We start from the raw sequence: 72,089 nt of genomic DNA, 5'->3' as shown, positions 1-72,089 counted from the left end.
TAAAGTAGGCTATTGAGGTATTGTGATACTACCTCTCAGGCAGACACTTCACCCTGGTCATAGACCAAGCCCCTCTTCAATGTATGGCAAAAGCAAAAGATAGTAATGTCCGAATAACCCGGAGGTTTCTGTCATTGCAGGATTTCTTGTTCCGGTGCAAGAAACTAGTCCCACCTGGGTGCTGAATGGACAGTGCCATTTCTTCACCATTGGACTACATTGGACCACAGAAGAACACATGGCCATAGGGCGTGGGAATGGAGCCCTCTCAGAGAAAACTGGAAAGGATGAAAGAGCGCCACAACCTCAGAAGCTCGAGCAGCTTTTGGCTATATGGCGAAGCTGATCCATTTGTGTTTTCTTTGTCTTTCAGACAACAATGATTGCAATGACAACTCTCACCCACCTGCACATCACTGCCCGGACCACAGCAACCATGACCACATTCCTCTCTAACACTTCCCTCACAGCCTGCTGCCCCAGGAAACAGCGTCCCTTCTGCACTCCCATCCTCCCTCTTTCCCAGCACCTAACAAAATAAAAGCTATCTTAACCAGCAGCCCAGCCTCTGTCTGTGTGTGCCGGCTGCTGCTGCGAGTTGTTACATTGACCTTTTTCCAGTCTTCAACTGTCCAATTTCTGTGAGTCTGTGCCCATGATAGCCTCAGATTCCTGTTCTAGATATTCTCAGATTCGTCAAGACACGGTTTAAAGAATATTCCCCTTTTTCTGACTAAGACTCAACAATCATGGGGAGCAAATGAGTCAAGCAATGCCAGTGAGATTGTGACTGGCTAGAGTAGAGCAGTTAATATCAAGTCATTTACAACTTAATCTCCTTACTAGAATGAAGTTTTGACTCTGTGGCATTAATATATTCCTGGTCTTGGGGAAAATATTCCTCACAGTTATTGAGAAATTGAAATGCATATAAATCACAATCAATAATTAATATTCTTCTCAGTTAATATTTAAGACTTTAATAATCTTCAGTTAATAAATGTACAATTTCTCTTTAAATTCTAATTTAAATGACAATAATCAAGACCCAGGCCACGTTATACTATTTGCAATGTTGAATACAATGTTTATTTGTTGTTCTTTCTCTTCTTCTTCTTCTTCTTCTTCTTCTTCTTCTTCTTCTTCTTCTTCTTCCTCCTCTTATTATTGTTGTAAAGCATCTTTAGGGTTTCCTAAAAGAGAAATGCACAGCGATTTTAGTCTACACAACATGTGTGTTTGTCAAAACTACATAGTGTGTCTGCTTTGTTGATGTAACCCTAAAACTTAAGAAATTCATACGACTGAACTTTTTTTTATCCCTGTGTAAACTGTGTAAATTGTAATGTAATAATACATTTTTAACAAAATATTGTTGTGTATCAAATAAGCGATTATCATTTTCATTAAAGATCCTCACCGGCTTGTAACCAGCTTCTCTCACCTTCAGCAGAGCGTACATTTCATCCACCTACAAACACAAGCCTGAGGGATGAGGGATTGGTGTGTCTGGGTCTGCTTCCTCATGCCAAAGCTAATTCATCATTTCACTGTCAAAAATGTTTAAGAATCAGATATGAAACACTTGGTATAATGCGTGAATATCCACTTCACAAATAATTCTTAAAAATAATTTTAACAATAATTTTAACAATAATAATAATAATAATAATAATAATAATAATAATAAGTGTGTGTGTGTGTGTGTGTGTGTGTGTGTGTGTGTGTGATGGGTCGTCATTTTGAACGAATCTTATATGACTCGGCAATAACGAGTTGTCTCGGAGAGTGCCTCGTTCGTTTTGTGTTGGCCGCGCATGCGCAACATGCTTTCGTTCATTTGTAACGGGAAAACCGCTTTGGCCCTGCACAAGAAATAGAAATTATTAGTTCACCTCTCACTACAGATATACTGTAGTGGATACAGAAATTAGTTTATAATTCACAACCTTCCTTACAAACAATTTCGTTTCTAGTCTCAAATGTTAGCTTATTATTATTATTATTATTATTATTATTATTATTATTATTATTATTATTATTATAAACAATTACAATTTACTTACAATTTAGAAATATGTGAATTTCTCTCATGATGGTTCTTTTCCATAACATTGAATCTGGTAAAAACGAGTTAGTTAATGCTTTAAACTTCTGTATGATAGGGGGAAATCACGCTGATAAATAAATACACTTGTTTACAGTGAATTTGCTTTTATCTTCTCTTCAGAAAAATCCTGTAATCCTTACAGTATGAGAAAAGAGGCCACAAGAGCCTCAGCCTATGTGGCTGTCATGTGACAAAAGAATGTACGACTCGGACCAGGAGAACCTGTTGAGTGGTGAATTAATCGTTTCTGTTCCTCATAATTTGTCCTTGGCTGCATTATCTTTTTTTCTTTATTCGGAATATGATTAAAGTTTGCGTAAGCAGACGTTTGGGGGAATTTGGCTATTGAAATGCAACTTTTTTTATTATTATTTCTGCTCAAATGAACGATGAACGAAATGACGAATAAAGATTCGTTCATTTTACTGAAAGAGATTCAAAGATCCAAGTCGGTAAAAATTTTGTGTATACACTGGGTGTGCTATCGTGCTTTTATTTTGAAAATTCGCCACGCTATTCAGCACTTGCACTAGGGATAGTTTCTCTCTCACATCGCCTGGACAGAGTAACACCATCCTGCGTCGTGTTTGGCTGTTTTTTGCTTTCCATATAAATATTGCTGGACGAAATGAACATCCTCCGAACATGTTTACGCTTCCCAGGAACGACTATTTTATGTCGGTAAGTAGCGTTTTTATGTGACTCACAGTTCATGCATGCTCACATGCAGCAAGTTCAAAGTAGTATGTGGCCTGCCGCATCTTAATATCTAGTGTTAAACTGTAGACTTAGGTTTTGATTATTTGTACGTGTGACAACACAAAACTAACACATATTAATAAACATTAGCCCCGAGACAGAGGTTATCAGACCTCCGTGACTGCTTGTGTTTTAATAACTGCACTCAATGTCGTGTTCATGGAAAGTCATTGAGGGCGAAACGTTTCCTTTTCTTCATTAACGGTGTAATATCGCTTTATATATATATATATATATATATATATATATATATATATATATATATATATATATGTGTGTGTGTGTGTGTTATCCTCAACACAGCAGGTGTTAGAATGTTAATGTGTTTGTTGCGCAAAGTATGTAAACGTGTTGCATTTTGTTTTATATTTTATATTTCTGTGGGAAACCCGAGCAAATCTTATGTTTTGTTCTTCGTGGGTTTGAAGGCGGGTTGGTTGAAGGCGTGTTGCTGCCACCTAGCGGTGGTGAGTGTCATGACTTAAACCATATGCGGGTAAACAACATAGGAAAGTTAAGGATTTTTAAATGGTATTATTGCGGGGCGGGGTGTGGGGGATGGATATTTGGTGAATAGATCAAATATAACAAATCAGTAATGCAAGAATTGAGTGAAGACTTAGTGCCTTTTGTATAATTAACTGATTTATACCCTACTGTATAATTAACTGATTAATGCTGCTGAAAAATCCATCGTAAGCTGGCTTTACACTGCGATTTTCAGTCAGAGACAAATTATTTATATAATTATATATTTTTATATACATAAAAAAGACTAATTATTTGGTTGTGAGTTAGAATTTGGTCTTAGAATGCATAATGCAATGTGCTGACTGATGGTCAGTTTAGTGCCATTGCGACAAAAGCTAGTCAATGACACAGTTAACTTAAATTAAAACCTCAGTGTAACTGGTGTTATAACATTTGTCTAAAAGCCACCAGTAGGATGATGCTACAGATATGATGGTGGTAATAGCAAAACACAAAGGAAACCCACTGATATACAGAATGAAATATCTTTATTACCTCAATCTCAGTGTTTCTGTTTGTGACCCTGTTTTCTGCACAAGTGTAGAACGCACTGATTAAATGTTATCACACAGTCTGAATTCAGGCAAGATGTTATTTGGATCATCTCATACAGTGTGGCAAGTAATCATTTTCACACAGTGAAATCATACAATGTAAAACCAGCTTTGGACTGACCAGCTGACAAAACACAGTCAAACTGGTATTTTTTGCCAGCTGATAGAATGGAATCAGTTTCTGGATTACCACAGAAAAACTTTAAAAAAAATTTTTTTTAAAAAATAACATATTTATAATGTTGCATTACATTATAGACATGTTAGTTTTTTTGTTTTGTTTTTTTAAGTCAAGTAATAAGTAAGCTGGTACCTTTCCAGCTAGTAAAGATGGTCTACCAGTTTGACCAGATCAGCCTGTGTTTTGGCAACTGGTAGCTGTTCAGACTAAAGATGGTTTTCCACTGAGTGATTTCAGCAATCTTTTAAGATTATTAAAAATGCGCTGTAATGGCAGCTTTTCTGGGACACAAATTTGCGTAGATTGGTTTCCAGCAAATGTAATCAAGCTTGTACATGCGTGTTACATTACGATTAATGAGTATTTACAAATTTCAGGAGCAATGGTGCAGCTTCCAGTTGCAGTAAACTGCAGAATGTCAGCTCCTTGTTCTCATCATGGATGGGTGGTGAGCAGAGAACACTAATCTCTAAGACAAAGGGAATTGAGGTCTTTCAGTCACCACCGTGGCATTACCAACAGGTCCGCACTGGGAAAAGAGGCACCGAGTATCAGCCAAACAACATCAAGCGAAAGAGGACTCATGGGTGGATTAAAAGGATCAGCACGCATGGTGGCATCGAGGTGATTCTACGTCGAATGCTTAAAGGAAGGAAATCACTGACACACTGAATCACACTGAGATTTGAGCTGACTAAAAGGATTGGTGTAGTTTTGCAAAACTCAACCATTTATTGTTTGTGAGTTGATCTGAATAAAGAGCTAAATAAGAACTTTTTGAGTTGTGATGCTCAAATGTTTTGAGTCTTCATCAGCAATTCTCTCTAGATTATGAGGTGACATGAAAGCATCTTTTTATAATGGCACCCTTCTTTCAAGTATCTTTCTTTTCTTGACTGGAGGCTTCAATTACCTTATCTTCCTCTCCATCTGCCATGGAAACTGTTTGAGAAATTCTGTATAAAATTATACCACACTAACAAATCAACCAAGGAATGGCTCAAAAAGAAGAAATGGAGGGTTATGGAATGGCCTAGTCAAAGCCCAGATTTGAATACCTTTGAGAAGTTGTGGGGGGATTTGAAAGGGGCAGTACATGCAAGAAAACCCTCGAACATCTTGTAACTGAAAGAATATTGAATGGTGGACAAAAATTTCAGCAAGGCTTTTGGACAATTATGCAAAACACCTATGAGAATTTATTTCTGGTAAACGGGGCAATACTAGCTTCTGAAGCCGATGGTGTGCTTACTTTTTCCACAGAAGAATATCACATCTATTGATACTTCTGTTGAATAAATGATTGAAAACGCTAATTTTCCCATGTGGTTTTGTTCAAGTTTATCAACTTTATTAATTGGCACTGTTTGAAAGATGATCAAATGGTTACTTGTCCACATATGTCATAAAAGGCAATTTATTACTTAAATTATTTAATGCACTTATTTTTTCATATGACTATATGCAAATTTTGCATTATGGAAAAAATGGCAAGAATCTCCTATGCTCCAGCTGCATCATAGTTTTTAATCCCAAGGTTTCACACTTTTGAGTTTAAATGATATCTTTAACAGTGAGGTGTGAAAACACACAGCAGTAGCCAGAAATAAATCCTGCATACTCATTGCAGATCTTGATGGTGAGCACCTCGTTGTGTTAAACATTAAACAGTTTTTCTTTGTGCTCTTTCTGTTATTACAATCTGCTGCATATTAATATGGTATCAAAGTGCTAATTTATAGCAGCCAATTTGTGGCAAACTAAAATATCACCACTAGAACTTTAACTGTATAAATTCTAATGATTTTTATTTGAATACTGTATGTTCTTTCATCTCACATGTACAGTATCTTAAGCATTGTGATTGTTGGTAATTTTGAAGGAATTAACCATAATTTTAAAAATCTAATCAAATATCTAACACATCTATTTCTCAACCAGTTGTTTTAGCCTTAATTTTTATTTATGGGAATATGTCACCAGAATGACAAAGGTAAATCAAGAAAACTTGTCAATGACCGTTGAGGTAATAAATTAATGGGCTGTAGTAACTGGATCATACTACTTTTAAAATTAAATCTCTGAAACAGAGGTAGTTCAAAAATGTGAAAATTAAACTTTATTAAATTATTCTTCAAACATATTTACCCCAATTTAATTAAACTATTAATTTATTTTTTCATTTATTTACGTATTTATTAACAGTTTTGTTAATATGTCCCTATGTTGTCAGAAGACCCACCCCAGGCCTTCCAGGGCAGTACCAGCTTGGTCCCATATGGTACCAGCCCTGGTACGTTGCCCTCCAGCTCAGGCAACCCAGAGCTCCTCCCAAGAGCTGATTTGGGAATTGAGGAAAATAAGCGAGTAGGCAGAAAAGTAGAAACAACCAGAGACTCAGCAACAGGACACAGAATAAGAACAGAATGCGCAGGGGTGCTCCAGACATCCCACCCAGGTTCAGATAGGGCCCAAACACAGCCATCTCCTCAGCCAGCAGCAGGCAACAAAAAGAAAGCAGAAAGATGTCCTCAGAGACCTCATACCCACGCCATACCATGCCAGAGCTGATGCAAACAGCCTTTGTCTCTCCCTCCCGTAACAGCAATAAAGGCTGCCCTTCTCCATTAGTCCCTACAGCAAGCTCATGAGCTCCACTGAGGGGCTCGTAGCAACTCCCTGTGGCATTCTCCAGCAGGCTAAGCAGCTTACGGAAACCAAGCCACAACCCGCCTGCTACAGCCAGCCTTGAGAGATGCCGAAATGTGAGTGTTAAGGAGCGCCGTACAGATAAAGACAGGAGGAAGACGAAAGAGCCTACAAAGATACAGGTCCAACCCCAGCCTGAACGCAGAAAAACTCTGTTGAACACAGAGAAAGAGAATTTCATTGACATTTCAAAGCAAATCACATTTTTAAAAGTCCAAAAATCTCTCAGAATTTTTTCAATAAAATGTTACCACAAAACATCATGAAAGGTGTGCAGTACAAATGATGTATGTACAACATTCTGGCAACAGTTTATTTTTAGTTGCTCCTCAAAATGATCACCAATATGTCAGTTATAAATCTGTGCAACGGTGTTAGTACAACATTTGCAGACATTAATGTTAGCTGTCAGCATTCAGTAACAAATCCACCATATAGCAGTACTGCAACATCTGTACTTAATTGCATCAATATATCTGTTGACATTTGTCTAACAAAAAGAGATCACGATTACAGGCAACAAAACTGAATATTTTTAAGTATCTTATTTGTCTATTTCAGATGTACAGTGCCTTGCTAAAATATTGACCCCCTTGAACTTTTACATATTTTGTAGCACTACAAGCTGGAACTTAAATGGACTCAACTGGGATTATGTCATGAACCTACACAAATTTATATATATATATATATATATATATATATATATATATATATATATATATATATATATATATATATATATAATTTCTGAGTGCAAATGATTCACCCTCATTGAAACTGGTGCACTCAGTGCAGCTACCAGAGGTGCACTATGTGCTCAATATAGATACACCAATATAGATGCACTATTACATTCTTTATTTTTAAAAATGGAAGAGTATATATACAACTGCAGTTCTGCCAAGAGGTGACCATCCATCTACCAAAAGTCAGGGAGTAGGTATGGAGAGCATTAGTCAGAGAAGCAACTTTAAAAGAGCTGGAAGGAGCTGGAGAGATAGCCCAAACAGGCCACAAGTTCCCTCTGAAAGTATTGGAATGGCAAGGGCAATACCTTTCTTTTTGCTATACACTGAAGACAACTGGGTTTGAGATCAAAAGATGAATGAGACAGTAGATCAGAATTTCAGCTTTCATCTCTGATATTTACATCTATGTTAAACAACTTAGAACATAGCACATTTTGTTTGATTCCTCCCATTTTTCAAGTGATCATAAATATTGGAACATGTGAGTGGGCATAACCAATACAACAATCTGAATGTCCTAAAAAAGAAAGAAACACCTGGTCCCTGTGCCATGAAGGTATTTGAACAAACTCATGTTTAGAGGATTAGTTTCGTGTTAACAAAACCGAACCAATCCAATCAGGATTTACTGGTACAATGACACTGGTTATCTACTTTCTCTGTGAACTCAGGTTTGATCCTTAACCTATAATTAGTCCATGAGCACGTGCATGTAAAAGCGAGACATTGGCATCGAACAACCAATAGCATTCAATGTGGGAAAAAACAGCATACTTCTGTTTGAACAGCAATAAATTATGAGGAAATATGAGGAATTTAAATACTACACTAACAGCAAAAAGCAACACTGTTGCTGGTGGAGCATTGCTGATTGTGTAAATGATTGTGTAAAAGTTTACTTTTATATGCTCACAATGAGAATTAACAGATTGAAAACTTATAACCCTAACATATTTCATGTAAATTCAATTAACATAAATGTCAATTATTTTAATTAAATATTTTACAAATAAATATAAATTCGTGACAATATATATTAGGACAGTAATAATTCCACCGCATGCAAATCTAGTTGCAATCAAAATTATTCAACCCCCATTGCAAATCAGTTTTATTGTCATTCAGCTGTTTGCAATGAACATATCAAACAAAAACAATTGAAATAGTTACACACAACGAATGCTTCAAGTTGCTGAAAATGCAACTTATAACGACTTCTCCAGTTTCAAAATTATGCAATCACTTCATGCCAAGTATCTTTAGTACTTAGTAGAGTACTAAACTCTACATAACCCTTTTGCTGGTATGACCTGCTGCATAGCCAGCAGAAAGAAATCAGAAATCTACAGAAACGTTCTGCCACATTATAATTTGGAATTTATAAGAATGTATATTTATATTATAACATTTATAAGAAGGACTATAAAATGAGTTCTAAGTGCACTAAGTAACATTTTTTAAAAAAATTATAGGGGTTTTATGTGCTATTAACAATATTTAAAATGTAAATGCTTCCACTCAAATATCATGGGCTGTAGATATACCAAATCACATTTTTAAATGTTTAACTATCATTAACCAAACAAATGAGGATAATGCATCTTTGCTTTAAATCAATGTTAAGAACAACTTTCTGTCCTGGGATCAGAAATCATAAAAGCCATGTTGTACAAACATTCAGGAAAAGTACAGGTCTTTTACATTACTGAAACTGGGAAATTGTACACAATATCACCAGGGCCATGAACTAACAAAGTCAAAAATATTAATTAAAAATGTTACTATTACTTTTATTTCAAGTTGTAAATTGCACCATCATAATTTTCTTTTTTTTTTTTTTATTATCATATATTATCACATCTCAGTGCATCAATGACATATACAGTGGGAGAAATAAGTATTGAACACATCAACATTTTTTCCAGAAAATATATTTCTAATGAGGATATTCACATTAAATTTTCACCAGACATCAGTATTAACTCAAGAAATCTGGAAATATATCAGGTATTTAATCAGGTAATACTTTATGATTGCATGCGATTATTTATCTGGTATCCCTGATAGAGGGCGCGCTGTTAGGAAGAGAGATAGGGCTCAGTATCGCAAAACAAAAAAAAGGATGAGAAAAAAAGAGAAATATAAAGGTTTGCAACTAGTAGTCTATGGACAGAAAAGACCTGTTTTGCCACCTGTTAGCGCCTATTAGCGTTCCATCATGATGAGCATAACACGTTCACAAAGGACACGCTGTCCTAGCAAGAATTCCCCATGTGTTAAAACACATTTAACAGCTGAATATTAGCATAATAAAGATTGATTTAAAAAAAAAATGGTGATCAGAAATTAATGTTTAGAGTATACTGAAGATAGTGTTGTTACTATGACAACCAGTGTATAAGTGCCAAACAACTACAGTCTGAAGAGAAAAAAGTATAAAAGTTATTGTACATGAATAGTTTCAATAATTTTCTTGTGCTGTAAATGTGTAACTAATTGCAGTTAGAGACAGACAGGCTTTGTGATGGGTGTTTCATGTGGATGAGAATCTGTTCATTTATGCTGTAGAGTTTTATATTTATGACACAAACAATCGTGACAGATTGTTGTTGTTTTTTTTTGTGGGGGGGGGGGGGCGGGGGATAGGAATCTCACCTAGGTCACCAAAATGGCCAGAAACTACCCTTTAGAGCAACATACACTTCCATCCAGACTCCATCCCATGTTTACTTCTGAGACTCTGACTCACTAAGATATTCTTTTTATACCCAATCATGTTACTGACCTGTTGCCAAATGTTCTTCCAGCTTCTTTTTAGTAACACTTACTTTACCAGCCTTTTGTTGCCCCGTCCCAACTTTTTTGAGACGTGTTGTGGCCATCAAATTCAAAATTACCTTATTTTTTCCTTAAATTGGTACATTTCCTCAATTTAAACATTTGATATATTTTCTATGTTCTATTGGAAAAACATATGGGTTTATGAGATTTGCAAGTCATTGCATTCTGGTTTTTTTTTTTACATTTTACACAGTGTCCCATCTTTTTTGGAATTGGGGCTTTAGTTTTAGATCTTCAATGAAATACAGCATAAAACAAATGCAACCTGAGTAAACACAATTTTTTTTATATAGTTTTTTTTAAAACAAAAAAAGGATAAAAAAAAACAACAAAAAAACACCTATCACCCATGTGAAAAACTAATTGCCCCCTTAAACTTAAACCTGGTTGTGCCACCTTTAACAGCAATAACTGCACGCTTACGCTTACACTAACGCTTCCGATAACTGGAGATCAGTCTTTCACTTACTTCTAGGACTGGTATTTACTCGTATGCTTTGGATCATTGTCTTGATACATTATCCAGTTGCACTTGAGTTTCAGCTTATGGACTTAAGACCAGACATTCCCTTTTAGGATTTTCTGGTAGAGAGCAGAATTAATGTTTTCTTCAATTATTGCAAGTTGACCAGGCCCTGAAGCAGCAAAGCATCCCCACACCATCACAATTCCACTACCATACTTAACCATACGTATGATGTTCTTTTTGTGGAATTCTGTGTTTGGTTTATGCCAGATGTAACGGGACTCCTGTCCTCCAAACAGTTCCACTTTCAACTCATCAGTCCACAGAGCATTCTCCCCAAAGGTTTGAGGATCATCAAGGTTTGTTTTGGCAAAATTCAGATGAGCCATAATGTTCTCCTGGGTTAGCAGTGGTTTTCACCTCACCACTCTTCCATGGATGCCATTTTTGTTCAGTGTCTTTCTGATAGTGGAGTCATGAACAGTGGCCTTTATTGACGCAAGAGAGGCCTGTAGTTCCTTTGATGTTGGCCTTGGCTCATTTGTGACTTGCTTGATGAGTCGTTACTGTGCTCTTGGAGAAATTTTGGAAGGTCGGCCACTTCTGGGAAGGTTCACTACTGTGCAGAGTTTTTTATTTGGAGATAATGGCTCACACTGTGGTTCTTTGGAGTCCCACAGTCTTTGAAATAGCTTTGTAACTCTTCCCAGACTGATGTATTTCAATAACCTTCTTCCTCATCTTTTCTGGAATGTCTTTGAATTTTGGCATAGTGTGTTACTGGGTAAGACCTTTTAACTAACTTCATCCTGTTGAATGCTTCATCAGGCCTGGTGGCATCTAGTCCAGCTGAACCCCATAATGAATTAGTAACTATGGGGGCAAATACATTTTCACGCAGACCCAGTTGGTATTGGTTAGTTGTTTTGCTTCAATAAATAACATTATAATTAAAACTGTATTTTCTGTTTACTCAGGTTGCCTTTGTTTTTATCTTAGATTTTGTTTTAATTTCTGAAACAATTTAGTATGAGATATACACAAAAAACAGGAAATCAGGTTGGGGGCAGATACTTTTTCACAGTACTGTAGAAATAAAAATATACAATTGAATACTTGCAACTTGGTCAACCTTATTGAGGGTCAAAATATTATGGCTCAGTATTTTAAAATCATATCATTTAAAAAACCTTAAACCCTTTGGTGTTATATTTCACTATGCAAATAAAACAATAATTTCTAACATTCGTTATAGGACATAATATACAGTGCTGTCTGTGTGTGTTTATACTGCAGCACAATTTGTTTTTGTTGTTTTAACCTTATACTCTTGACAAAATAAGTTTTTAGTGTAATTGTTCACAGTTATAGAATGTGATATACTTTTTTCCATAATACTGATTATTGTTAACATTTATTAGTAGGAGAGTTTAGTTAGTGGGATTGTGTATTTAATGTATTGGATTATGTTCAAATAAAATTCCGTACCCTTCACTTGACCTGACTTTTACATTTACTGCTTTTGCTTACTCTAAGATATCACACAGTGCATTAGTAGGTGATGCAGAACAGTGTCAACACTAAACAAAATGTGAGGATATATTTATGTATTTGTATGTTCCACAGCTGGAAAATTTTAGACTGTAACATTTATAACTACATTGCTTCTGAGAATTGATTAATTGGTTAACTGGTGTCACAAATCACATTCGTATATTAGCACACATGCATATGCAAAATCCTCCTACAATAAGTGTGTGTATGTGTTTTAAGGCGTATGCATGTGTGCAGCTCACCTGTAAAGATAATGGCTCCTCTTAGCAAAAACACTATAGTGGGATACCCATAAGCTCAGCAAGGGTCCAAACATAACCATGGCTGACAGAAACAAATGGAAATAGCGGCGAAACAATATATTGCCCAGAAGCGCAGCCGCCAGGTCAGTTATGACCACAAGTAAAGAGTTCAGAATCATCTGAAGCACTGAGAACTGAGGCAGACAAAACAGCCTTACCCACAGAGTCCTGTTAAAAAAAAACAACTTCTGCTTCCAAGTGTAGTCCAAATATATTCTAGAGATTGATCCAGCACATTGTTTTCTTCTTCTGAAGTTTGTTCTCTAATCTCTCCAATATGTGTCCATGCCTAGCTTATTAGTGTCTTTTATGTTATACGTGTATCTGGAGGGCTCCCTTCCAACCTCTGCACCACTACCCCCACCACCCTCAACCAGCCACTCGGCTCTATCTTACTATATTTAGGAACTGTACTGTACCTAATTCTTCTCATGTCTCCTGCTCTGGCTATTCTTAGATTCAGCTGTTGGTGTCAAAGCCTGTTTCTGTCAGTTATTATTGACCTTACTTTCTGTTAAACTTACTTTCTGTTAACAGTTAAGCCCAACCAACCTCATCATCTGCTTACATGACACTTCATCCACTCAAAAAAAAAAAAGGTGTTGAACTTACTTATTTTAATTATTTCCAAATAAATAAATTAAGTGAATTAAATAATATGTTCTGAGTAGGTAATTCTTTTATTTAACCTCAACATGGTTCCTTAAAGAATTCATGTCTATATATCAAATTTTAACTAAGTTAATACCAAGTAAATTATTTGAACAAATCAAACAATACCAAAATAGTTATTTCAACTTGATCAAAAGGTGTTTTAAATAATTAATCTATATTTTAGCTGAAGGTGTTTTACTTAATTTGACCAAAAATACGTCAACATGTATGTCATGTTGTCAACAGGTTCCATATATTTAAATTAAGTAGACCCAGCTAAGCCTTGAACTACAGTTACATTTCCCAGATTTTCAGCATAATCACCAACCCACCACAACAACTAAACCATTAATATTATGTTATATTATATACAAATATACAATATATTAATATAATGGTTTTAATATTATTAAACCAGGTGTGCTTTAAAATGGATATTAATTATATCCATTAATATGAATTATTGAATCCATTAATATGAAATAATTTAATGAAACAGTTCACAATGACAGAATTTCTGAAAGTGGTAAAAGAATGCTAACATGTAAGACTGTAAAAATAACAATATGCCATCTTAACAGCCTACTAGCTGCAGAGGAACCAATGGAAAACAATTTCCAAACAAATACATTCATAGAAAGGCACTGAAACAAAATCATATTTTTAGATTAATCAGCACTTAAAGTAGACACACTGAAGTAGAAATTCTAAGCACAAATTAATCAGCTAACTGTAAGATCTAATTTAGCTCATAATTTGTTAACCAGGGTTATATGCACTATGGTCATACAATGTAAAAAAATATTGATCTGGTTTTAATTTTTTTAAAAATCAGCTTTTTGAGTAAGTTGAACTAAGCCTTTTTTTTTTTTTGACTCGTTTTAAGTAATGTCAACTCAATTAATTAAATTTACAGACCATAGTTTTAAGTTAACAATTCATTATTTATCTTGTATGGAACTATAATTTTAAGTGATATTTACGTTTTTGTTCTGGTAATTCACTCAATTTTTTACATTTTGTAAAACTTATTTCCCAGATGTTTTCAATCTATGTTTGAATGGTTCTTAGAATATTTTTTAAAAGTATAGTCTCATGAAACAGTGTCTCAAAACAAAGTTAAAACAAAGTTATATATATAATTGCTATGCAAAAGTTTTAGGCAGAAGCAAAGAAATGCTAGAGCAGAGATGCCTTCAAAATAATAAAATTATATGTTTCTACATTTTAAAAAAGAAAATACCGTAAAGATCAGTAAACTGTAGTAAATGAAACAAAGTCAATATTTGGTGTGACATTAAAATAAAAATAGTAGTCTCCGGTACAATTAGTGCAGTTTTATAAGGAAGTAAGTTTTAATGAGCTGTAAGTTTTAATGAGCATCTTGCAGATCCAGTCACAGTTCTTCTGGAGACTTTGACTGTTGCACATTTCTTATTTTTGCAGCAAAACCCAGCAGTCTCCATTGTGTTTTTTGTCTGAAAAGTGTTTTCTTATGTAATATGCTGCTTTCTTTAATGACATGCAAACATTTTTCTGTAACATTAAATTTGTTCTAGAAAACTAATGTTTGGTGATCTAAAATGATTTTTGTACTGACTTGATAAAGTAGAAGTCATCAAATAAAAAATCTATAACAAAGTTTGTACTAAAAACAATAGGGTGCCTGAAACTTACGCACAGTACAGTGTATATTTATATATGTTTTTAAATTGGGCAGACACTGCACATTCGCGTAAATGAAAATGCAAACGGTAATACACAATTTGCATTTTCATTTGAATTATGTCACATTTCATGTGTCCACAAATGGGAAATGCAAATACAGTTTGCAATTGCTTTTGAATATTGTCTCCAAAATACTTCCATATTTGAGATGTTAGTTAATTTTGAATAGGTACTGAAGCTTAAGTGGGTGAGGATAATGAAATGATAATGTGATATCATTTGTGCATGATAATGAAAACGCACTGTGGTAGAAAGAAATAGTTACGCACGTTAAATTTCATACGAACAGACTCAGTCAGAGGATTGCTCTGATGTAGATCAGCGATGAGTGACAGGACAGGGGCACTTGACAGGACAAGGGGTGCATGCTGCGAGCTACAAATGAGATTCATTTTGGAGAATCCCTGCTCGCGCTCCACTCAAGATTGGTGTGGTATTTGCAGTAGCCATCAACTGCCTCAGTCCTTCTGGAACTTTTTGTCCATTTGAGTCCCTGCACTCCCTAACAGCCCCAATGACTGTATGTGGCCTGTTGACTGTATTTAATTCTGGGCATTCGATCCCACTTTCAAAGCCATGCGCAGGTTGACAATGTTTCACCTCGTAAGTGCTTCTAAAAACCTTCCACAATCAGGCTAGCATTATCACTGCTAGTCGTGGGAATGGTCACCAAACTGCTTCATCAGTGACCTGCTGCTGCTCGCTCTCTTGGATTATTGCCTTTTTAGTATTTTGTTTGTGTTCTTAAAAATTGCTGGTAATGATAACTGCTTTGTTTTCGCCATGACACACTCTACAACCTGTAGATAGTAGGCTTCACTTTGTGACAACAAATTCAGGTGAACTATGAACTTGAAATGATTATGTTATGTGAAAGAGGCTACTGATTAACAATATTTGAGCAATATTATTGGCAATATTTGAGCATTTCTATTGCCCTTTTTTTGTTGTTCTGTTTTACTTTTGGTGAATTAAAAACTAAAACTATTTGTTTTGATAAAACTGCTGTGGGAGACTTTACAACCAGAGGTGCCGGATCCACATAAAAAGGTTCTGGAACACAGGTGTGCTGTAGTTTAGAGGTGCCGGATCCTGTTCCGGAAGGATCATGAGACACTAAAGAGTCATTGTAGTCTAAATAGTCATGTAATCGAATTAATTGGAGAGGTCTGGCCTAGAATGGTTTATTCCCGTAGAAGTACATTCATATTCATTTTGACCATATAATTGTGATTTATTGTAAACAAGGAAAGAAAAATCATATTTCCAACAGCATGCATCTGTAGAAAATACAGTGATTTACTGTTTTGTTTTTTTGTTTTTTTACAAAACAATAATGCAAAAAGTGTCAACTGTTCTTGTATTTACATTAATTGTTAATTAAAAGGTAATTTCATGTTTTATAGTTTACAGTTGTGTACCTTTTTATTTTACATTCTTTCACAGATAAAAATAAAAAAAAATACTAGGAGCACAGACACAAACTAAGAAAACTTTTTATTCTGTTTTTTGTTTCCTGACAAGCTGTGTGTACAGTGTCATGTAAATACCGGTAAGGGACTAGAGACTCCGATTCCCATCACCTGTGAGTCACAGGTTTGATGCAGTTATTGCAAGCGAGGGATATGCAACCAAATATTAACTGTTATTTACTTTCATTTACTTCAAGACTTCTGTTCCTATCTGTTCCTATACCTTTGCTCACCTAAAAATTGGGTGGTCTGACACAAAAGGTTCTATGTTTTTATTATGTTTAACAGATCTAGATGTAAAGAATAGAAATAAAAGCTGAAACCCTAAACTTGCGACTCATATCAATGTTTTGATCTCAAACACAAATGTCTTTGATGTATCACAGAAACAAATGAATTGGCCTTGCTGTTCCAGTAGTTTTGGGGAGGACTGGTAAATTTGGACACACCAAATGTTTCTTGTGAAACCATTGTAAACCATTTTGGGTTTTCTGTATTTCTGCATAACTATGATGTAAAACATCAACAGATTTTCAAGAGAACCCAGTTAAACAAATGAGACAAAAATGTCATATTTAGTCATTTATTTATTGAGGAAAATGATCCAATATGACATATCTGTGAGTGACAAAAGTATGTTAACCTTTGCTTTCAGTATCTGGTGTGACCAGATTGTGCAGGAATAACTGCAGCTAAACATTTTTGGTAACTCTTCTGCTGATCAGTCCTGCACGTTGGCTTGGAGGAATTTTAGCCCCTTCCTCAGTACAGAACAGCTTCATTTCTGGGATGTTGGTGGGTTTCCTCATATGAACTGCTTGCTTCAGGTCCTTCCATAACATTTCTGTTGGATTAAGGTCAGGACTTTGACTTGGCCATTCCAAAACATTAACTTTATTCTTCCTTAATGATTCTTTCATACAATGGCTTGTGTGCTTAGGGTCCTTGACTTGCTGCATGACACACTTTCTCTTGAGATTCAGTTCATGAACAGATGTCCTGACATTTTCCTTTAGAATTCGTTGGTATACTTCAGAATTCATTGTTCAATAATGACAAGGCATCCTGGCCTATTTGCAGCAAAACAGGCCCAAACCATGATACCATCACCACCATGTTTAACAGATTGGATAAGGTTCTTATGATGGAATGTTGTGTTTTTCATTCTCCAAACATTCTCATTTAAATCAAACATTTCTATTTTGTTCTCATCAATCCACAAAACATTTTTCCAATAGCCTTCTGACTTGTCCATGAGCTTTAGCAAATGCAGACAGACAGCACTGTTCTTTTTGGACATTCACACAGTCACAAAGTCATCCACAAAAACCTTTGTCGACCATAATTGCCATTCCAGGTTTCAGCAGAGTGTGTCTGGGTAGTCCTGGAACGCCTTTGGCATGTGAGCCTTGAACGCCTCCTCAGACATCCAGATGTGCACCAATCCAAGAATGGTGTAGAGAAAATTGGCCCAGGCTGTAATAATTTGATTCAAGTTGGACTGATGGCTATTGAATCTGGGGCCAGATCACTCTGTGTTAGACCAACTGAGAGATGGACCATGAAGAGGAAAAAGTCATCTATGGCATGCAGGCACGGACCCTGTTAAAATAATAAAATGTTAAATACTGTTTATATAATGTGTTTTTATAGAGAAATGTATATGTCTGTTTATATAGAGAAAGTAATATTAGTAGCATTCAATTTTATTTTCTTCACTTCCCTATTCCCCCCACATAATGTAATGTATACCACCAAATTTAATGCATAACCAACAGTTGTAGCTTATTTTATGTTTAGACCGTATTGCTTTTAAAGTATACTGTAGGCCTTTACTGACATGTAAATAAAAGATATACTTAAATGAACATGTATTATGAATGTAAAGACCAGAAAATTACTTTTTGGCAATCAGATGACCAAAGCTACAATGTGTTTTATAATATAGCATCTTGTATAGTTTTGTTTTATGTCATTGTCAGATGCAGCAAATCGCCCCAAACAAAATCTCTGACAGACAGACAACTCTTCCACCTGTCTCCTCAGGCACTTCACCTCCTTTCGGAGATCTTCAATCTGATCTAAAGCTAGATCAATTGCTACCAGAATGGGCGATGAACAATAATCATACTTCTGATGCTGGAAGTCCATAGGCACAGGATCTTCATTCAGTGGAGGGAAAACTTCTCTCCTCAGTCATACCCCGGCGGTGTGCCTTAGTGCCGAAGTGAATAGTTGTTCCACTGGAGCACTACCCCTTTCTTTATTAGTCTGTGTCGTCTGGGACCCTCTATTGCTAAGCCAATGATTTATTATCTGGGGGCTTACAATTAATTATGAAGAGTCTTAATGAAGGAAGGATTATCAATATAATGATATCAGCTGGATGGCTCACTATCAATTATCATCCCAAAAATGCAAACTGATAGAACACTTTCTGTCTATAAACAACTGGTAAAGATACCCTGTATTTACATATATTATATTACATAAAGTAGTATGTTGCAAGGATATCAATTGAAAACTATCAACAAATGAACAAATAAATGCATATGAACAGTGTCCGTGGATGAAGTCGTGTCTCTCTTGAAAGAACAGGTAACTTTGCTAATGGTTTGCCACAGTGGCAGGCAGCCAATCAGACCTGATTTCCAGAAAAATTTGTTAGCCAATGATAGTTGAGGTTAAAGTCAGACCAGTTGGACCTGCCCACTACTGACAAAAAGAAAAGGTATTCGCGTGAGCAGAGCATAGAGATTTTTCCTTGTGCTCATGAGGGTTTAAAACAAGCACACAAGATCTGTTTCAACCTAACTCTCACTGTCACTACGGTCTAAATAGGATTATAACCTTCTGCCTTTCGTCGAGACCTTATGTAAGCAAAATCATGCCCATGGCCCCGGAGGCAGAGCTTTCCGCACTATAAAAGTGGGTTGAACTTCTGGCTCATCCTCTTTACTTTACTTACCTTAGAGACCGGGTACAGGTAGGAAACCAATCTAATATTGTTTGTTCACCTTGACCTACGGCCAAGCATGGTGGTGGCCGTGTGATGGTGTGGGGATGCTTTGCTACTTCAGGGCCTGGGTAACATGCAGTACTCGAGGGAAACATGGATTCTGCTCTCTACCAGAAAATCATAATGGACAAATGTCCGGTCTTCAGTCCATAAGTTGAAACTCAAACGCAACTAGATTATGCAGCAAGACAATGATCGAAAGTATAGGAGTAAATCCTAGTCCTAGAAGTAAGTGAAAGACTGATCTCCCATTTGAGTGCAGTTATTGCTACTAAAGGTGGCACAATCAGATTTTAAATTTAAGGGAGCAAATTAGTTTTTCACATCGGTGATAGATGTTGGATAACTTTTTTGCTTCAATAAAATCAATTAATTAATTAAAACTGTATTGTGTGTTCAGTCAAGTTGCCTTTGTTTTCTGTTATATTTCGTTTAAAGATCTAAAACTATTTAGTATGAGATATACACAAAAACAGAAGAAATCAAATACATTTTCACGCCACTGTATTTGGCACATTTAACTCACTAGGCATTTTCTACAGTCGTTTAAATTCTTTTCAGCACATCCTGGCATCTGAGTATTCTTTTCAAACCCCGTGCCTGCCCACCCTATTTTCCCCAAGCCCACTGTTTAGTTTCTGGCCTCACCGCTGCTCTGTATGCAGAGTTTTTAAATGCGCCTCCAGTGCAGTAGGTGGCGGTGGCGCAGTACTTTCCTGTTTGTCAACCGACATGAAAAAGGGACGAAAGAGATGTTGACACAGAAGTAGCTTCCCCAGCTCATTTTTTATTTCATAAAACACACGAATTATACGTTTACTCTTTCTGTGTTAAAATGCTATCAGACTTGGAGAAATGCCCGAGGAGGTTATTAGTCTGTGAAAAATCCAGCTTCTTGAATGAAGCATCACGTCATGAAGCGCACGTGTCCAAACACAGCTTCAACTATAAGGTGAGCGAGAACACTTTGGTTTTAAAGCCGTTTAGCAACACTGAACGGTTCTTTCAGTTTGGTTTACATAATGCATGATTAAACGTTTTTTGCATGGAGGGTGACATTCTTAGTTCAAAACTTAGGAATGAATAGAAATATTTCTAGAAAACCTACGATCTCTAAATACAGCTGAGTAGTTTTAATACCACTGCACTGTTTGCACTGAGACATTAGAGTAAATTGTTGGAAATAACATCCATTAATTACCCATTAAATACATGTCTGATGTTACAGTTTAGCTATGTATAGAATATGCTAATTTAATTGATTTGCTTAATTTTATCGGTATGTTAATAGTATATTCCAGACTTGCTGCAGGTTTCTAAAATATTTTGAAGTATATAAAAATGGTATAAACTTAACTTGTTAGTCTCAGTTCCAGTGTTTGATGATGATGATGATGATGGCTTTTTAGGGAGCGATCCACTTTACTCTTTAAAAGATTTTATGTAGGCCACAGTATTAATGGTATTTGTAATGGTGAGATAAATAAAGTTGTGATTGTCTATGAATTCATTTAGAATATGAATTAACTTTAAGAATGGTAAAGAACAGTTTAAGTCATCATTCATTCAATCACCTAGTATCAGTAACCACTGCATCTTGGTCAGGGTCGCGAAAGACCTGGAGCTTATCCCAGGAACACTGGATGCAAGGCAGGAATACGGCCTGGATGGGATACCCGTCCAGTTCAAGACTCCATTCACACACATTTGCACACTCATTCGCACCACTGGCATGCTTTTGGGAAATGGGGGGGAACTTGAAAACGTAGAGGAAACCCACACAAACACGGTGGGATAACTTGCACTGAAACACCACACAAACAGTAACCTGAGGTCAGGATTGAAGTAGGTATCCTGAAACTGTGAGGCGCCAATGCTACCATGCACCTAAATCATCATGCGCAGTTAGAAATATTTAATCAAAAACTTAATCATCTCTCATCTCTGACTCCTTACTGGGGAATCACTGCAGTACTGATTCACTTCAACAGACTGTCTGTCCCAGACAACCAAACTCTTTGGTGCCAGCTGTTAATTAGATGTGGCTCTTTGACTCTTTGTATTTTTATGTATGAAAACAATGCCAGATTTGTTTGAGTACATTTTTCATGTGTTGTGAGCTTAAATATTTTTGATTTGCAGATTTCCTTACTGATACCTGAATGTGGAGTATTGCCTGCTGAGATAGCAAAAGTTATCAGTAATTTCAGTTCATATCACCTTGTTCGGGATCTACCAGTTTACAGATTCCTGGAAGAGGACATGCTTGAAATAATTAAGAAAGGTAAAGGTAAAGATTGTGTTCTTTTACCACAGTGTAAGTTGTTTTTATTTCATTCTGGGTCTGTCCTGAAATGTTTTTTATTCTATTTTCACAGGCAGTTTTTATGCCCTCTCGTACAAAACCAGGCTTGATGAAGACAATATTATTGCTGTTTTGAGCAGTAAGTATGATTAAACACATGTCTAGTCATTTTCTCAAAAGTACCTTGAAAAATTCAGGTTGGTATTTTGCATATTTTACTTGAGTGGAATTGATTTTTGAAAGTGATTTAAAGGTGCATTAGGTAATATGGTGGGATATTGGGCCAGTGGTGGCTCAGTGGTTAAAGGCTCTTGGTTGCTGATCAGAAGGTCAGGAGTTCAAGCCCCAGCACTGCCACTGTTGGGCCCTTGGGCAAGGCCCTTAATCCCCAATTGCTCAGATGTATAAACGAATGTAATAAATGTAAGTCGCTCTGGATAAGGGCGTCTGCCGAATGCCGTAAATGTAATTTTAGTCAATTTTTATGAAGATTACATCTCTTAAATGTTATCTAGGTCATTTTGACATTTGAATGAATTTTTTTAACTACTTGAGCTTAAAAAAATGCTTTGAGCATAATACCCCCTGCACCCCATACCCAATTCCCATTCATGTCTGCAAATTTCTGCCCTCAGGATGGTGGTGCATGAAGTGTCTATAAAATGAATGAGGCCCATCCAAACCCAAACAAGTATTCCGGACATGGGGCCTGTACTATGAAGCTAGTTGAACAAACTCAGGGTTACGGGATTAGTTTCGAGTTGACAAAGCCAAACCAATCAGGCTTTATTGGTACCATGACGCTGGTTGTCAACATACTCTGTCAACTCAGGCTTTGATCCTTAAGCTATGATCAGTCCACTAGCGCGTGCATATAAACTTGTGACTTCAGAACCGAACAACCAATAGCATTCAACGTGGGGGGGTGTGAGCAGGTGTGCATACTTCACTTCCAGTTGAAAAGCAAGAAAGTATTTTGTGGAAATATGAGGAATTTAAAACTACACTAATCACAAAAACCAACACCGTCATGGCTGCCAAAGCTCGGGAACGTTGCTGATTGTGTAAATGCGTAAGTAGGCTCACAATGAAAATAAACGGATTGAAAACTTATAGCCCCATCATGTAATTTAATTTAATATAAATGTAAATTGTTTTAATTAAATGTTTCTCTGCGAAGTGCTCTTCTTACAGTTTGTGCTGGGGCATTTAATTAGTTGCATCACTTTGTTCACAGCTGATTGGTCCAAGTTGGGTTTGCGTTCTCTTACCCAGAACATACCCTGCCCCAGAGCAGGTTAGCCATGGAGCGAGCTGAGCCACTTTCATGACACCTAAAACCCAGGGTTGGCACATACTAAACTGAAACTTACCTGGCTAGCCACCTAAACCAGCTTCATGGTACAGGTCCCTGAAGTCAGTTTTCTCAGCCATGTTTTCTTTACTCATGTCAGAATTAAAGATTGTTGATCAGAATGACAGAACTGTTGAAAGTTTACAACAATACAAAGAATTTTGTATGGCAAGTTTATATTACAATATGCTGACAATAGCTCACTAAATTTGTCTTAATCTACATATCCCAAAACGGATTTCACTTAGAATATTTTATTGTTTATTTTACACACAGAAATTTTACACCCATACATACATCAAATAATTTTGTGTAATTATTTCATGAATGCTATACACATTTGTATGTGACAAACACATTTTCCATAATAGTAACATGTTATGTGCAGTTAATGAAGCTGGTATGGAAGTATTAAAATGTTATTGATTTTATTTATTAAAAGTTATAGATAATTATTGTTTACGTATCCTGAAAGCATGAAAGTTACAAATAGGAAATATATATATATATATATATATATATATATATATATATATATATATATATATATATATATATATATAAAATAAAAGATTCTTGACAATTTTGTCCTTCATCCCTGGCCATAAATGATGATCTAATATGGACAATACCAGTTTTACCAAAATAGATTATGTAATTAAGTTTGACCCTTGGTGTTGGATGAGTGCACTATGTAATGATTCTTTTTTTTTTTCCTCGTAGGAAAGTTGATATTGTCTCTTGATAAGGACACATATGAGCAGCTTGGCATGGAGGGAAAACCATCTCTATACAATCACAGAAAGCCCATGAGATATGGTGAAAAGTTTTATCAGCATCTAACTAAATAAACTAACTCCAAAACAATCTAAATCTAACAGTTTAATATACATTTTTGTGTAATACGTTTCTGCATTTGCAGTTGTAACTGTGGACCTCACTGATAAATCTTTGGCTCCTGGTGCAAAGCGATACCAGCAAGTTCTGCTAAGTTTAAAAGAAAGAGTGCCACTGAGAAGTGACTTTCTTTTAACAGATTGCCATTCAGGTTTGTATTGGAAGTCTTTGAATAATTCTTTTCATTTAAGAGATTTGTTATTGATTGTGATGAATAACTACAGTGCATCCAGAAAGTATTCACAGCGCTTCACTTTTTCCACATTTTGTTATGTTACAGCCTTATTCCAAATGGCTTAAATTCATTATTTTCCTAAAAATTCTACAAACAATACCCCATAATGACAACGTGAAAGAAGTTTGTTTGAAATCTTTGCAAATTTATTAAAAATAAAAAACAAAAAAAGCACATGTACATAAGTATTCACAGCCTTTGCTCAATACTTTGTTGAAGCACCTTTGGCAACAATTACAGCCTCAAGTCTTTTTGAGTATGATGCTACAAGCTTGGCACACCTTTTTTGTGCAGTTTCTCCCATTCTTCTTTGCAGGACCTCTCAAGCTTCATCAGGTTGGATGGGGAGAGTCGATGCACAGCCATATTTAGATCTCTCCAGAGATGTTCAATCGGGTTCAAGTCTGGGCTCTGGCTGGGACACTCCAGGACATTCAGAGAGTTGTCCTGTTATCTCGGTTATCTTGGCTGTGTGCTTAGGGTCGTTGTCCCTAAGTGGAAGACGAACCTTCGCCCCAGTCTGAGGTCTGCTCAGGAGCAGGTTTTCCTCAAGGATGTCTCTGTACATTGCTGCATTCATCTTTCCCTCGATCCTGACTAGTCTCCCAGTTCTTGCCGTTGAAAAACATCCCCACAGCATGATGCTGCCACCACCATGCTTCACTGTAGGGATGGTATTGGCCAGGTGATGAGTGGTGCCTGGATTCCTCCAGACATGACGCTTGCCATTCAGGCCAAAGAGTTCAATCTTTTGTTTCTCATGGACTGAGAGTCCTTCAGATGCCTTTTGGCAAACTCCAGACAGGCTGTCATGTGCCTTTTACTGAGGAGTGGCTTCCGTCTGGCCACTCTACCATACATGCCTGATTGGTGGAGTGCTGCAGAGATGGTTGTTCTTCTGGAAGTTTCTCCTCTCTCTCCACAGAGACACGCTGGAGCTCTGTCAGAGCGACCATCGGGTTTTTGGTCACCTCCCTGACTAAAGCCCTTCTCCCCCGATCGCTCAGTTTGGCCGGGTGGCCAGCTCTAGCAAGCGTCTTGCTTGTTCCAAACTTCTTCCATTTACAGATGATGGAGGCCACTGTGCTCATTGGGACCTTCAATGCTGCGGAAATGTTTCTGAACCCTTCCCCAGATCTGTGCCTCGATACAATCCTGTCTCGGAGGTCTACAGACAATTCCTTGGACTTCATGGCTTGGTTTGTGCTCTGACATGCATTGTTAACTGTGGGACCTTAAATAGACAGGTGTGTGCCTTTCCAAATCATGTCCAATCATCTGAATTTACCACATGTGGACTCCAGTCAAGTTGTAGAAACATCTCAAGGATGATCAGTGGAAACAGGATGCACCTGAGCTCAATTTTCAGTGTCATGGCAAAGGCTGTGAATACTTATGTACATGTGCTTTATTTTTGTTTTTTGTTTTTAATAAGGCTGTAACATAACAAAATGTGGAAAAAGTGAAGCGCTGTGAATACTTTCCAGATGCACTGTACATATTTCCCCTTTTAGTGGGGTGTCCGCAGGTCCTTAAAAAGTCTTAAGATGTCTTACATTCCTTAATGTAAAAATAAAGCCTTAATTAGCATTAAAATGTCTTGAATTCGTGTTTCAAAGGTCTTAAAAATACAACCGAACTGACACAGTAAAGAAGATTTAGATTTTATTTTGGCTCGTTGCTGTTTGAAATGGTAAACCCATGTCACTGTGTTCCACTCTGTGTGTGCGGCTCATTAGTGTTTTAGAGCGGCTCGGTTCACAGTAAACGCCGCTCCACACCAACTTCATTTCTGTCTGTGCTGTAAGTTTGAGTCGCTTGTAAAATGCATTTAGACACAAACACACACCAGATTTACTTTGGTTTTACGTTAACGTAAAATATTTTTGTAGGCAGAGGTTTACAGCATTTCACCTGATTGGTAATGAGAAGTGAATTTAAAAAAACTGTTGCCAACTAAAAGGAGGTCTTCCTTTAAAAGCCACAAGGTCTAACGCATAAGTGAATTTAAGTCAGAAATATATTACTATTGTTATTACCATTTGTACCCTCAAATAAAAATTTAGTATTTTTATTATAAGTATTATTCAGTGCATTTTAACACTGCTTGTTACATTACAGTGGCATGAACACTGCTGTGAGGGGGTTTTGTAATACAGCTCCTGAGGGAGTGATGGTAAATTTGACATCTTTTTCTCTTCTGACTGCCATAATCCATCTCTATTTTTTTCCTCTCTTGGAAAGTCATGAAAAGGAAATACTGGATTTTTTTCTTTTCTTTCATTGTTGGAGCAAATGGTAATGCAAAAAGTATATTTGCTCTGCTCTCCCATATACCTCTATAGAATTTTACCCTGCTATTGTTTTCTTAAACCCAGAAATGGATGTATATACACAAACACAATCTATTACAGCTGATGTATCATGTAGCATGATTGAAGTGATGTGCAGGTCTTCAACTTTTTTTAGAAATGTCTTGAATATGGTATTAAATTTGAACTACTGATACCTGCAGATACCCTCTTTTAGTGGTATTTTCAGTTCTGTTCACACTTTTCTTTTAAATGAAGACAGTTGCTAAAGCAACAAGTGTTACAATTTTGTGAAGTAAGCCATCTAATTTTTTTTCAATTAGTATCATCTTGTCAACATGTCATCTTGTAAATTATCCATTTCATGATGTCCTCAGAACAATAGAGATTTTGACCTACGGGATAAACTGACGTAGATTTTGATAAAAATATTCACCAATTTGCTACACCTTCCATTCAACCTCCAGATGAGATTTCATTTACAATCTTGCCTACATTCAGTTAGGATATAATTTTTTATTATTATTATTATTATTATTATTATTTTTAAATTCCACATTCACATCACCAAGACTTTTTTCAGCCTCAATTTAGGATTTAATCTGTTGACCTTCTCTTATGAAAGAATATTTATGCTTTTGTTTTGCTTTGTTGCCTATTGTATGATGTAATACATTAAATTTGTTTAAAAGATGACTGACTGGTATTAAATGCAACAGTTGAACTACTGACACAAATATATAGGAATAAGAATTTCATGTCTAATCATCTGACTTTTTTGTGGCCTTGGTAAAAGTTGGTTTGTGCTTACTTGTCCCTTAGTTCTCCTCAGAACTTGAGATTGAAGTGTATATATTTTAAATTATTTTAATTGCTATAAATCACTTTCTGTACATGTTTATTTAAGATTGTCTTGTACAGGACTACTTAATGTCCACAGAGTAACTAACATAAACAAAATGGCTGTTTTCTTTCCTGCCTGCAAGTTGTAGAAGCCCCATCTTAAGACCCAGCATAGAACACACTTTTCTACAGTTTGCATTTAATTTAGTTTAGAATTTTAGTAATGCTTTTATTTGTTCCTTGTTACATTTGTGACTTTTTAATTTTGTTCTTCCATTTTTCTCCCAAATTTAGTAATTTGTCATTTCCCTCCCACTAGCTAGTTCTCCCCCATTGCACAACAGCTAGCAGGTGTTTCCTCTGAGACGCATGAAGCAAACCATTGCATCTTTTCAAACTGCTGTTCCTGCTTTCTCACGAACAAACTGTGAGGAAAGTGCCAACTACCCTTTCCTGTATACATGAGCTCACAGACACTGTGATCGGTTAGTGACTCTCTGATTAACAGTGGAGAGAGTAATTCCATTTCTCCTGTCCAGAGATCATGGGTTTTGCTCTCTCCATAGTTGGCTGTCTCTCATCATGATTTGAGCTTGTGATCTCCCAATGATTGTGCAAAGGCTTTATTTTATTTCAATATTTACATGTGGTGCAGAACGTAATGTTGCAGCTTCACAGCTCCCGGTCCTCCATGCAAATCTGAGCTCAAATTGCCGTCTATGTGAAGTTTCACATATTCTTCCTGTGTCTGCATGGGTGTTTTTTAGGCTTCTCTGTTTTTCTAACACTGCCCAAAAACATGCTAGTCAGTGGATTCGTGGTCTCTTGGTGGTTAAGACGTTGGACTACCGGTCGTTAGGTCATGAGTTCAAACCCCAGCAGTTTAATACAGTGTTTTCCGGGTGTGTGCTAATCTGTGTCATTCTCATTCTCAGACCGAGATGGACATCTGAAGGTTCTCCTGTCTCAATACACATACGAGAAGTGTAGGCCTACTCTTAGTACCCACAATCTGAGAGATCTGTTGTGCCCATCACTTCAGTCTTCAGATCTTCAGGGAAAGAGACTTTCATGCACCCCAGAGCACTTCCTGGAGTGGCTGGGGGCAGTGAACCTAAATATAAGTTGGTGAGTATTCAGTGGAATTATTTGTTGGATATGGCATGCCTTCCATTGGGCAGATGGTGTTATTAATGTTGTTTCAGTGAAAACTCAGCTGCAAGTTTCCTGTCCACATATGCATGTCCGGAGCCATGCAGTTCTGTGAGCCAGGTCCTGCTTTGCACAGTAACTGGACTCATCCCTCCTGAAGACATCTCTTCACTATTACAAGAGCTTAGGTAAATTCACTTGCTTTAGCAGTTAATTTCTCTGTTGTGTCTTTTTGTATCTAAAAGAATCATGCAACAAACTATCTTTAATGAATAAAAACAATGAAGTGAAACAATATGCTTCTCTCTCTTCATCCAGAAGTTATTTTGATGCACCAAAGTTTACAGACTGGGTCTCCCTCACTGTGCATGGCTTTGTGGATAGTCCTGTGTGCTGGGGAACAACGGAACATGGCTTCCTCAAGGGGGGAGAAAACTTCTACAATTTTGTTTGCTTCAAGAACCAGGATTACTGGTTGCACATGGCCACTGGTGCACATGATGGCTGCCCCCCTTGATGAACCTGATGAACCAGACGTTATAATCATTTTGCTATTTCACATATCTGAGCTATTGAAATTATGTCCTGGAGACCTTTTTATATGAATGGAATTGAGATTTTTGTTATATATTATGTATTCTATTTTATCTTGTGATTATAACAATAATAAATAGCAAAATAATAGTAAAATCTAGCTAACAGAACACATTATTGATGATAAAAACATGTTAAGTTCTTTTGAAAAGTATTAAATTCAGTGCAATACTGCAATCTAAAAGGTTTATTTGTCTCATGATTTAAACAATAAACAATATTATTTGTAGAAGTGCAATACTGGTTTATAGGCCATTCACATTGCAGCTTATTAAGCATTTATCATCCCCCTTCTCTTTCAGATTATTGTATGAGCAATGCAAAGCAGGCAGTGAGAGCTGGGAAAAGGTTTCATGTTTCAACATTATGCAAACGAAAAGCAAATATTACCCAGTGGTGGGCATGCCACCTTCTCGCTGTGTGTCATGCTCAGAGACCAGCCACATGATTAAACCAGAGCAGTACAAGATAGAAGGGATATTTAATAAAGGTAGGATGGGGTTTTCTGTCTGCATTCTCTATAAACTCTACATGCCTCTGAAATAGTAAAAAAAAAAAAATAGGAATGAAAGAGGATGAAGCACAGAGAAAGTTTTAAATGTGATGGATAATATCACTAAGTTCTGCATAGCAGAAACTCTTTGTCTTCCTTGTTCAGACTTTTGGAGAATTCTTGTTCAGGGTTTTGGAGATGTCTGATTTCTTAAATCACTTGGTAAAACGAATGAACTATAATAGCATTCCCCTACACACAGCCGTTCATAGTTTTCACCTAGTTCCAGGATGAAGGGTCGTGTAAGTGTTTAGTACAGAATACTTGGAGCATTTAAGAGCACTAGGTCAAGTAGGGAAAATACTACCTGAAGTAAGAACCAAACTGATAACTATCACACTTACAGCACTGGTTTGATCTTTCTTAATCAGTTTCACTGGTCACCAGTCTCTTGTCACATTCAATATAAGCTATTGTCCTTACTTTCACAGTCTTCAGGGTCTTCACTGCTCTGTTCTCTTTGTCGTATGGGACTGTGAAAGTTTCCACGGTAGTTGTCAGCTGGCTCATCAACAAATCACACAAAGTTCATTGTGATGATGCCAATTATTTGATATTGGTTTATAACTGACAACGTTTGTGTGCAATGTAGAAAATGTGTCATTAAAATTTACTCAAGCCAATGTGGGCTTAATGTGGAGGAAAGGAAAAAAATGTTAGTATTATTTTATGAGTATGACCTCTGCTTAAGGCCTACCAAGGTGTCATGCCTCTGGTCAGTGTGCTGGTGCTAATGTTTGCATTGCTGTCCATGGTGCTGTTCAGAGCTTGGGTGAGGCAGTGTTCTATTTGAGGTCCAGCATCACAGTATATAATTTTTCATTCCATTTCATATACAGTTATTTGTTTTGTAATATTACAGAAAATCAGTTCTATTCAGAAACAATTCTATAGAGCACTGCCATAGAAGATTGGTTGATGCCATTTGTTTGCTGTTGCTGCAACAGTTATGACAAAAATATAAAAATACAGACTGATATTTAACACACTAAATATGAAAATACTGCGTAATGAGAAATTCTAGACAGCTAGGTCCACAAGCGGATCATACCTAAGACAAATTCAGTTCTCTCGAGTTTGGCTGGAGCCAGGCTGGACAGCTAATATTGTGGGATACTGGTGATCACTCATTCAAGCTTTATGTATGTCAAATGTCACCTGAACATCACACCCATATGTGGTTCCCCAAACTGTTGCCACACAGTTGGAAGCAAACAATTGTGTAGGATGTCTATGTATGCTGTAACATTACAATTTCCCTTCACTGGAACGAAGAAGCCCAGCCCTGTTCCATCTTAACAATGCCCCTGTGCACAAAGAATGGTCCATGAAGACATGATTTAACAAGGTTGGTTGGAAGAATTCAAGTTCTCAGGTTCTTTCGAGTTTATTCCAAAGGTGTTCAGTGGGGTTGAGGTCAGGGCTCTATGAAGGCCACTCAAGTTCTTCCATTCTTCCTATACAAACCATGTCTTTATGGACCATGCTTTATGCACAGGGGCATTATCATGCAGGAATAGGTTTAAGCCTCTTAGTTCCAGTGGAGGGAAATTGTAATACAAAAACATTCTATATGATTATGTGCTTCAAACTTTGCCTTTAGGGAAGAACCACATATAGGTGTGATAATAAGGTATCCACAGTTATAATTAACAAAATGCCAAGATTTCCATTATTAATCAATATTCATATATGACTAAGCTGACTGTTAAAATAGACACTTCATTTTACAATTTCATCTGTACATTATTGTACAAGCATTAGTTAAAGTATTTATGCACTGTATGTTTTTGTGGCATACTATTGTAAAATATTACCAATATGTATAGTGGTCTGGAAAAAGCCCTTTGGGTGTTGCAGTGGATGAATTCTGTCAAACCGTTAAAATAATAATAATAATTTTAAAAAAAGCTGAAAAATTGGGTCCTTCCCAAAATAGTTGTTTTCAGCCTATAATATATTTTGAGTCCTCAACTTTAAGAAACCATATATATACATATATATGTGTGTGTGTGTGTGTGTGTGTGTGTATATGTGTGTATATTATGAGGCACACGGTGGCTTAGTGGTTAGCACGTTTGCCTCACACCTCCAGGGTTGTGGCCCTGTGTGTGCGGAGTTTTCATATTCTCAAAGTGCTGCAGGGGTTTCCTCCGGGTACTCTGGTTTCCTCCCCCAGTCCAAAGACATGCATGGTAGGCTGATTGGCATGTCCAAAGTGCCTGTAGTGTATGAATGGGTGTGTGAACGTGTGTATGTGTTTGTGTGCCCTGCGATGGATTGGCACCCTGTCCAGGGTGTACCCCGCCTTGTGCCCGATGCTCCCCGGGATAGGCTCCAGGTTTCCCCATGACCCTGAAAAGGATTAAGTGGTATAGAAGATGGATGGATATATATATTATGACAATGTGGAAATGCTTTGTATTTACATTTTAACCTTGTCTTGGCTGTCTTCCTCCGAGGATCATGTTGGGTAACTTTTTATCAGGTGTCTTAAGCATGTGCAAAACGGACATAAGCCTAATCAATTCAGCTTGTAATCTGATACCATCTGTCATGCACCTCTACCACTGTGACGCTAAAATTAAATCTTTAAATGTCTAGACTTTAAAATGCCATAATGAGGTTACATTCTTGAATCAGAAGATGTGCATTATTTTTGTATACCTTAATGGCTCATACAGTAGTTCTGGCTTTAATAATAGGTTTATATTAGCTAATGAGATCATTCTAAAATGTTATTGTTTCTCTAGTAACCGCTCATACAAAGAGACTTGTATGATGGACGTTCCACATAGTCTAAGACTAATAAAAAAAAAAAACATATTAAATAAACATTTTGCTTAACAAAGAAAAATATATATAGTTGACATGGTGACAGTTTTTGTTGGAAGATGTATATTTAACATTTATAGAAGGAGTCTCAAGTATTCGCACTTTGTAACAGTCATTGTGTTTTTCAGAGTTTCCCAGCACCAGAAAGTCTTCAGGATAGAGGAATTTACACTTTCTGGTTTCTCAGTAAAGTCACAAGTTTTAAAATTTTTTGAGAGAGTTTAATTTATTATCATTAATAAATGAAACATTGCAATCATTGGCAAATTGCTTTGGTATAAATGGAATAACACTGCAGACCATGTGGTTATATGAAATTAATCCACTTTTGGCCATATCACACCACCTCAGCATGGATAAGGAAAGAATAACTTCAATTGTGGTTGGGATATGTGCAAAAGAGGAACATATTTCAGTTCAGGAACACCTGTAGTTTTTAGAACTCTATACATTAGTAGAAAATGTTCATCTTGATATTCCATCTGTATGTAGTTTCTGAACCCACTTAAAAGTAAATGGAAACTTGGTCAAATAATCTGCTAATCCATTGTTAATTAAATGTTATACAGTAGTGAAAATGGAAAAAAGCACCATGCTATCATGCAAAGTGCATGTTGTCATATTTTTAAAAGAGCTGTAGAAATACAGGGCCAGTAGAGGGCAGTACATGTCCATGATGATATTCCTAGCTGGCGTATCATCATGGACGCCCAGAATCATGGAAGAATCCTTGCAATTAAATAAACTTTCATCTTGATGTTATGATAAGTGGGAGATTGCTTCTTGCAAAAGTAGTTCAGAAATTTAGCTACCTGAATCTGTTGTAAGTGTGGACGTGGAAGTGAGAATCTTGATAGACCTACATAAGGAGCAAATCTGGATTAAAAGGTTTTACTTACACCTCTGAATACCATTTATTGCTATAAGACCTCCAAAGCTAGTTTATTAATGTGGACGTGTACTGTGAAATAAATTACAGCCCTTCCCAGAAACACCTTTAAACTATGTTGCATAGGCTTGAGTTTTGGCTACCACTGGGGAAATATTGACTTACTACACATTAATATGGTAAGTTAGCCAGAAGAGGAAGCAGAGGACATCTGCACTGTGCTGAAAGCTCTCTTCTTCCAATCCTCTAAGGAGTTTACCTCAAGACTTCTCCAACAAAAAATAATTTTACCATGAAAAGTACTTTTTGGGCAATGTTAATTGGGAACATTAAATGAACGCAAATCATTCATTCTGTTTACGCACACTCACTTAAGGCAAGCATGATGTCAACATCCAAGAATGATGCATCAGGATTCAAGATAAAGGCATGTATATACCAAGCTACAATTGAATCAATCAACAGCAAAAGGCTGGAATACGGCTTTCTTCCACATAGTGAAACAGCTTCAAGTCACATACTGTCTGAGTTTATTCTGAGTCATTGGACTGTTCAAAATAAATAATCTACATTTCATGCCATTGCCTGGGCACTGCCATTAATGGTTGTAATTGGGTACCATAAATACATCCATAGCCAGGTACCCTACCATAAAACTTCCCTCACACAGCTGAAGGAAAAAGAATGCTGGCAAACATAATAAACTCATATACAGTCCCCATTGAAACTATGGGAACGACAAGGCCAAATAATTTTGCTGTAGACTGAAGACATTTGGGTTTGAGATCAAAATATGAATATGGGAAGAGAGTTTAGAATTTCAGCTTTTATTTCCTAATATTTACATGCAGATTTGTTAAATGACATAGAACATAGCACTTTTTTTATGTCAGACCACCCAATTTGTAAGTGAGTACAAATATTGGAACATGTGACTGACAGCTGTTTCTTGTTACCCAGGTGTGTCCTGTTAGATTGATTGTTTAAACAATAAATAGCTCTGAACATCTACTCTTGGTTTTAGCCTTCAGTTTTACCTGTGAAGATTGCATTTGTTGTTAAAAAGGATAAACCTACATGAAAATCAGAGAGCTGTCTATGTTAGAAAAGCAAGCCAATTTGAAGTTGAGAAAAGAGGGAAAATCAATCAGAGGCATTGGGCATAGCCAATACAACAATGTCCTGAAGAAAGAAAAAAAACAGGTGACACTGAATGGGTCAGGCAAGGAAAACAACAACGGCTGATGAAAGAAGCATTGTGAGAGCTGTGAAGAAAGACCCAAAAATAACATTTATTGACATCACCAACAACATCCATGGGGCAGGAGTGAATGTATCACAATCCATTGTTTGAAGAAGACTTTGAGAGTAGAAATATAGAGGCCATACCACAAGATGCAAACCACTCATCAGCAGTAAGAATCTGAAAGCCAGATTGGAATTTGCAAAGAAATACAGAGATGAGCAACAAAATTTCTGGAACCAAGATTAACTTCTACCAAAGTGATGAAAAAGCCAAAGTGTGGAGAAAGAAAGGATCTGCTCATAATCTAAAACATATAACCTCATCTGTGAAACATGGTGGAACAGTCTCACTAATCGTTATTGATGATGTAACTCATGATGGTAGCAGCATAATTCATTCACAGAATGAAGTCTACTGGACCATTTTGTCTGCCAGTTTACACAGGAATACATCCAAATTAATTGGGATGAACTTTATCATGCAGCAAGATAATGATCCAAAACACACTGCCAACTCAACATCGCGCTATATCAGGGGAAACAGTGGAAGATTTTAGACTGGCCAAGTCAATCACCAAACCTTAACCCAATGGAGCATGCATTTCATCTCCTGGAGAGTGAAGGGAGAAACCACCCGAAACAAAGAATAACTGAAAGAGGCTGCGTTAAACGCCTGTAAAAGAATCAAAAAAGAAGAAACAAACAGTTTGTGGATGTCAGTGAGTCACAGGTTTGATGCAGTTACTGCAAGCAAGGTATATGCAACCAAATATTAAGTGTTATTTGCTTTTACTTACTTCAAGTCATATGTTACTATACTTTTGCTTGCCTAAAAATTGGGTGGTCTGATACAAAAGGTTCTATGTTTTATGTCGTTTAACACATGTAGATAAATACCAGGAAATAAAAGCTGAAATCCTAAACTCTTGTCTCATATCCATCTTTTGAACTCAAATGCAAATTTAGTTGGTGTATAGCACAGACAAATTTATTGGCCTTGCTGTTCCAATAGTTTCAGAGGGGACTGTATTACTTGTGGCCTGAAGGATATCTAACTCCTTAAATTACTTAAACTTGCTTCTAGCTTAGACACAATATATTTAAGAGCCACTTACACAAATAAATAGTGTGGGCAACTATTAAAGCCTCAGTTCAACCTTCAATTCTCTGCCTCTAATCAACAGCTGATCTGAGTAGATGAAAAAAACATTTGGTGCTTTCTTCATGTCTGATTGCTAGAGCAGTGTGGTTGTACTTGATATGGCATGTATCTTGAGATACAATGACACTCTGCCCCAAAAGATTTCCTTCTTCCAAAAGCATGGCACCAACTGTTAGATCCTCCTTACATACCTCACTAGCTTTGACCTCCCTTCCATCTAACCTCCTAATAAAGGATTGATGTACAAGCCATAGGGTTTCCACTTTCTCATCAGAAGCATCCCTGCTGTTGTAACACCTATTGTTCTCCGCATGCTGCTCCAGGCATCCAAAGATATTGTATTTTATGCCTCCCTTGAATGCTGTGATATTTACAATAGACCAGCATTTTTTTAAAGTTCTGCTGTATACTCTATTTGTTCTCTTACTTGATGATAAGCACCTTGTGGGTGACTTCTTTGCTCCAGTGCCCATTCAACCAGGGAAATGACTGTTATCTGTTCCCAGCACATCAATTTCCTGTGGTCAAACATCAGGATACATAACACATACCCAGTACTGGCATGCTCTGAGGGGTTGTCTGACTCTGTCTCGTAATATATACTATACATAGGCAGCAGTTTACTTCAGCCTCAAAGCAATCCCTGGTTTGTGTGAATCTTTGGGGGCACCATTCTTCTGAATTTTTATGCTTTATGGGTTCTGAGATTTTTTATTTTTATTTTGGAGAGGCAGAGGTAGACAAAGTATGCAATAGGGATGAAACCTGAAAAAGAATATTTACAGATCTGTAATAGCTAGTAAAACCAAGGAGTGATCCCAGCTCTGTGTGGTTTGTTGGACATGACCATTCTACCACTGCTCCCATTTTCTACAGCCCTGTATATACGCCATCTGATGAGGCCTAAATATGACTACACTACAATAGGCCTACTTCACTTCACTTTCAGACCACATTCTCAAAAACACATATGTAATAATTTTATTTATATATATATATATATATATATATATATATATATATATATATATATATATATATATATATATAAAATTAAGATGTAATTAAACAAAATATTTTTCAAAAAATGCTTAATCGCTCATTATTAAATATTGGCACGAGGACAGAAAATTTTGGAGAAATAAAACTTTACCAAAATAATTCCAGATCACCCAAGCTCACCCTGAGCTAATAGCCAAAACCAAGCTACGTTTTTTTGGTAGCCTAATACGTTTATAAAATAAGGACTGACAATCTTAATGTAATAGTGTATTTATTGTTTAAGCAAAAAGAAAGTGATTAATTTAAACCAATTAAAGTTGATTTAAAGTAAGACGCCAGTTGACCAAACGTAGGAACGTCATAACCACGTGACCACCTCACTTTGACTTCGAAGCGTTGTGTCGTACAGCATTGCCTCCGAAGTTTAGAAACACTATTTTAAGTTTGTCACTACTAGTCTGGATCAAATCTTTTCGTATGGTATTTAGTGAGAAGACGTGTTGCCGTGTATTAAGTCGGTCCTACGAAAAAAGTTGAAGAACAAGGCCAGAAACAGAGCTGAACTGGAGAAAGGCTTCCAATCGGATTACTCCAGCATCGAGAGTTACCAGGCCATGATGGCCACAGAGGAGCTGTATGAAGTAAGTCCTGATCAAATAACAGCCACTGTAGCGATTCATGCACTGCCAATCTTTATCGTTATCACCGTTAATGCACTGTGTTGTAGTGAGCTGGGCAGCTAGCTGTATAACAAGCGATAGATCTTGCAGTAAATGGGTGGCTTGCTAGCCGTGGCTAGTTGTTTTGTAGCTCCTACACGTTGCTTCCTGAGTACCTGTATTATTTATTGTTGTTGCTGTTGTATTATGATGGAGATGTATGTGTCATTAAGCATGCTCTAAGCTTTTAATTTTCAAGTAAAAATGTGTTGGAATAAGATAGCTACAGCACTTAACGTGGAAGGTTTCCCTGGTGACCGAAAATACTTCTCTGTACGTCCCTCTTTGTTTTCTTTTTTTTTCTCTCCCTCTGACCAGGATGGCTCTCCTACTTTTTGCTTCCTAATGGACATGTTTATGTAATATCAGTATCGTAGCCAATTATATCCCAGTACACTTTAGTCTACTGAGATGTATTTGAGGTAGTGTTTGTATGCATATAGTTTTTGACTTCTGTAGCTTACAGTATGGTGTAAAATTAGATTGTGTCCTCATTAAGGCTGTGAAAACAAAAGGCTTTGAATGGAAACAAGCAAAATATTTATAAGTTTTCAAGATTCGCTTTTGGTTATGTACTGGTTGAATCTGGCTTTCTAAAAATACTAAAAAACAACAACATTTAGCTAAGTAACTCTTCTGCTGTTTGATGTAAGAAAAAGGACTCGAAATAAATCCACATCATTTGTCCACATCTTTATTTAACACGTTTTAAAATCATGTATGTAAAAAAAATTAAAAAAAAAATCAACTAACTAAATGTGTCCTAAAAGTGATATTAGGCTACATGTAATAAGGAAATTCTCATGTTTTTTTTTTTTTTTAAAAAAACTGTACATCTTGAGTGATAATCTGTTGAGCGCATAGTTAGTTTCCTGTTGCGCAATGGACCATCCCAGCACATTTCTAGTAGTGGGACAGGGTCCTCATCTCTTCATTGCTCACTAAGTAATATGTTTGTTTCAGCTGGTTAATAGATTTACTGTTAAATGGCTGATTAACCAAAAGTTAATTAAGCATGTTTTAATGTAGTAAGCTCTCCGTTTGCAACTGCGACCTCACATTAACTAAAAAGTAAGCAAATGAATTTACCATTACCTCAGGATGGAAGCTTGCTTAGTTTAATTAAAATACTTCTCTGGGATAAATTTGACACTTCAAGAACCTTATATATCAAAATCATTCTTTTTAGATGCATACTTTGATTTATTTAGATTATTGTTGTTAAATAGATGTGAAAACTACAGGTATGGGTCAGGCTTCTGACATCCACTATTGTATTGCCACAATGACTTCTGGGACTTCAAGCAGGTTTGGTGCGCTCAGTTCTGCATCCGATGCTGCCTCGAAATCAAGAACACATCCGGGTAATTTCATGCATCCCCGGTACTTACTGTTGAACACATATTGGACAACATAGGTGCTGTAATGCCAAAAAAACACACACAAGAAACCCCACTCTCTTTAGTGACTGTAGATTGTTACTAGGATGCCATTGGGGATTTGGCATAATTGTGAGACTCACTCTTGTGTGAATATCAGTGGCATTTGTCCCCTTGAGTAATGAACATGAGCTGTAAGAGAGGAATACTTCTCACTTTCTTAGAATAACAATATAAAAATTTTACAGTAGCTACTTTTATAGTTGTATAACAAGTTGCTTTAAATTGACTAAGAGTTACATTCACGTAACATGTCAGAGTTTGTTTCTATGTTGTCTAAAATTACAAGAGAGAACTTAATAGTTCAGATGCAATAAACTCGATTCTCTGCGGCAGAAAAGTAAACTTCCACTGTGTAGTGATGTAGCAAGCTACAGTGTTTATGGTAACATTACAGCAAGTGTATGGAGCCGTGAACATGACCTGTCATTCATCTCTCCAGGTAGGGATAAATTTCCTCTCCATTTTTATTTTCATAACCTGTGTTAGTGGTCCTTTTTTGTTTTTTAAGTTCGATGTTTTACCAGGTGCTTGGCCTGGTTGCGGAGGCTTGAGAAACATTGCTTTTGTAGAAAATGAGAAATACACATTTGGCTGCTGTTGCCTGAGGTAAAGTCGAATCGAATTCTGTTTGGTCAAGCTTATTTCTAAGCAACTGTTTGTTTAAACCTGCACTTTCCTTTTTTCTGCTGTAAACGGCAGCCTATTCGCTCAAGCTTATATTCAGAAGCGGAAGAACCTGAATTTGGTTATAACTGTGTAACAGTAAAAATCAGTAGGGATGAATAGTTGAATGCCATCTAACTTTGACTCTCTTACAATGAATTAGAGAACAATTCAACACCTTTCCTGTTCACCAAGAGAAGAGCTAAAATCTTACTATCGTTTGCTTTGGTACACTCTCATGCTCGTGCTCTCTCGCTCTTCTGATTGGCTGTGGCTTCTGCCTGTCACTACGTAGCCGGACTTCTTTCGTGTCTTGTGCTGCATTCGTCTCGAAAGTGGAAGGTCAGACCTCTGAATTATGTCAAATTCAATCATTGTGCATTTGACCTAAAGTATATTTACCTCCTCAACACTGATCTGTATAGGCAGTGTTATAGATTTAATAAGCCAGTGGTTCCCAAACTTTTCCAGGGCAAGGCCCCCCAAATGGCATTAACATTTGACCGAGGCCCCCCTTTTGCAAGATGTCTTTAAAACACATTAAAAATACAGACTTCTGAATATATCCCCCCCCCCCCTTTTTTAATTAATAATTACATCTTACATCTTTACATTACATTACATTAGGAATTGATTGTGTGTGTGTGGTTGTCTGAGAGTGAGAATTTATTTTTCACACCAAATTGTCGAGGCCCCCCGGGCGCCCCCTGGCGGCCCCCCTTTGAAAACCACTGTAATAAGCGACTATGTCTGTATGTTGATTGATCTAAAGCAAAAAATTGTGTATATAAAGTATAACTCATTTAAAGTTAAAATGTTCTACTTTGTTTAGTGTTGATGTTCTGAGCAGCCATGTTGATTTGAAGTTACTTGCTGAACTCTTGGTTGAGGAGACTGTCCTGAGTTTATGAGTACGAATGCCAGGTTATGGAGGTTTTACTTTTTCTTGAGTTATATACATTTTAGTCGATTGCTGCATTAAGTTCAGGCATGATAATGTTTGATGTTTCTGAGCTTGGCCTATGGTGCAGGCATTTAAATTTGCTAATGCAGGATTATCACTTGACTGCCAGCAGCTCAAGACCATCTCTCTTCCCCCCTCCTCCCCCACTTACCCAATACATCCTTTGTACCATTAGTACCATCTTCGAAATAAGTTCACAGTAAAGCATGAATAACATGTATGCCAAAAATTCCATCTAGCTTAAACGAACAATACAGCTCAAAATGCATTGTGATGCATGGGTAAATGTGGCACACAGACATGCTAGCTCACACTCCCATGAGCTAACGATGTGTTGTGTCTCTTCAGTGCTATGCATCAGGCGGATGCTGATTGGATGGTGGAGAGGTGTCTGTGTAGGCAGAATCGGTTTGATGAGACGTGGTGATATTTGTTCTGTGCGAGTTTTTCCAATGTTTAATTTTTACTTCACACACAGCAATATGATCACGTTACTATAGATTTATTTACTATAGATTTTATTTACAGAAATCTACAATCATAATATTGTGTTAATATAAATATATTATAGAAAGTGTGAGGCTCTATAAACAGCTGCAGTTCGTTATAATGACTTGTTTAATCCTGCAGGATTGTACACTTTCCTTTTTTTTTTTCTCCAGATTCCCAGTGAACACACAGTGTAGGTGAAGTGTAAACCACCAGTCGAGCAAGTCAGTACAAATAAAAACTAAAGCATCTGTCATTCCGTAGTTGATAGAATTGTGGATTTGAACACTAGTCAGCTTGAAGTGTGTCAATATAAGAGCCACTTGCTCTACTGAATAAACACTAAAGAAATGCTTTCAGTGAAAACTTTATTATATGGCCCCATCATGTTTGTTCATTGTGAAAAGCAATAGCTTATTTAGCACACATGAATAGCAGTAGCATATAAATAGTATAAGTAGCATTGATGGGTGCTTTTCTGTCCTTACTGTTCATATTGTAGAGAGACGTTTTCACCCTAGCTGTTTACTGTTTCACTCTGTATCTGATGTATTTTGAGTAAGGCCTAATGTTTATCTTGGTACTCTTTTAGCCAGCAACTTCAGTGGTTTCCATCTATCATTACAGTCTTTATTCTCGATATGTAGATGGAGTAGCACAGCCAAGGCAACAGTGAATTAGAGAGTAGCAGCATCCCTCAGGGTTCCTATCTGTCTGCTAAATCGGTATAAGGTTGAATTTGGAGACACTATGGCATAGTTGAATAATGAAGAATGAATGATAAAATTTACTGATGATTTAAATAATAATGTACAAACGAATAATGTTCACCTGTTTAGGGTGAGAACATTTTAGCAGGGAAAAAAAGCTTCAGAAATATGGCCTAGTAATGCTTGATGTGAGCTATTCTGGGATGCATGTATGTCTCTGTAGAGTGGTATGAATAGTCAGAAGTGCAGACATGCTAGAATCTTAACAATCCACCAGGTTAGTAGTTTAGAACGTACCTTTGGGATGCATGAGTTTTCAAACACTGTCACTAAGGAAATTCATTAGTGTTTGTGTTTAAAAGACATTTTCATTAATGTATTACTGTGCAATTGAAGACACATCTCTGGTTTGTGTGATGTTGCATCTCTCTGTGCTGTATTGGCCCACCATTTGTATTGTGTTCATTTCTGAGGAGAGACACACCTTATAATTGGGTAAATATTAACGCTCATGTCTGTTTTTTGGAAATGCACTTCTCATAATTCTCGTTTTCTCCTAAGAGGTATACATTTATGCACGAATAAAAATATTCTTTGTGTCCTCCCTTTCTCATGCTCTGTAGGTTGAGAGAATTGTTGGCAAACGTAAAAACAAGAAAGGTAAAATGGAGTATTTGGTTCGCTGGAGGGGCTATACTTTTGAAGGAGACACTTGGGAGCCTGAATCTAATCTAATCAGCTGCATGGAGTTTATAAACGAGTTTAATCGTCAGCACAGTGAGCGGCCCGGAGACATGGCCAGTGTGCGCTCTACACGCAGGTCTCCCAGCACAGCTGTGGGTTACACCTCCATCAACAATGCACGCAAGCAGATGAACAGGCCTCAGCCTCACAACAGCAGTGCAACTGCTGCGTCTGCTCTGAGCACGCCTTCCACCAGTGTTACAAAACAACTGCAGCCACCACAGAATGCACTGGATAAGAGGGACCTGGATGCTAAAGCAGACACACAACAGCAGCCTTTTTTATCCACTCCTACCGCCAGCACGTTACGCTGTAGTATGGACCTGGTGAAGTCTGGAATCAAAATCTTAGTGCCAAAAAGCCCGATGAACAGTCGAGCTGACTCTGAACAGTCTCCCAGCGAGGCAGCACACAGTCTGGAACAGGGCGGAGAGGAGCCCGACTCTGTCCCCCCTGAAGTGGCTGTGCAGGAGAAGTCTGCAGGACATGTCCTTGTGCCTGGACAGGAGCGGGCACGCATGGGCACACGGCCCAGAACACAGGCAGCTCTGCCTCCACCTCAAGTTCCTATCACACCTGCTGCTGTCCGCACACTGAACGGGAAAGGTACGTTATGTTGGATGTGAAAGCTGTTTTTGTCTGTATTTGTATTTGTTGAGATGTTCAGCTTATTATAGAAATCATCATAAATTTAACTCGCCAAGTCATTGAACACTCTAGTGCATGTTCACCGCTGTGCTTTGTTTTCTGGGGAACTCTTCAATCTCAAATGTAGAAGCCATGACTAAATACAGACCTGCCAACCTGCATATTAACATCAGACTACTCTAATACAAGTTATCATACAATAATACACCAAAACAGCAGTCGTCCTCTTGCCCCAACAAAACTGGCAGATGAGCCAATTGACATTTGTCTGGAATACTTGACAGCTGTGCCGGTGTTTTGAACTCTCCGAGTTCAGTAGACTTGAGTTGTCCATCATCTTATACTTGTGGATGCCCCACCCGTTTCTCCCTGTCTCACATGAATAATCTTTTGACTGGTATGCTCATCTCGACTTGCTTTCAAAGTAAGTTTTGAGTTCATTCATGTGAAATAAAAAATAAAATAAATAAATATATTGTGTATATATAAAAATTCATTTTTGACCATTTTCAGTGGCATGACCAAGAGGTGGTATTTCAGCTGGAAGAAAAAGAAACATTTTGACTAAACAATCACAATTTCAGCAGCAGATCAACAGTGAAAAATGGAACCACCTCACATTTCAGTAAAGGACATTATACAAGCGATGTAGAAGGGCTAGTAAAAATGTTCTGTTATGCACTTCCCTTTAGGTGGGACAATGCATTGTTCCTCTTCAGGATTGGCAAGTCTGGGAATATTTCCCATTGGGGCTTAATAACCTCCATCGATACTCATTCATCCATTTCCATTCCTATACATGTCAATCAGCCATCTCCAGATATGTCTTTCGATCTTTATTTCCATCTAACCATCCATCAATCCCCATCCATCTCTATGTACATATCTAATGCATGTTAACCGAAGTAAATGTGTGTTGAGCTACTGTTAATACAGACTGGCATTAATATCATTTATGTCAAAGGTGCATCAACACTTATGGAGGCCTCATCAGCGAGTGGATCAGCCAGTGTACAGAATGGCACAGCAGGAGTGGCAGCTGGCTCGGGTGTAACAGGTGCAATAGGCAAAAGAAGGATTGAGGAACGCTCTGCCATTGACAAGCGCCTGCGCTTCAGCGTTCGTCAGACGGAGAGTGCTTATCGCTATAGAGACATTGTTGTGAAGAAACAGGATGGCTTCACACACATTCTGTTTTCTACCAAGACATCTGAGAACAATTCACTAAATCCTGATGTGAGTATAAACACGCTACACACAGTTGGAGAACTGCATCATAAGTGTCAAATCAGGGTGTCTGTATAACCTTAATTATATTTTCTAAGTTAATGCTGTTATTTCATCATATTTCTATCACACATGCCTACATTGAGTTTGTATGTTTTGGTAGCAAGTGCTAAGTGCTCTCTGACACCTGAATGCTGCAGGTAATGAAGGAGGTTCAGAGCGCCATGGCAACAGCGTCAGCTGACGACAGCAAGTTGGTCTTACTGAGTGCAGTTGGAAATGTGTTCTGTTTTGGCTTGGACTTCATCTACTTAATCAGACGACTTACAGATGATCGCAAAAGAGAAAGCATCAAAATGGCAGAAACCATCAGGTAAAAATTACGTTATCATAAAACAGAAATACAGAGTACAGCTAAAAGGTCTCATTTACCAACAAACATCACTGCGAAAAACAAGACAATTTTGTACAACTGCGATTTCACCAATTCAAGTAGTTTTCTGTTAAAAAAAAAACAAAAAACAAAACAGTGCAAGTTGCATTGCAAACTTTGAAAAAAGCCGCAGCATTTTTGGCTGCAACAATCACAAAAAACCTCCATGAAATCCTGTATGGACTGAGTAATATATACATGCATGCACAAATTTATTTATTTATTTATTTTTAAAGCAATTGATTGGTGGCACTAACAAGGGATCACACATGACCTAAATGAGCCTGCTAATAATATTCCATTTAATGAGGTAACAATCTAGCAGCACTTAGTGTTCTGCAAAAATTAGCCATCTATCTAGTTTGGTGTATGTGAGGTGAAGAAACATGTTGACTAAAGTTTGCTGTTCACTGAATCTGTAATTTCCCACCAGAAACACATCACGTCAAAACTGCCCATAAATGCCTGATTTAGCTCCACCCTTGCGAAGAAATTTGCAATGCAGAAATTGGTTTAAGACTAAACAGGGGTGCAGGGATTGTGGGGTCAAATACAGAGCAATACAAGGGCTCATGTTTTACATGCCTCAATGCAGTTGGTGTAGATTAAAATGCCTGTTCAAACGGAAGTGTAACTGCTGCATGCAAGCAAAAAAAAAATTAAATAATATATTATTTTATATTTTTTGAAAGATTGGTTAGTTGTCTTCATTAAGGTATTAGAAAATACATTTCAAAGATTGATAAATTGGTCTTATTCACTGCATAGCAAGGGAATAATGGCTGAATGGGAGTACCTGCACTTCAAGCACTATTGTGAACACAGAACTGATATTTAAGTTCACTATGCCAATAGTCCACCACCGCTACTGCTTATAGTCACTAGAGGAGGTTAACTGTATGTTTGTGGAAACAGGTATGTACGTAGTCTAGACAGAAGAGGAAGGATTTCTCTCCGTCATGATGAGTTGGCTTGCTGCTAGCTCAAAGCCTTGTAGAAAGACTTCTCTCTCTCTCTCTCTTATGATGCTTGTGGTCCTGTGTGAAGCTGTTACCAGAAATTTGGGGGCAGGTCTTTGGCTGAACTGTGTTGAGAGATGATGTAGGATGTATGTGAGCTTGTGTTTGACGTGACCTCTCCCTAATTCATACCCGACAGCTCTGACCGTGAATTACTATTACAGGATTTGCAGCAGCTCAGGAACATCATGTTTGAGTATTTTAATTATTTTTTTCATCCCTTGCCCCAGTGCCATTTTTCCCTTTTTAACAAATCTTGCACATTGTAAATGTAACATTGTTTTGCTACCCATTTCACAAGGAAACAGTGTCTTCAGCCGTAAGAAATAATACAGCATGATGCATTTAAAAATAGTGTAATGTTCACTATAGGGCCAAATGTATGTGGACAGCTGACCAGCACAGCCATATGTGGTTCTTCCCTAAACTGTTGCCACAAAGTTAGAAAAACACAATTGTATAGAAAGCTACAGCATACGAAGACATTAAAATATCCCTTCATCGGATCTAAGTGGCCCAAAATGTTCCAGCATGATGATGCCCCTGTGCACAAATTGAGGTCCATAAAGACATGGTTTGCCAAGGTTTGTGTGGAAGAACTCAAGTGTCCTACATTGAACCCTGGCCTCAACCCCACTGAATACCTTTGGGGTCAATTGGAACTCGTGACGGGCCTCCTCACCTGACATCAGTGTCTAACCTCTTGTGTTCTTGTGGCTGAATGAATAAATCCCCATAGCCATGCTCCAAAATCGAGTGGAAAGCCTTCCCAGAAGAGGTTATTATAACAGCAAAGGGGGGGAAAACTCAATATAAACACTCTTGATTTTGGGATAGAATGTTCAGTGGTCAGGTGTCCACATACTTGTAATGTATTTAAGAAACCAAGGTCTAATTGTTGCTTATTTGGTTTTGCACTGATGCAAGGTGACTACTTTTGGATATTTGTTGCCTCCAAACCGCATGTCGGAATCATTACACATTTTCCACAATCTCTGTCTAGACTTTGTCTATAAAAAGGGAACAAAAGTACAAGTATTTTGAGCCTAGAGTCATTAGCTAAACAATGTGGTTTGAGACAAGTATGTGATCACCCCCCACCCCCCAAATGTCTTCAAGAGCTATAACTACTTAAGTGAATTGTTACTATTTAATTGAGTTGAGTTGTAGTATTTAATTGTTAATGATCTATTCTCAGGGCATTTGTGAACACATTTCTCCAATTCAAGAAACCAATTATTGCTGCTGTAAATGGACCTGCTGTTGGGATTGGAGCCTCCATCTTGCCCCTTTGTGATGTTATCTGGGCCAATGAGAAGGCATGGTTTCAAACCCCTTACGCCATCTTTGGCCAGACACCAGATGCGTGTTCCTCTGTAACGTTTCCTCACATCATGGGGGTTGCATCGGTGAGTGTGCATACATTTTGAAGAAAAAAAAATAACTAATGCAAGATTGATTAATTCATTCTTGTCCCTTTCACTTTACTTGACATATGTGTATATAAATATCTTGCTGTATAAAGAACTGCACTTGGTTTGGAACATATCCCGACCCTTCAACTTTGGCAAATTTTCTTTGTGATTATATTTAATGGGTTAAATTAAGGTTTTTTTGCTGTTAATGTATGTACAATAATCCATAATTGTAAAGCAAAATATATATATATATTTTTTTATTTTGGCAAATTTTTTAAAAATCAAAAACTGAAAGCTCTCATATAGATTATTGTGCATGTATACAGACCCTTGACTAAGGCACTCCAAATTGAGTTGATTGTTTTGATAATCTCAAGAAATTGCCTGGAGTCCACCTGTGGCATTTTTAAATTGGTTGGACATGATTTACAAAGGCACACGCTTTGTGTGTGTGTGTATGTGTGTGTGTGTGTGTGTGTGTGTATATGTGTGTATATATATATATATATATATATATATATATATATATATATATATATATATATATATATATATATATATATACACACATACAGGTGCATCTCAGAAAATTAGAATATCGTGAAAAAGTTCATTATTTTCTGTAATTTAATTCAAAAAGTGGATCTTTCATATATTCTAGATTCATTACACATAAAGTGAAATATTTCAATCCTTTTTTTTGTTTTAATCTTGATTACGGTTTACAGTTCATGGAAATAAAAAATCCAGTATCTCAAAATATTAGAATAAAGAATTTATAATAGAGAAATGTCAACCTGAGAAGAGCTCTAATCAGCAAATTAACTCAAAACACCTGCAAAGGTTTCCTGAGCCTTTAATTAAATTCGGGGGGGAATTAATTTTTCCACGATATTCAAATTTTTTCACATTTTTTTGAGATGCACCTGTATAAGGATCCACAGTGCATGTTGGACCAACACCCAAACCATGAAGTCCAAGGAACTCTCTGTAGACTGGGCTAGAAGAGTTTTGGTCAGGGAAGTGACCAAGACACCAATGGCCACTCTAACGGAGCTTCAGAAGTCCTTTACAGAGATGTGAGAACCTGCCAGAAGGACAACTATCTCAGACATACTCCATCAGTCAGGCCATTATGGCTACAATCCCTAGCAAGAATTATGGGACCCCTACACTTGGAGGATGTTCAACCGGATTTTTTATTTCGTAACAATTAAGCAAATCACAGACATGATACAAAACAACTTTTGTTTAACAGCTGAAAATTCTGGCTTTGTGAACCATAACAAACAAATTAAATGAAATTATTTAAACGAATGGCATATTGTTTTCCAGCTCAAGTAGAGGAAAAAAGTATTGAATCACCTTGTAATTTGCATTTCTAAAACAAATACCAGCATAAGTCTAAAAATGCAAATTAGTTTGCAGTAAAAAGAGAGTGCTTACAGACCTTAACCTTGGACTTTTGAAAGGAAACATGGCCAACAAGAGAGTTGACAGTTGAAACAATGGAAAGGATTATAAAACTGCTTCAAGAAGGAAATCAAACATGGAGTGGGACAAAAGATGTTGGTTGTTCCCAGTCAGCGTCAGCTGTGTCTAAAGTACAACCCCAATTCCGAAAAATTTGGGACAGTATAGAAAATTCTAATAAAAACAAAGAGGAGTGATTATGTAAATCTACTTTGACTTGTATTTAAACAAAAAACGTATAAAGACAAGGTAATGATGTTTTACCTAATCAACTGTATAGTCTTTTTGAAGGTTAATGTTTATCTTGAAATTGATGCATGTAACATGTTCCAAAAAAGTTGGGACAGGAGCAATTTAGGACTAATAGCAATGTGACAAGTTGAAATAAGAAGGTGATGTGAAGCAGGTGAGGCAATCGTCTAATCCTAGTATAAAAGGAGCCTCCAAAAAGGCCTAGTCCTTCAAGAGCAAGGATGGGTCGGGCTCGCCAATCTGGCAACAGATGCATCAGTGAATAATCCAACTTTGGGAACAACATTCCCCAAAGACAAATCAATAGGTTTTGGGCATTTCACCTTTTACAGTGCACAATATAATTAAAAGATTCAAGGAATCCGGTCAAATCTTGTGCATAAAGGGCAAGGCCGAAAACCACTTCTGAATGCACGTGATCTCCGATCCCTCAGACGTCACTGTCTTAAAAACCGTCATGAGTCTGTAATGGAGATCCTGATATGGGCTCGAGAATACTTTGGTAAACCTTTCAGTCAACACCATTCTCTGCCGCATCCACAGATACAGGTTAAGGCTTTACTATGCAAAGCAGAAGCCAAACATCAACACTGTCCAGAAGCGCCGCCGACTTCTCTGGGCTCGGTCTCATCTGAGATGGACAGTAGCGCAGTAGAATCATGTTTTGTTGTCTAACGAGTCAACATTTCAAATAGTTTTTGGACAAAACAGCCGTCGTGTTCCCCGGGCCAAAGAGGAAGAGGACCATGGCATGGGTAACTTGCACATCTGTGAGGGCACCATTAATGCAGAAAGATATGTACACATTTTAGAGCAACATATGCTGCCATAAAGAGCAGGACATCACCAAACCACATTCTGCCTGGATTACAAGCGCATGGTTGTGTAAGCAGAGAGTGCGGGTGCTAACATGGCCTGCCTGCAGTCCTGAACTGTCTTCGATTCAGAATGTGTGGCGCGTTGTGAAGCGCAAAATAAGGCAACAAAGACCTCGTACAGTTGCGCAACTGAAGAAATCCGGGTTCCCACACGTCCTGGAAATCCTGGAAAATTAATGACCAATTTTCCAGTCCTGGAAAACACATGGAAAATGAGAGAAAACATAAATTGTCCTGGAAAAATCGTGTTGTCCTGGAAAATTATTATTTTGAACAAATCGTTTGAGAAAGTGAGTCAATGACCCATTCATGAAGACCGTTATTTGCAGCCACCTGCTGGTGGTTTTACTTTAATATTTAAAGCATCTTTACTTTTCTCTTACTATTCAAAATCGTATTTATTTTAAAACAATAAAACTCATTGTGTTATTTATACTATTGTGATATATTGTTTATTGATATTATATTAATACACACATATATATATATATATATATATATATATATATATATATATATATATATATATATATATATATATATATATAAATATATAAATATATATATAAATAAAATAAATAAATATAGAATGTGTGCTATCCAAAAAAGAAAAGACAATGAAGTACAGTGACTGAATACTGTCAGTTATAGAAAATTAGAACAATGAGGGATGTAAAAAGAGATGGTAATAACAACAATAATAAAAAGCTCAATGCAGTAAATGTTTTGGACAGATGTTTATATGTTGTTGAGTCTGTTTGGGAAAGATGCTTTTTGCAGACTATTTTAATTTTTATATACCTTTTATTTATTTTTTTGTGTCTAAAAACTTGTTTTTGCTTTGTCCATTATGGGTTATTGCGTGTAGAGTGGGGACAAAATGTCAGTTTAATCCATTTGAAATTAAATCTACAGTATAACACAATGTTTCCAAAAAAAACAGAAAGGATCTGAATACTTTTCCAAACCCAATATACATCTAGAAACCTAAAAATCATCAGGGGCTTATTGCTTTTTACGTATAATAGTTCATTTTAATAAAAGCTTTTAAGAAACTTATTTGATGGGATTTACCCGTTAAGTGCATTTCAGAAGCAAGTTAGTCTTATTAATTAATAATTAATTAATTAACTAACTAATTAATTAATCAATCAATCAATCAATCACTTAGTTTATTGAATATAAATGCAATGATTTTATCTTACATTTGTACTTTATCTATTGTTCTTTCTTGTTTAATTGTAGTATAGCCTCAGTATAGCATTTCAGTATTTACAAATATTTGTAATGGATGTAACTAGTCCCCACACAGCCAGTTAATGGTTTGTCTTGTTGGTAAACAGCAGAATTAAGTCATTATGATTTTACTTTCCATTCACTTAAAACAGTTGCACATAAAAGTATAGTCTATAAAAAGTAATCTTGTGTCATCACTTTACCCTGTACCAGTCTTTGCTGCTTTTTTTTCTTTCTTCCTTTAGAAACCCATCATACATTTTCAGTTAAGATTAAACAAACTGCTTCTCTCTTTCAGGCTAATGAGATGTTGCTGAGTGGGAGAAAGCTGACAGCCCAGGAGGCGTGTGCTAAAGGCCTGGTATCCCAAGTGCTGTGGCCAGGTACCTTCGCTCAGGAGGTCATGGCTCGCATTAGAGAGCTAGTCTCTTGTAATTCAGTTGTAAGTCATCACTTCCCTTTTTTTTTTTTTCTTTTTTTTTTCTATAATTTTTTTTTTTCTTCAGTGACATTCTGCATGCTCTCAAGTTCATATTTCATTTTAAATGCATTCCATTAGTCATGCATAACTGGCATTAAGACGCATTCTCTCCGTTCAGTTTTTAATTTTGCTAAATAATGTTGTGCGTGAAAAATAAACTTCTTTTTATTTTGCCCCGCTTTTTTCCTAAACCAGAAGAGTATTTAGTATTTTAATCTTTGTATCTTTTTTTAAAAGTTGCTGAATATTTTTGTAAACCTTCACAGTACATCTACATCCATAAGTCATATTTTTTTCCTTTTGTATTTTATTTTACTTCATTTTCATGATGCTGCTGTCCACCATGGCAACTCTGGAGGTTCTGCGGGAGTCCAAAGCGCTGGTGCGGAATGTTAACCGAGCCGCCCTGGAGCAGGCCAACGAGAGGGAGTGTGAGGCACTAAAGAGGGTGTGGGGCTCCCCACAGGGCATGGACTCCATACTGAAATACCTGCAGAAGATGAATGACTTCTGAGATAAAAAATGAACACACAAATGTATTCACTCACCATTACACAGTGGACGTCGTTCACAAGTGCCTGATGGGAAAGACAGGAGTCATGAATTTGAAATAATGGCAGTTGTAAATCTCAGTATTGACCATGTTTATACATTTACCTGTCGAAATATGTTTCCTTTCTGAGGAGAAAGATTTCAATTTCGGCTGTAAATTTGCAGAGTACTTCGGTTTTGTTTTTTTTGTTGTGTTTTTTTTTTTTTTTTTTTTTTATAAATACACAGCAACTTCCTCTGATGACACTGATGCGCAGTATGTGCTGAATCATCCAGACAGGGCCCTCAGTTCAGGTTCTATGCAGCTGATGGCTGCTGCCCCCCCCCCCCCCTCCATTTTTTGTTCATTTAGCACTCATCATCTTCTTTAAGAAACTTTAGGAAAACAATACTTTTGTTTTCTTCCTGCTGGATTTGAGAAAATATTTAAATTTTTAGCAGGTTCTGTGCTTATATTCCATCATTTTCACCGATTATCCTTGTTTCAGCACCCCGTTTCCAGCAATGTGAGAATCTCAATCCGGTAGCCAACAGTGTTAAACTTTCAACTATAAAATTAGTTTAAAAAGTTATTTATGCTTTATGAACTGTATTAAGTATTTATTGAACAATTGGATAATACTTTTCAGTGTGTTTTCCCTTTCAGTTAGTTCATTGTAAATTGAATCGCCAGGTGGTGTATTATGTTAAGAATCACTTTAATTTCTCATGACTGGTAATATTCGTTTAGCTTATTGTAGATTTTTCTACTATAAAACACTTCACTGATTTTACTTTGTCCAATCTTTTTACTGAGTTTAAAACTTTGTGTTCGTTTTAGAAGTCTAGTGTAAGCCACATCAATATATTTGATATTAACACTAATTTGTGTAGCGCTTAATTTCATGTCAGTGATCAATTCAACTACTTTTCTGCCCAGAAAATAGGAACAGTTGCACTCACAATTATTCAACCTCCCCTGAGACGAAGAATTTATAAATTTAAGCTTTTCTGAAGACTTTTACAATTTCCTGTGTATTAGTTGATTGACCTATTCAAATTGATAGTGAAAACCTATGATATACTATCCTAATATTGTCTGTACATGATTTCTGGAGGGTTTTTTTTTTTTTTTGCAGGCAAAAATGCTTGATTTTGCTGTGGCTTTTTTCCAAATATGTGATGAAACTTGCTGCACTTTTGTGCTTTGCTTTTTTTTTTTTTGTGGAAAACTACTTGCATTGGTGAAATTGCGGTGATGAAATGAGACCTTTCACCTGAACTCAAGTTCAACATGTGAATTGAAGAGGGCTTTGGCTGAATGCGCGTTGTGATGACGTCAAACGTCTTGGCCCAAATCTGCAGGAAATCTGTGGTAATTTTGAAAAACTGCAAGCTCCTCCAAATATTACAGTGCTTGCTTCATTTTGTATTAATTTCTGTGATCGCAAAATCTTGGAGGGATTATTGAAAGGATATTTTCTTAATCTAGTCGTGTCATAATATTCAATCCTCTTCAGTACTGCTGGGTTTTGAATAACTTGCTAGTCTGCAAGTCTACAGCATTGTGCTAAGATGCAATTAGGCCATTGGAAACTCTATAATGAGTCAATTTGCTTCAACTGTGATACATATGTAAATCCCACCATGCATGTTCAAACTCGGCAGCAAACGTGGCAAAGAAAAAAAAAAAAAGCCTTCACAGAAGCTAAGAGAATTAGTTATTTTATTACACCAGTATCATATCATATATATATATAGGTGCGTTGCAAAAATGTTTAATATTATGTATAATATTATTCATTTTTTTTCCATAATTTAATTCAAAAAGTGGAACTTCATTTCGTTACACAAAGTGAAATATTTCAAGCCTTTTTTATTTTAATCTGGATGATTACGGCTTACAGCTCATGGAAATCAAAAATGCAGTATCTCAAAATATTAGAATAAGGAATTTATAATACAGAAATGTCAATCTTCTGAAAAGTATGTTAATTTATGTACTCAATACTTGGTCAGGGCTTTAATCATTTTGCCAGAATTACTGCATCAATGTGGCGTGGCATGGAGGCAATCAGCCTGTGGCACTGCTGAGGTGTTATGGAAGCCCAGGTTGCTTTGATAGCGGCCTTCAGCTCATCTGTATTGTTGGGTCTGGCGTCTCTAATAGATTCTCTATGGAGTTCAGGTCAGGTGAGTTGGCCGGCCAACCAAGCACAGTAATACCACAGTTAGCAAACCAGTTACTAGTAGTTTTGGCACTGTGGGCAGGTGCCAAGTCCTGCTGGAAAAGGAAATCAGCATCTCCATAAAGCTTGTCAGCAGATAGAAACATGAAGTGATCTAAAATCTCCTGGTAGACGCTGCATTGACTCTCGACTTGAGAAAACACAATGGACCAACAGCAGCAGATGACATAGCAACCCAAATCATCACTGACTGTGGAAACTTCACACTGGACTTCAAGCAACTTGGATTCTGTGCCTCTCCACTCTTCCTCCAGACTCTGGGACCTTGATTTCCAAATGAAATGCAAAATTTACTTTCATCTTCCCCATGATTGAGGTTGTGTGTACTGAACCAGACTGAAAGATTAAAGACTCAGGAAACCTTTGCCGGTGTTTTGAGTTAATTAGCTGATTAGAGTCTTCTCATGTCGACATTTCTGTATTATAAATTCTTTATTCTAATTATTGAGATACTGGATTTTTGATTTCCATGAGCTGTAAGCTGTAATCATCAGGATCAAACAGAAAAAGGCTTGAAAATTTTCACTTTATGTGTAATGAATCTAGAATGAGTTCCACTTTTTGAATTAAACTATGGGAAAAATGAGCTTTTCCACAATATTCAAATTATTTGAGATGCAATGGTATTATAAGTTTAAATCTTATTGTACAGCAGCAAACCTACCAGGACATGGACCATGAGGAATCTGACGTTTGAACAGAACACCCTAGGAAAGAAAAAAGAAAGCTTTGGCCAGAGCCTTGCAGTAAGACCTAATGAAGGCAGGAATAAAACTATCAATGAACACACTAACAAGAACAGTACAACAGCAAGGACTTCATTCCCAGACACCTCACCGCACTCCACTCTTGATCAAGAAGCACATAAAAAGTCTACTTGAATATGCAAAAAGGAATTTGCACAGGCCTATAGAACTCTGGAAGATTAAACGGGAACTGTCTGAACCAGTGGATCAGTGTTATGTCTGGTGTAAGAAAGGCAGGGATTATGACAAAAATAACAACATCCCCATGGTCAAGCACAGAGGTGGGTCAGTCCTGTTGTGCAGATATTATGCTGCTGCAGGAACTGGCAGTTTTGATCGTGTGATTGGCCTCATGGATTCTTTGAAATATCAGACTATTTAGAAGTAGAACGAGATTCCTTTAGTGGGTAAATTGAAGCTTTGTGATGATTGGAGTTTTCAGCAAGACAATAACAAAAAGCATACATCAGTCAACCAAAGCTTTCTTCTGAGATCAGTCCTGGAATGTCCTTTAGTGGCCATCACAGTCCCCAGATTTAAATCCCACTGAAAATATACAGTACGATTTAAAGAAAGCTGTGGCAGCATGGAAACCATGGAACATTAATTAACTGGAAGCTTTTGTACTGGGCAAAAATTCCAGTAGAGAGATGGCAGAAGCTTATGAGCACCAACTGGAAACACTGAAGGTTATAAAATATAAAGGTAGCTCCACAAAATAATAACTTTGGGGATTTAATTATTTTGCACATGGGAAAATGATTTTTCTTGTGAACTTCTGTTAGTAAACTCAACACTACATTCTCAAAAATCACTTGAACATTCTTTGACTGTTTACTAAAGCCTTGGTTGATGTATTTTAATTACCTTAATTTACATCACCAGACTGCTTTGAATATTGGGAGGGTTGAATAATTGAGTGCAACTGTGTGTACAACCCCTGGCAAAAATTATGAAATCACCACACTTAGAGGATGCTCTATTTTTCTTACTTTGTAACAAATAAACAAATCACAGACACGACAAAACAATTTTTGTTTAATGGCTGAACATTCCGGCTTCGTGAAACATACCTCAAACAAATTCAATTTAATAATTTTAATGAATGATATTTTTTGCCAGAGCCAGTAGAGGGAAAAATTATGGAATCACCCAGTGTCAAGGAAACAATTATGGAAATCACCTTGTAATTTGCATTTCTAAAACAAATACCAGCACAAGTCTAAAAATGCAAATTAGTCTGCAGTTAAGAGAGAGTGCTTACAGACCTTAACCTTGACTGATTGAAAGGAAACATGGCCAACAAGAGAGTTGTCAATTGAAACAATGGAAAGGATTATAAAACTTCTGGCAAGAAGGAAATCAAACACTGAATGTGGGAAAAGATGTTGGTTGTTCCCAGTCAGCTGTGTCTAAAATTTGGTGCAAATCTAAACAAAAAATGGGAAAAGGAAAACATACGGGTAGACCAAGGAAGACACTCTTCAGGATAGAAAACTCAAAGGCATGTTGCTTTGAGTTTTCCATCCTGACTGACATCACGATAGAAAATACACGACAAAACAAATGAGAAAAAAAATGGGTGGAAACAGGAGTTAATGTGTTTGACAGAACTGTAAGAAATCGACTGAATGAAATGGGATTTGCGTAAAGAAAAGCCAAATGAAAACCAGTACTAACATCTAAACAGAAGAAAACAAGGTTACAGTGGGCTAAAGAGAAGCAATCATGGAGTGTAGATGATTGGATGAAAATGATATTCAGTGATGAATCACAAATTTGCCTTGGCTAAGGAGATGCTGCTGGAACTTTTGTCTGGTGTCGTTCTGATGAAACATATAAAGATGACTGCCTGAATAAAACAATCACATTTCCCCACTCAGTTATGATATGGGGTTGCATGTCAGGTAAAGGACCAGAGGAGACCTCAAAGGTCAATGCACAGGTGTACAGTGAAATTTTGGACACTTTTCTCATTCCATCGATAGAAAATAGGACTGGTGGTGATGAAGTTATTTTTCAGATGATAATGCATTTTACCACAGAGCAAAGAGTGTTAAAGCTTTTCTTCAGGAAAGGCAAATCAGCTCAATGACATGGCCAGCAAACAGTCTGGATCTCAATCCCATTGAAAATTAATGGTAGAAATTAAAAAAATTGGTCCATGTATGGCTCCGTCCTGCAAAGCTGCTATTCGAGAAAGGTTGAAAGTGGGTTTTGGTGTGATTTTTTTTATTTTTACTAACTAGCAAGGTCTCGGGAAAGCATAATTTGCTCATAAAAGCTCTCTCTATAATCTTCAGTACAACAAAGTGGTCCTGCTGGAAGACCTTCCATCACCTTCACAAGTGTCGTCAGGTATGAGCCAAGAATGTTACAAGCACAATACTGCATGTTATTTCACAAAATTTATTACATTTTAAAAACAAGCATTTCCATCATTTTCAGCCGGGACAAAACACTGAACTGCGTGCTTTTTAAAAAAAAAAAAAAAAAAAAAAAATATTCTTTATTTGAATGATGACAAAAACAGAGGACTGAACACAAATACAAAGCAACTTCCACATGAATAGAACAGGGGTGTAATTTTTTTGGAAAGTTAGAGCTCGGTAAAAAGGCAGAAGAGGGATCTGGTTATTCAGGACAAATACCATTAAGAGATTTCGGATGTGATGCAATCTAAAGGCTGCCAGTAGCAATTCATGAGTGAGTCATAGAGCTCCTCACTACACTCCATGTACTGCTTGTTCAGTGACTCCACGTCCACTGGGGGGTTTGGCTCTGGAGGAAAACGCCAAAAGGTCAATTAACACAAACATATTTAACTCAACACCAAAGTCTAGTCTTTCCTGTGACCAATACGTATTCCAGAAATACCCTTTATTGAAGAAAAACTCAGACGTTTGACCTCGCTGTGACCTTGGTCCTGTTTGGATCAACTACAAAATCTAAATCAGGTCATCTGCTGGTTACAGGAATAGTAATAATTCCATATAAATCCTACTAACATTCAGCCACTCGCTCTTCAGATATTTCATGCTAATGAAAATCTGATTGGACGGACAAGCTGAAAACACCTCCACCACTCAGTGATGGACATAATGACACTAGACAAATGAACTGCACAAAACTGGAGAATAAAAATGCCTTTCTTCTACCCTTTTTATATCAATATGCTTAACAGACTGCACATTTGCCAACTACAGTTTTTTTTTTCCTCCTAGAAACAACAATCAGCATGTTATGAAGGCTGATACGGTGGAGTAGTACAATGCATGAACAACCTGCTTGTCCCCAAAACCCAACTGTATTGAACAAATCTGGATCAAAAATTCCACCGACACTAGCATTTGCATCAACACTTCCATGACTGATCTTCAAACAAAAGACAATGAGCAGTTACCTTCATTCTCCTCCTCAGCCTCTTCAGTGGCATCCTGGGATTGCTACAAAAAATGAAACAAAGATTAAACTAAAGTAGGGTTTTAAAAGGAAATTCATGCAAATGGCATGGGGTAATATGATGAGTTCTATGAAATTCTTGTTTAACTTGAACGTTAAATTATTTGATCAATTGTGTGCAGCAGTGCAGATGGTATTTGAGCATCGCTGCATGTTAAGCATTTCAGATTTCTGGCATCGACTACCGGCATTACATGAAGGCCATGATCTTTATGCAGGACAACGCTCCAATCGCATGCATCAAGGTACACCACTGATGACAATCAGTATGTTTACATGGACAGCAATATTACAATATTAACCCGATTAAGACAAAACTCAGATTAAGAATTTACCATGTAAACAGCGATTTCTGATTACCTTAATCCGGCTAAAGTCTTACACAACGTAAACAAATTGAATTAAGACACGTGGAGTATTCCTATTTTATCGACGTGCGTTACAGATATATACACACCTTAAATCGCACTATTAATGTCGTGTGGGAGTTTTCACCACATCTTGCGACAGGACACACACACACACACACACGCACACACGTTTGACGGCAAACAAGAGAGCACAGCTGCATCCGAAACCGCGTACTTACCAACTATATGATATAGTATACATGCATCTCGGTTACTATATAGTAGGTAAATACACGGTTTGGGATGCAGCCCATGGCTTCAAGCAGTTGTCTATTTGCACATACAACATCAAATAATTAACTGCACTTGAAGCTTCCGTAAAATTAAAAATGAAACACCCAAAACTGAATATGGTACCATAACAAAAGACACGCATGTTGACACGTGAAATTCTGGAGGGAACATCGGACGCAATGACGTGTGCCGAAAATCCATCCATGTTCTATAACATGTAAAACCTGAACATGAAAGGAATATTCTCATAACTCATGTAAACACTTTAATCAGAATATTGTCTTATGTAGAATAAGGTCAAAAATTTCTGCTGTCCATGTAAATGTAGTCATCGGTGACCTGGCTGAACCCCTTTCCTCACTTCACTTTAATCCTATTGAGTTCTTCTGGGCCATTCTCAAGCATGTTATTTACAGTGAGGGAAGACAATTCACCTCTTTGAATAGAATTTGGGAGGCCGTGGTGGCTACATCAGCTAAAACTTATCGCAAACAGATCAAGAAATTGACAGATTCAATGGATGGAAGGCTTGTGGTGATTATTGAAAAGAAGGGTGGCTATATTCATCACTGAATAGTTTTGAAGGACCAAAATCGATATTTTTTTCTTAATTGTTAAAATGTTATTTTATGTTAGTTATTTATTAAATAATACTTTAAGACTAAAGTGTGCACACCAATAATTTCCTCTGAGAAAACAAATTAATTTTTTCTTTGTTAAACATTCTATTTTGAGGTGAAAAACATTTAGGATCAACTGAGACCACTTATTTGTTCACCAATAAAATAAAGCTGAAAAATACCATTTGCCTAATAATTGTGCACAACGTAGTCCAAAACAGAGCACACTTTGCATGAAAAATTGGTAATGTGAAAGCAGTCATGTGGACCGGGAATCGCACTGCAGTACCAAACCGAGAATGCCTGTAAGAAATGGACCGAGTTCAGTTACACTGGAACCGGGAGGCACGGGGAGCAATCACACTCTGATTCAGACCTCAGCAAATATGCCCAGTGTGAAAACCACCTAACTGCCACACTTTCTTCACAAAGGGCTGTATACCTGCAGAATGGATCGCTTGCTCCAATTCAAGCAACAAAACGAGTAATGAACTGCCTGTAATCACCTTACACAAGACACCGTCATAATACCTCACCAGAACGTTATCAATACATCCTCGTTCAGTGTTTCAGCAGCTTATGTCCAGTGAAATCAGAAGTGACGTGATGCCTTATGCCGCATGTCTGAAGTTGACATCGCAGCACTGTGAAATCCTTCGTGACTGCTGCTGTGCGTTATTGCTATGGGCTGTCACAGACTGTATAGAGCCTGCCAGTGGTCTAGTATACTGGTAGAGGCAAAGTAGTAAGGTGCTGAAGCAAGAGCTGAACATTGTAGTTTGGAACTCCATAAAGAGACAAGATGATTCTGTCTAATACGAGTCTACTGCCTGCTGTGGAGGACAGATTGCCTGAAGTGCTGACTGCAGTCACAAGCTGTAGATGGCTCCCAGGCGCATGAGATCTGAAGTGTACAAGGCAAGAAGGCGACAGGAAGACTGCTGTTTGACGGTGGCATTTAAATTCTATTCAAATACTGTGCTGTTCAGTCATTTTGTGACTCTGTTGAAGGTAATGGAACGAACGCAAGTGTGATCAAAATGGTACCCGTGTCATATTCTCCACCCCTGGCAATTATAAGGGGTGAAACAGAACTGTATTATTATTTACTGTATTATCTATATCTACTATATTAAGCATAAATAGCCGCTTACCTCTGTCGTTGACTGCATGTCAGGGGGTACGGGGGGCATTCCCATTGGCGGAGGGGGTCCCATCATCCCATGAGGAACAGGAGGGGGTATTGCATAAGGATTATAGCCGTAGTTGTAGCTGTTGTACTGATCATAACCCCAGTGTTGGTAGTAATTGTTGTAGGGCTGCTGATAATACTGCTGCTGGTAATTGCTATTATAGTTGTGACTCTGGTTGTGGTAGCTGTTGGATTTGTTGCTGCAAGGTAAATTGAAGATGGTTTTAGTGAGCTTTTGGCAGACATGCTTATCTAGACAGACTTACAGAAATGCACTACTCCTCAAGCTAGAACAAACAGGCCAGTTTAGCATTTACATGTGTATGTATACCCTTTACTTACTGCACCAGCTACAAAGGTCCGAACCATCTTTAGCAAGAACACTGAGCCACTATTGATTCACATCTACCAGTCTATGCAGAGCGTTTCAACATGATGCGTCAAGCTAGTCTTTAGCAATGATCAAAGCAGTCATGTGACAGCTGTTCAAGCCAACATCTGGCAAGTCATTCCTTTTAAAATTTTTTTTTTTTTTTTTTTTTTTTTTTTTTTTTTTTTTTTTACCTTTTGTTGACTGCGATACTGATTCTGATTGCTTTGCCCCCCAGACCTGTAGCATTCTGAAACTCCTCCAGGGCTTTCTTCTGCTCGCTTTCATCACCAAATTTCACAAACCCGTAGCCCCTGTGTCATTAAAAACAACACTATGGAGTTACTATTTAATGTTAGAGTTTCTACACATTGCACCATGCAACAATATATACATATTTCAAAAGATTTCAAAGAATGGTAAAACAATTTGAAATTAATTTGACGGTAGAACATTTCTTTTACTTTTAACATGAAGTAGCATCACTTCATTTGTGAGCTGCTCTTGCTTATCCTACATGGGAAAAACGATAGTTTTAGCAGATGTAACAAAAGGCAAATCACATCTATGTATAGAGTGGCCCCTTTTTGGGAAAGCAAATGAATATAATAGAAATATTAAGCAAAACAATTGGTTCATAAGTCACAACAATCCTGGCAACAAGGTTCTCTTCAGTGCATATTGGTTGAAAATAAAAAGTGAGGCAGTCAGGAATGTGTTCAAGAAATGTGTTCATACTTTGAATTTCCATAGGGATCAGTGACAACTTTGGCTCCTTTGCATGAAGGGTATTTTTTCAGAAAGAATTGATGTAGCTGATAATCATCGACTTCTGGCGTCAGGTCTCCAACAAAGACAGAAAATTCAGGCCTAAGAAATCAGTACATATTTCGGAAGGTGAGAGTTTTGTACTCAAGAAAAAAAAAATAATAACTTGAATAGATAAACATAAATAAATGCTGACTCACCCAGGCTCAGGCCTTTTCCCATATGTTGCATAATTCAGCTTGAACTTTCTGGGCTAAAAGTATTTTTAAAAAAAAAGAAAGAAAGAAAAGAAAAGAATAAGTTAAATAATACAATCATTAAAATACAGAAAAAAAAGTTTCCTGAAAGGAAGGACCTAGTTCTCTGGAAAGTAGAGAAAATGAACATACATATATGATTACATGCCTCCATCACTCAGTACAGGCTTTATCCATTCATTCCTAACACTGACCAGTTTATTCACCAGCTTCAAACAATGTCATTATATACTAATCATACATGGAACTGCGTTCAAAAACACCACCAGCTAAAAGTTTGGACACATCTGATTAAATCTATGCGCTTCACATCTTAAAGTAGGAATTCTGTAGTAGGAATGGCAGGAAGGGCGAGTGCTGGTACGTTGGCCTAAAACCAATGTTTTTAAGACTAATGCACAAGCAGTACAGCTATTTCCTCATGAAACTGATGAAAAAAGCTGAGAAATAGTTGCTACCTATACTGCCATGTTCTGCAAAAGATGCACTGAATGCTTAAGTCTGAGCGTGAAGCAGCTCTACACTGCCGGTGACACTGTGAGTGTGTGTGTGTTCAAGGATTTCAGCATGGAGATGAATCCTGCTCCTTCTGTGTCCAACAGTGCAGTAAAGGAGAAGAACCTACAGAAAGAGATACCAGTCTTCCTTGCTCTGCAGAAACATTCAACAGTTAGATCCATCAGAGCATTAAGTGGAGCAGCAGATTTCAATCACCGAATCAGCAGATTGTGGCTGCGGGGACAAAAGTCAGTGACATCATCTGTGCTGACTTAACACACACCATGTCAATGTCAGACATTAAACCAACTGGGATTCCACCAAAGCTGGACACTGCTCTAATTTGTGCATGCTAGATCATCAGTTTAGCAATGCCGCTGTGAGTGACCATGTATTTTAAAAAGGAAAAGACAGTGAAGATGCCACCCAAGGCCTGTAGAAACTTCAGCCGCAGGGCAGAGGCTGGTGCCTGAACCCAAGCAACGCAGTTAGAAGGAACGCGGCAGTCATTCGTCTCTTCTCTTGGACAATAAGCTCTTTGAGCTAGTCTTAGATTTCTTAAGATATCTTTTCTTTATTTCCATTTTTCTTCCCACTGTAAAGCACCGAGTTGCATTTTAAATGTATAAGAGGTGCTATATAGGCTTACTATTATTATTATTATTATTATTATTATTATTCTGAAAGTAGGTGTCCAAACTTTTGATTGATACTGTCTGTACTTCAATGTGGGGGCCATGCTTTAGATAAAAGAATCTATAACGAATCTAAATTAAAATAGAAAAAGATTGTTAAAACAGGGTATCAGCACTTCAAATTTAATACTTTTTAATACCATATTCAAGACATTTACAAAAAAATTAAGACCTGCACGTCACTTCAATCATGCTACACAATACATCAGCTATAATAGATTGTGTTTATGTATATACATCCATTTCTGGGTTTAAGAAAACAATAGCAGGGTAAAATTCTATAGAGGTATATGGGAGAGCAGAGCAAATATACTTTTTGGATTACCATTTGCTCCAACAATGAAAGAAAAAAAAAAAAATCCAGTATTTCCTTTTCATGACTTTCCAAGAGAGAGAAAATATAATAAATTTGATAGATAGATAGATAGATAGATAGATAGATAGGGATTACAGCAGTCAGAAGAGAAAAAGACTGAGGGAGTGATTTACCATCACTCCCTCAGCAGCTGTATTACAACCCCCTTGCATATTACAAATAGTAATAACAATAGTAATATATTTCTGACTTAATTCACTTATGCGTTAGACACTGTGGCTTTTATTTTGGTGGAAAACCGCAGGAAGACCTCCTTTTAGTTGGCAACAGTTTTTTAAAATTCACTTCTCATTACCAATCAGGTGAAGTGCTGTAAACCTCTGCCTACAAAAATATTTGAGATTACGCCAACATAAAACCAAAATGAATCTGGTGTGTGTTTGTGTCTAAATGCATTTTATAAGCGACTCAAACTCACAGCACAGACAGAAATGAAGTTGGTGTGGAGCGGCGTTTACTGTGAACTGAGCCGCTCCAAAACACTAAATGAGCCACACACACACACACACGGAGTGCAACACAGTGACACGGGTTTACCATTTCAAACAGCAACGAGCCAAAATAAAATCTAAATCTTCTTTACTGTGTCGGTTTAGTTGTATTTTTAAGACCTTTGAAACACTAATTCAAGACATTTAATGCTAATTAAGGCCTTATTTTTTACATTAAGGAATTTAAGACATCTTAAGACTTTAAGGACCTGCAGACACCCTGTAAATAAATAAATAAATAAATACATAAATAAATAAGGGCATAAAGTTAGTCACTTACAGGGTTTGATCCTGGAACAAGCTTGCCATTGAGCCTCTGGACACACCGGTCAACACTGGCTTCATCTGCCAATTCTACAAAACAATATCCCGCAGAGCCTCTGTAGGGAATCAACATCATGAAAAAACATTTAAAAAAAAGTAAAAAGCATGACAGATTTGTTAACAGAAATCAAAACACTTACCCTGTTACCCGGTGTGTTATAATTTTCACCCCGTATGCCGTCTCCCCCATAGTGCTGAAAGCTTGTTTGATGAAATTTTCATCCATGTATGGGTCTAACTGTAAGACACATTACACTCATTAACAGGTGTTAAGAACCACTTATCTTTTCATTCTCAAAAAAAAGGAATTTAAAACATTTGCTAAAACCTTCAGTACATAACAGCTGATATAAAAGACAGAAAAATCTCAAATATTGTAGTCTGCCTGTCGGTTTTTAAAATTTGATGTGTAGAATATAATGATGTTAATAGCATATATCCCTGAAAAGTTGGCTTCTTGATGTACAATATATAGCTAGACGTTTGTGGACACCTGACCATCACACCCATATGTGCTTTTTAAACCTTCCAGATTTAATCTCCTGTTGCTGTTATAATAACCTCCACACTAGAATTTGGAGTGCAGCTGCACTGATGTGCGTACATTCAGCCACAAGAGCGTTAGTGAGATCAGGCACTAATTTAGGGTGAGAAGACCTGGCACATAGTCAGCATTCCAGTTCATCCCAAAAGGTGTTCAGTGGGGTTGAGGTCAGGCTGTGTGCAGGCCACTCGAGTTCCTCCACTCAAACATTAGAAAACCATGCCTTCAGGGAGCTCGCTTTGTGCACAGGGGCGTTGTCATACTGGAACATGTTTGGGACTCTTAGTTCCAGTATGTAAGTAAATTGTAAGTTTACATCATACAAAGACATCCTATACAATATTGTGTGTGCAACTTTGTGAGAACAGCTTGGGAAAGAACAACATATGGGTCATGTAGTGGCCATATATAGTGAATCACACTGTGTGTCATTATGATGTTTACCAATTTCCTTGACAAAGCTTATAAAACTAGACTTACATTAATATACCTTTTCTTTTAAACCAAGATCAGACTTTTTAACCTGTATATTTTCACTCCCCCCCAAAAAAAAATTTTGATTATTGAATTTACATTAAACTTTAAGGAGAAAAAAAAAACATAAAATGGTATAAGAGCACATGGAGTTTTCTTGGTTTCTCTAGAGAGCATCTTAACAGTGAAATAACATTTCATTCTAACAGTCTACAAAATCAAAAGTCTAGATTAAGATTATTTAGTGCGCAATCGCACACATGTTTAAAATTTCAAGACAGAAAAAAAAAAGATAAATTGCCTGTAACATTATCAGCAAACAACCAGCAAATATGGACTCTCAGAACTGCTGTTTAAAAACCCCAGAGGCATTTAACCCTTGTGTGTCCTTATGGACATTGTGTTTTTCTTTATTATTTTTAAATAATTTTGTCTGTGTTAATGCAAACAGCATAAATTTAGCAAAAGGTGTGTATTTTTATTGGAATTTTAATATTTCACCCTCATTTGCTTTCATAAATCTATTTTAAACTAGATACATAAAATAGTTACACTCAGGACAAAATGTCCCCATTGAAACTGCTATATTTAATCCAAGTGACGTTTAAGCATAAAATCATGCGTTCTGTGTTAATAGGCTTTTATTTTGTTGACAAGGTTTCAAAACATTGATTTTTCCTGAAATGTGTAGTATTTTCTCAGGTTTAGCAGATGTGGAAAACACACACTTTTCCTTTTTTCTGATTCTGCTGTATTACAGTGCTGTAGACCAACTGAAAACGATGCAGCTACAATTGTGTGCGTGTGTGTGTATGGATATCAGAGTTGTGGTTCGTATGTGTATTGAAAATTGTGTGCGTGTAGGTGTGTGTGAACAGTTTGAAAGAAAGAAGTGATATTGTACTGGAAATCACAAACCCCACCCCATGCATGAGTCAAAGAAGGTTCCTGAGCTTTGAAGATTATTGCATTATGTAAAGAAACCGGCGTTTAAAGGGTTAACATTCTGAAAATGAATAAATGTTTGGAAAATTATGATCAGTTCAAAAACAAAGTCAGTAAACGTGGAAAAAAATGTTAGTATAGAATATTTCTATGACAGTTTGTCCTTTATGAACATAAATACTTTTTTTTTTAATCTGACACTGCATAAAAAATATGAATGCATCAAAATTAATGCTGTTAATCATTGACATCAAAAGACTAATAATCAAAGAAAAAAATCTGCTCAGCATTTAGTATATGGAAAATAATTACTATTTTTCTTTTTTCATAAGAAAAAATATGGCATTATGTAAACAAACCAGTGAGTGCCGTGAAAGTGGAACATTATATATATATTTAATATTTTTATGACAGTTTTTGGACATGGGTATTTTGGACCTGTATGTGAGACTTTTTAATTGACGCACAAGAGTTATATAAGATATTAAATAAAAAGCGATGCAATAGCGAGCTGTAATCTCATACTTTTGAAGCGCATGGCTTCTCCGAGTCAGCTGGGCTAACGACAGCTAAACAGGCCAACGAAAGCCAGTAAATGGTCTAATAATAATGCACTAAATCCCACCGTGGTTCGTGTTTAACTCGCATTCTCAACTAACACAGTCAGACGGTGAGAAACACAAACACTAACTACGCAATACAGTAGTTCTTTGTCTAGTTTAAACTGCTCTAAAAACACATCAGCTGCTAGCTGCGTAGCGCTTCTCTATCACTGAGCTGGTTAGCTGAAGTTGGCTAGCTTTACTAGCACATGTTGCAAACGTGTAAAAGAAATGTTGTTGATACTTACATCGCCCATCCACAGACTTGTCATTCTGTTAAACATTTTGGCTGGTTAAATGTTACTACTACAAAAAGAAATCGAGATTAAAGAAGCGCATATAATCTGACTAAAACCTGGCCGACTCTAAATCTTCTCCTTCTTCTTCTTCTTCTACCGCTGCTGTTTTTTTATGGCGGTTAGCAAACACACGCTAGGTGCATTCCCGCCACCTACTGGGCTGGAGTGGGGACAATCGATGAAATGGAATATTACCTTCTAAATTCTATTAAACAATTCTACCTTTCTTGAGTATCTCATTAATGCATGATATATTTTATGATGATTCAAGCCACTATGCGGCAGTGTTTTAAGTGTAAGATTTTCGATAACTTTTTCTCTTAATTCTTCCGACAGAAATACTCTTTCATTTTCATAAGCAGTGCAATATATTAGTGCATGTTTTAAAGTTTCTGTTGATCCACATAATCTATAATCCCCAGACTCATGTTTGCTCGTTCTATATAGGGAATAATTTAGAGCTGTGTGCCTAAGGTGAAGTCTGGTAACGATTGTGTCTTCTCTTCTACTGTCAAAATTCCCTCTTTCACCTCCTACTTGATTTTGAATATGATAAAGATGTCTTCCTCTTCCCTCCTCATTTTCCCTCTTCATTCCAACATTCTTGCCTTTTCCCTTTTATAGCTGTTCTGATTTTGGCCTTAACTTCTTCTTAACTTAGTGGAATATTAATTTCTATATGGGATAATTTCAGTGCCTGCTTTGCTAAATGATCAATTTCCTCATATCCATCCACTCCCATGTGTGCTGGAACGCACAGGAAACTCATCTTAATTCCTAACTTGTTTCCTCTATACATACTTAAAAGAATTCCATATAAAATGTCTTGTCTTGAGGATCTCCCGTTAATAAGGCTTGATAATGCAGAGAATGAATCTGAGCATATCACCACATCCATTGGCCGAGTATCCTCCATGCACCTGATAGTTAATAATATTGCTACCATCTCTGGTAATAAACTCCTACTTGATCGGATATTCTTTTACCAATTTAACTCGAGAACATGGGACATGTACAGCTGCTGAAGCTCGACCTGTTTCAGGATCTTTAGAAACATCAGTGAAAATTGTAAACATTGAGCAGCAATTCTGCTCTAAATATTGTTTAACCATTGTATCCTTTGCGATTACTCCATTTTTATCATTAATAATTGCTTGCAGATTAAGATTTACTAATGGTAAAGAGAATTGAAGAAATAGGTGACACTGCTACTGTAGGGCTCATTTCTATGATGCTACGTCACTTCTTCTACTTCTGATTTTCCTCCTCATTTCCGGTTCCTGGCAGGTCACTGACGTAGAGCTATGATGCCCCCAGTTGAAGATGTTTTTCAGTTCAGTTTGGTTTAGCAGTGCTTTATTAGCATGAATTGTGAAAGCAGATAGTACAGGTAGATTAAACTAAAAGTTATACAAATAATACATAGATTATCTGCATTTATACATAAACATAACAAAAATAAATTTAAAAAGATAAGCAAACAACAACAACAAAATAAAACTGACCGGTAAGCATTTGAACATATTGTGTATAGTGTATAGTGTAGTGTAAAAGTGGCGGTTGAAAGTTAAGATTTTCTACATTTCTGCATAAATATGACCTTAAACATCATCAGATTTTCACATAAGTCCTAAAAGTAAACAAAGGGAACCCAATTATACAAATGAGACAAAAATATTACAAATATTACACAGGAAATTTATCCAATATTACATGGCAAAAATTATGGAATCACCACACTTAAAATATGTTCACCCGCATTTTTTAGTTTGTAGCAAATAAACAAATCACAGATATGACAAAACAATTTTTGTTTAATAGCTGAACATTCTGCCTTCGTGAAACATACCTCAATCAAATTAAATTACATTTGTTTAATTAATGGAATTTTTCCCCAAGTAGGGGAAAAATGATGGAATCACTCAATTTTGAGGAAAAAATTATAGAATCACCTTGTAATTTGCATTTATAAAACAAGCACCAGCACAAGTCTAAAAAGTCTCAAAATTAGTCTGCAGTTAAAAGAGTGTGCTTATAGACCATAACCTTGGACTTTCTGAAAAGAAACATGGCCCAAACAAGAGATTTGTCAATTGAAACAATGGAAAGGATTATAAAACTCCTGGCAAAAGATGTTGGTTGTTCCCAGTCAGCTATGTCTAAAATCTGGTGAAAATATAAACAAAATGGGAAGGTTATAAAATGAAAACATACGGGTAGACCAAGGAAGACGTCAAAGCATCAGGATAGAAAACACAAAGCAATATGCCTTGAAAATAGAAAATATACAACAAAACAAATGAGAAAAAAATGGGTGGAAACAGGAGTTAATGTGTTTGACAGAACTGTAAGAAATCGACTGAATGAAATGGGATTTGCGTATAGAAAAGCCAAATGAAAACCAGCACTAACATCTAAACAGAAGAAAACAAGGTTACAGTGGGCTAAAGAGAAGCAATCATGGAGTGTAGATGATTGGATGAAAATGATATTCAGTGATTAATCACAAATTTGCCTTGGCTAAGGAGATGCTGCTGGAACTTTTGTCTGGTGTCGTTCTAATGAAACATAAGAATGACTGCCGAAATAAAATAATCACATTTCCCCACTCAGTTATGATATGGGGTTGCATGTCAGGTAAAGGACCAGAGGAGACCTCAAAGGTCAATGCACAGGTGTACAGTGAAATTTTGGACACTTTTCTCATTCCATCGATAGAAAATAGGACTGGTGGTGATGAAGTTATTTTTCAGATGATAATGCATCTTACCACAGAGCAAAGAGTGTTAAAGCTTTTCTTCAGGAAAGGCAAATCAGCTCAATGACATGGCCAGCAAACAGTCTGGAACTCAATCCCATTGAAAATATATGGTGGAAATTTAAAAAATTGGTCCATGACAAGGCTCCATCCTGCAAAGCTGGTCTCAATAAAGGTGGAACCAGCTTAATGGAGAATATTGTTTTTCATTAGTGAAGTCCATGCCTCAAAGAATTCAAGCTGTCATAAAAGCCCAAGGAGGAACAACAAAGTACTAATTGTGATTTTTTTTGTTGTTGTTGATGATTCCATCATTTTTCCTCAACATTGAGTGATTCCATCATCTTTTTCCTCTACTTGATCTGGGGGAAAAAATTCAATAATTATAATAATTTTACTTAACTTGCTTGAAGTATGTGCACGAAGCCAGAATGTTCAGCTATCTAACAAAAATTCTTGTGTCATATCTGTGATTTGTTTATTTGATACGAAGTAAAAAAAAAACAAAAAAAAAACTGGGTGAACATCCTCTAAGTGTGGTGATTCCATAATTTTTGCTAGGATTTGTATGTGAACCGCCAGGATTGGCAGTTAATTTGAAGGTGAAATTAGAGTCAGGTGTTTTCAATCAATGGGATGACATTCAGGTGTTAGTGAGCACACGGATCTATCAAAGTCTGATCTTCACAACACGTGTTTGTGGAAGTGTATCATGGCATGAACAAAGGAGATTTCTGACTTCTAAGCAACTAAAGGCCTCTCTCACATTGGCTAATGTTAACGTTCATGAGTCCACCATCAGGAGAACATTGAACAACAGTAGTGTGCATGACAGAGTTGAATGTTGAAAGCCACTGCTGCCTGTCTGCAGTTTGCTAAAGATCATGTGGACAAGCCAGAATGCTATTGGAAAAATGTTTTGTGGATAGATGAGACCAAAATAGAATTTCTGGTTTAAATGAGAAGTGTTATGTTTGGAGAAAGGAAAACACTGAGTTCCAGTGTAAGAACCTTATCCTATCTGTGAAACATAGTGGTGGTGGTATAATGGTTTTAGCCTCTTTTGCTGTATTTGGGACAGGATGGGACAATGAATTCTGAGATACCAGTGAAATCTAAAGGAAAATGTCAGGACATCTGTTGAATCTCAAGAGAAAGTGGGTCAAGCAGCAAGACAACAACCCTAAGCGCACAAATTATTCTATCAAAAAATGGTTACAGAAGAATAAAGTTAATGTTTTGGAATGGCCAAGTCAAAGTCCTGACCTTAATCCAATAGATATGTTGTGGAAGGACCTGATGCAAGCAGTTCATGTGAGGAAACCCCCCAACATCCCAGAGTTGACACTGTTCTGTACTGAGGAATGTGCTAAAATTCCTCCAAGCCGATGTGCAGGACTGATCAACAGTTACCCCAAACGTTTAGTTGCAGTTATTG

At 36.9% G+C, this 72,089-nt stretch overlaps 5 protein-coding genes across 5 annotated transcripts; 3 read left to right on the top strand and 2 right to left on the bottom strand.

Annotated features, from left to right (window-relative positions):
* The first annotated feature begins 2,633 nt into the window (after nucleotides 1–2,633).
* On the top strand, nucleotides 2,634–5,471 carry mrpl34 (mitochondrial ribosomal protein L34). The gene is made up of 2 exons (XM_053650993.1): nucleotides 2,634–2,791; nucleotides 4,513–5,471. Exons 1-2 carry the CDS (start codon nucleotides 2,739–2,741, stop codon nucleotides 4,805–4,807), a joined length of 348 nt encoding a protein of 115 aa, XP_053506968.1. The 5' UTR covers nucleotides 2,634–2,738; the 3' UTR covers nucleotides 4,808–5,471.
* Nucleotides 5,472–5,501: 30 nt separating this feature from the next.
* fitm1l (fat storage inducing transmembrane protein 1, like) lies at nucleotides 5,502–13,126 on the bottom strand. The gene is made up of 2 exons (XM_053650991.1): nucleotides 12,700–13,126; nucleotides 5,502–6,996 (listed from the first exon to the last, which is right to left on the bottom strand). Exons 1-2 carry the CDS (start codon nucleotides 12,876–12,878, stop codon nucleotides 6,357–6,359), a joined length of 819 nt encoding a protein of 272 aa, XP_053506966.1. The 5' UTR covers nucleotides 12,879–13,126; the 3' UTR covers nucleotides 5,502–6,356.
* A 7,239-nt stretch (nucleotides 13,127–20,365) lies between these two features.
* Nucleotides 20,366–29,501, top strand: rpp40 (ribonuclease P/MRP 40 subunit). Its single transcript, XM_053650986.1, has 8 exons — nucleotides 20,366–20,584; nucleotides 21,775–21,916; nucleotides 22,011–22,076; nucleotides 24,015–24,110; nucleotides 24,214–24,339; nucleotides 28,514–28,706; nucleotides 28,784–28,918; nucleotides 29,049–29,501. Exons 1-8 carry the CDS (start codon nucleotides 20,468–20,470, stop codon nucleotides 29,245–29,247), a joined length of 1,074 nt encoding a protein of 357 aa, XP_053506961.1. The 5' UTR covers nucleotides 20,366–20,467; the 3' UTR covers nucleotides 29,248–29,501.
* A 7,876-nt stretch (nucleotides 29,502–37,377) lies between these two features.
* Nucleotides 37,378–53,131, top strand: cdyl (chromodomain protein, Y-like). Its single transcript, XM_053650985.1, has 7 exons — nucleotides 37,378–37,651; nucleotides 42,621–43,347; nucleotides 44,354–44,625; nucleotides 44,817–44,989; nucleotides 47,267–47,477; nucleotides 51,624–51,767; nucleotides 52,165–53,131. The coding sequence occupies exons 1-7, from the start codon at nucleotides 37,625–37,627 to the stop codon at nucleotides 52,318–52,320; spliced, it is 1,710 nt and encodes a 569-aa protein (XP_053506960.1). The 5' UTR covers nucleotides 37,378–37,624; the 3' UTR covers nucleotides 52,321–53,131.
* Nucleotides 53,132–57,725: 4,594 nt separating this feature from the next.
* On the bottom strand, nucleotides 57,726–68,049 carry trnau1apb (tRNA selenocysteine 1 associated protein 1b). Its single transcript, XM_053650988.1, has 9 exons — nucleotides 67,843–68,049; nucleotides 65,170–65,267; nucleotides 64,986–65,085; nucleotides 62,589–62,641; nucleotides 62,359–62,490; nucleotides 61,815–61,934; nucleotides 61,213–61,450; nucleotides 58,736–58,778; nucleotides 57,726–58,113 (listed from the first exon to the last, which is right to left on the bottom strand). Exons 1-9 carry the CDS (start codon nucleotides 67,876–67,878, stop codon nucleotides 57,986–57,988), a joined length of 948 nt encoding a protein of 315 aa, XP_053506963.1. The 5' UTR covers nucleotides 67,879–68,049; the 3' UTR covers nucleotides 57,726–57,985.
* Between the last annotated feature and the right edge of the window lie 4,040 nt (nucleotides 68,050–72,089).

The sequence above is a fragment of the Ictalurus furcatus genome, chromosome 20, assembly GCF_023375685.1.
Source record: "Ictalurus furcatus strain D&B chromosome 20, Billie_1.0, whole genome shotgun sequence".
NCBI lineage: Eukaryota > Metazoa > Chordata > Actinopteri > Siluriformes > Ictaluridae > Ictalurus > Ictalurus furcatus.
This window is presented reverse-complemented; position numbering and strand designations above follow the sequence as displayed.

Excerpts from the sequence above, each read along its gene's own strand:
- trnau1apb (XM_053650988.1), bottom strand. The coding sequence starts at position 67,878 with ATGTTTAACAGAATGACAAGTCTGTGGATGGGCGAT. Across the intron at positions 62,642-64,985 it reads TTGTTCCAGGATCAAACCCT|CCCAGAAAGTTCAAGCTGAA; the intron begins GTAAGTGACTAA and ends AAATACTTTTAG. Across the intron at positions 61,451-61,814 it reads AGTATCGCAGTCAACAAAAG|CAACAAATCCAACAGCTACC; the intron begins GTAAAAAAAAAA and ends TTTACCTTGCAG.
- mrpl34 (XM_053650993.1), top strand. The coding sequence starts at position 2,739 with ATGAACATCCTCCGAACATGTTTACGCTTCCCAGGAACGACTATTTTA. Across the intron at positions 2,792-4,512 it reads GGAACGACTATTTTATGTCG|GAGCAATGGTGCAGCTTCCA; the intron begins GTAAGTAGCGTT and ends TACAAATTTCAG.
- cdyl (XM_053650985.1), top strand. The coding sequence starts at position 37,625 with ATGATGGCCACAGAGGAGCTGTATGAA. Across the intron at positions 44,626-44,816 it reads ACAATTCACTAAATCCTGAT|GTAATGAAGGAGGTTCAGAG; the intron begins GTGAGTATAAAC and ends TGAATGCTGCAG. Across the intron at positions 47,478-51,623 it reads ACATCATGGGGGTTGCATCG|GCTAATGAGATGTTGCTGAG; the intron begins GTGAGTGTGCAT and ends TCTCTCTTTCAG.
- fitm1l (XM_053650991.1), bottom strand. The coding sequence starts at position 12,878 with ATGATTCTGAACTCTTTACTTGTGGTCATAACTGACCTGGCGGCTGCG. Across the intron at positions 6,997-12,699 it reads AGGAGCCATTATCTTTACAG|AGTTTTTCTGCGTTCAGGCT; the intron begins GTGAGCTGCACA and ends TGTGTTCAACAG.
- rpp40 (XM_053650986.1), top strand. The coding sequence starts at position 20,468 with ATGCTATCAGACTTGGAGAAATGCCCGAGGAGGTTATTAGTCTGTGAA. Across the intron at positions 22,077-24,014 it reads TATTATTGCTGTTTTGAGCA|GAAAGTTGATATTGTCTCTT; the intron begins GTAAGTATGATT and ends TTTTCCTCGTAG. Across the intron at positions 28,919-29,048 it reads TCACTATTACAAGAGCTTAG|AAGTTATTTTGATGCACCAA; the intron begins GTAAATTCACTT and ends CTCTTCATCCAG.